This window comes from Schistocerca gregaria, chromosome 7 (genome assembly GCF_023897955.1).
Source record: "Schistocerca gregaria isolate iqSchGreg1 chromosome 7, iqSchGreg1.2, whole genome shotgun sequence".
NCBI classification, from domain to species: Eukaryota; Metazoa; Arthropoda; class Insecta; order Orthoptera; family Acrididae; genus Schistocerca; species Schistocerca gregaria.
This window is the reverse complement of record NC_064926.1, coordinates 53364311-53436399: the sequence shown is the minus strand read 5'-3', so window position 1 is coordinate 53436399 and position 72089 is coordinate 53364311. Positions and strand designations below refer to the sequence as shown.

The window sequence follows — 72089 nt, the reverse complement described above, 5'->3', positions numbered from 1 at the left end:
CAAATGTTATTTCTTAATGTAGTTCCAGTCAACATGAATACAACAGTTTTATTTCTTTCTCTATTTGAATGAATAATTCTTATCACACTGCCAGCTGAAAAGTAAGTAGTATTATTCCCATATCTACAATGTGTAAAGGGGTTGATTTTATAATATATTAACATAAATATAAAAAAATACCTTAGTAACCATCATAAACAGGTTAGTCATTTATAGTAATTCAGGTGGTAGTGCAATCATTGTCCCTATAGTTTCAACTATATGTCTATAAAATAGGATATACGACATTGGTATAACGTGAAGCTGTTATATTTATTTTAACTGGGGAAACATTCATTTTGTGCATTCGGTCTGGGAACTTGTTAAAGTGTCATGAAATACTCTCAGAAATTATGTATCTAGACACCAAACTTGCATTTTGAGGGAGAAGCAAAGTTGTGTAGCACACACCAGAACATGATCAGAGGTTTGTACATGAAAGATTGGATGAGGACTTGATAGTAGGTATATATTTCAGCAGTAGCAGCATCATGGTTTGGTAGCATCTCTGGTGTCATACAGTAAGCATTGTGGCATTGCTTATCATTTATACCATATGAAAGTGAATATACAAAGAAAAATATTTTGTGATATGTGTACATAAAATAGGCGCATTTGATTAGACAGTGTATGGCATTAGACATTGCGCCCTGAACCTTACAGGTGAATCAATTACCTGACCACCCTTAGCATTCTGTGGTAGGTGTTATACAAATATCGAAATTTTACTAGTGGTAGAGGTGTCAATTACATCTGTGGTAAGCAGGTTTGGTGATTTCAACATTTCTCCTACACTGAGATGCTGCACTCACATTGGTGTGGGCACAGTGCAGATGATGCGTCATGTGGCGTCTCATGGAACTTGAGCTGTGGTACACAACTGCCGTCTGTTGTACAACTGCTTATTAAAGCAGTGGATGCAGATGACTCCAATGAATGACTACAGGATGTCATTTTCTGATAATCCTGAGCAATCTGACATGAAGGAGAAGAAGAAACATCATTTTTAGATTGTTGGGTGTACAACATAATGGAGCTCTGCAGTATACAGACAGGCTCACGTGGATCCCTGGTTGTAAGCAACCATCGACTCCATACACTTCTGACATTGTATAAACAATGTATCTAAAAGTACTCGAGTTCTTCATGGGCAGCACAGGCAAAATACACCATGTGATGAAAAGTATCCGGAACCTGCCTCAAAATTACGTACAAGTTCGTGGCGTTCTCCATCGATAATGCTGGAATTAAATATGGTGTTGGTCGACCCTTCACCATGATGTCTGCTTCTACTCTTTCAGGCATATGTTCAATTTGGTGCTGGAAGGTTTCTTGGGGAGTGGCAGCCCATTCACCACGGAGTGCTGCACGGAGGAGAGGTATCGATGTCTGTAGGTCAGCCCTGGCACGAATATGGCATTCTCAAACATCCAAAAGGTGTGGTATAGCATTCAGGTCAGGACTCTGTGCAGGCCAATCCTTTACAGGGATGTTATTGTCATGTAACCACTCCGCCACAGGTAGTGCACTATGGATATTGCTCGATCATGTCGAAAGATGCAATCGCAATCCCCGAAATGCTCTTCAACATTGGTACGCTATAAGGTGCTTAAAACATTTAATGTGAGCCTGTGCCGTGATAGTGCCACACAAAACAACAAGGCGAGCAAGACCCCTCCACAAAAAGCACGACCACACCATAACACCATATCCCTTGAATTTTACTGTAGGCACTTCACACGCTGGCAGATGACCTTCACTGGGCATTCGATATACCCACACCCTGCTATTGGATCACTCCACACAACGTTTTTCCACTTTTCAGTCATCCAATGCTTACCCTCCTTACACCAACGAGGCGTCATTTGGCATTTAACGGCGTGATGTGAGGATTGTCAGCAACCCCTCGACCATGAAATCCGTTTTCTCACCTCCTGCCTATCTGTCATAGTACACTCCAGGAAATTGAAATAAAAACACCGTGAATTCATTGTCCCAGGAAGGGCAAACTTTATTGACACATTCCTGGGGTCAGATACATCACATGATCACACTGACAGAACCACAGGCACATAGACACAGGCAACAGAGCATGCACAATGTCGGCACTAGTACAGTGTATATCCACCTTTCGCAGCAATGCAGGCTGCTATTCTCCCATGGAGACGATCGTAGAGATGCTGGATGTAGTCCTGTGGAACGGCTTGCCATGCCATTTCCACCTGGCGCCTCAGTTGGACCAGCGTTCGTGCTGGACGTGCAGACCGCGTGAGACGACGCTTCATCCAGTCCCAAACATGCTCAATGGGGGACAGATCCGGAGATCTTGCTGGCCAGGGTAGTTGACTTACACCTTCTAGAGCACGTTGTGTGGCACGGGATACATGCGGACGTGCATTGTCCTGTTGGAACAGCAAGTTCCCTTGCCGGTCTAGGAATGGTAGAAAGATGGGTTCGATGACGGTTTGGATGTACTGTGCACTATTCAGTGTCCCCTCGACGATCACCAGAGGTGTACGGCCAGTGTAGGAGATCGCTCCCCACACCATGATGCCGGGTGTTGGCCCTGTGTGCCTCGGTCGTATGCAGTCCTGATTGTGGCGCTCACCTGCACGGCGCCAAACACTCATACGACCATCATTGGCACCAAGGCAGAAGCGACTCTCATCGCTGAAGACGACACGTCTCCATTCGTCCCTCCATTCACGCCTGTCGCGACACCACTGGAGGCGGGCTGCACGATGTTTGGGCGTGAGCGGAAGACGGCCTAACTGTGTGCGGGACCGTAGCCCAGCTTCATGGAGACGGTTACGAATGGTCCTCGCCGATACCCCAGGAGCAACAGTGTCCCTAATTTGCTGGGAAGTGCCGGTGCGGTCCCCTACGGCACTTTGTAAGATCCTACGGTCTTGGCGTGCATCTGTGCGTCGCTGCGATCCGGTCCCAGGTCGACGGGCACGTGCACCTTCCGCCGACCACTGGCGACAACATCGATGTACTGTGGAGACCTCACGCCCCACGTGTTGAGCAATTCGGCGGTACGTCCACCCGGCCTCCCACATGCCCACTATACGCCCTCGCTCAAAGTCCGTCAACTGCACATACGGTTCACGTCCACGCTGTCGCGGCATGCTACCAGTATTAAAGACTGCGATGGAGCTCCGTATGCCACGGCAAACTGGCTGACACTGACGGCGGCGGTGCACAAATGCTGCGCAGCTAGCGCCATTCGACGGCCAACACCGCGGTTCCTGGTGTGTCCGCTGTGCCATGCGTGTGATCATTGCTTGTACAGCCCTCTCGCAGTGTCTGGAGCAAGTATGGAAGGTCTGACACACCGGTGTCAATGAGTTCTTTTTTCCGTTTCCAGGAGTGTACTTGCAGCGGATACTGATACACTTTGGAAGTCCCGAGTGATGGTCTGCATAGATGTGTGCCTCTTACACATTAAGACCCTCTCCAGCTGTCGGCGGTCTCCGTCAGTCAACAGACGACGTTGGCCTGTACGCTATTGTGCCAAATGTGTCCCTTCACGTTTCCACTTCACTGTCACAACGGAAGCAATCGACCTAGGGATGTTTAGGAGTGAGGAAATCTAGTGTACAAACATATGACACAAGAGTCTAGATGGAAGGAATGGGAAAAGATAAGCAGGTGTGTTGGCAGATGGTGGCACACCGAAAGGGTCAGAGAAAGAATGGGGACGAGCTGATATGACAGAATGAGCGGTAACTTTTGTGTACAAAGTGTAGGACTGCAATAATTTTGCAAGCAGAGAATGTTTCGTAAAGATCACCCCCATTTGTGCAGTTCAGAATAACTGGCGGTAGATGTAAGGATCCAGACGACTCGACTAACGACACAGCCATTGAAATCAAGCTTGTTACGTTTATCTGTGTGCTGTACAACAGGGTGGTCCAATTTGTTCTTGGCTACAGTTCCATGCTGGTCTCTCATCCTGGTGGACAACTGTTTGGTAGTCATACCGATATAAAAAGACGTGCAATGATTGCAGTGAAGTTGGTATATGACATTTCTGATTTCACAGGGTAGGATAAATATGTAGCAGGATGAGAAAAGGATGTACTTGGTGTATGGGGTGGGCAGGTCTTGCACCTGGGTCGTCCACTGATGTATAGTCATTGTGGCAAGTGGTTTACATTGGGAGTGGAATGAGGATGGTGTAGGAATTTCCTAACTGACCTTCACAATTTGCCACATCCCCAAATTGCCTACCAAAACTAAACCAAATCCAGGCCCAAAACATTCGTGTAACGCTGTTAACTTCCCACCAAAGCCCTCAGCCACTAAGATGTTTCAGTCCCTTCAAAAGACCTCATCTGTAGCCCTACAACTAAATTTGACCAATGCTGGACTTGTCAAAGAAATTGTATAATTCTCTGGATCCCTCCAAAGGCAACACCTCTTTGCCATCAATTCCTCCTACCAATGTCAACTTCATCCCAATGCTGACCCCTGTCAGTCCCAGTTCATACCACCATACAACCATGATTTTCCCCACACCCACCTAACCACTTACTTAACCCATTCCAAGAATTCCTTACCTTCAACATGGTCTCATCACCCTTCTCCAGATTCCTTCTGCAAAACACCAATTTGTCATGAGAAGAACGGACAGCCACACAAAACTTCAAAACAAATCCTCATCCTCTCGTCCCCACGCCTTCACCTCCTGGACCCCTACTTGTCACTGTTGAAGCCACCTTCCTGTACATCATCATCCCTTATGCCCATGATATTTCTACTACTGGAAACTACCTTCCCTAATGTGCTTCAGACTCAAACCCACTACCTCATTCCTCATATATCCTACCTCAACACTACTTCTCCTTTGAAGGAAAGCCATAGCAAGGCAAAAAAAAAAAAAAACTACACCACAGTTGTGGGCACCCACATGGTACCCTTCTAGCCCAAATCTTTTATGGGCCAAGTCAGAGAATATCATCCTGGCCTTCCAAACCCATAATCTCATTAACTTTCTCTGATGATATCTTAATGATCATGACTCAGGGATAAGATACCTATTCTTCATTCCTTCACAACCTCAGCAACTTCTCTCCCATCCGCTTCGCCTGATCTTCCATAATCCAGCGTGCCACCTTCTTGTACGTTGACTTTCTCATCTCTGATGGCTCCACTCACACTTTTGTTCATAATAAACCCACAAACTACAAATAGTACCTGCTTTTCGATAGCTGTCACACCTTCCACACGAAAAAGTTCTTCCCATACAGACTGACGACCTAGGGGTGGCGTATTTGTGGACATGCGTGCCACCTTCTTGTACGTTGACTTTCTCATCTCTGATGGCTCCACTCACACTTTTGTTCATAATAAACCCACAAACTACAAATAGTACCTGCTTTTCGATAGCTGTCACACCTTCCACACGAAAAAGTTCTTCCCATACAGACTGACGACCTAGGGGTGGCGTATTTGTGGACATGCTGACGGGTCTTAGCATGTCCGGGGACTGTTCCCCAGATTTTGTTCCCAAGCATATTTCCAGTGTCATTTCTCCAATCTTTTCACCAATCCCAAAAATAAGCCACAAAGAGGTACCTCTTTGCCAGAGGATACCATTCTGGACTGGAGCAACTGAACTACTCCTTCACCAGAGAAACCCTACACAAGATTCTTCCTGCCCCTGCTGAAGTGCAGTTCTGTCGTCCATAAAACCTCCACAACACACTAGTCCATCCAAATACCACTCCCAATCCCGACTGCTTGCCACCATGATCATATATTTGTTGAAGATCCAAGTGCAAAAATTACCTGGTCCACCCACCTAGCACTCGCATTCCAGACCTGTCACAGTCTTTCCATCCCAGACTGGGACACCTCTGAAAGCAGCTACACCATATACCAGCTCTGCTACAATCATTGCACAGCTTACATATTGGTGTGACTAACAACCAGTTGTCCACCACAATCAACAGCTACCATGTAACTGTGGCTATTAGGTAAGTGGACCACCCTGTGGTATTACCTGCAGATCAACATAGCAAGCTTGATTTCAATGGCTGCTTCACTATTGAAGCCATCTGAGTCCTACCCTCCATCACCTACTTTCCTGACCTGCACAGATAAGAATAGTCCTTACAACACATTCCCCAGTCTCGAAATCATCCCGGCCTCAACCAACTATAATATGCTGTCCACTTATATCCTATCACCTGCTCCCTTTTATAGTCTCCCAGCCTCCTTGTGTACTGGCCTCGCCTCTGCCAATGCACCCACCCATCTTTCACCACTGTTTTCATTTTTCACTCTCTCCCCCATACTTCTCACCTCACTGCCTGGCAGCCCGTGACATGCACCTGTTGGCAGTCTAGACCGTGAATCTCTGACAGACAACGTTGTCTCCCCAAGCTGTATACAGCTATTCCATCCTGTTGCCCCCCACCACCAGACTTCGGTGTCCAAGTGAGAGATACATTTTGGTCTGAGCTGTTGGAGATGGTTGTCAGATATGTAAGAGGTGTGCTTGCTTATGTTAGTGAATATGTGTGTGTTTCTTTTCCTTTCTCTGTTGCCGAAAGCTAATTGTAAGTGCTTTTGTTGTACTTGTCTGAAATTTAATGTGTATCTTTAGATGAAGTAGCATTGTTGATATTTCAACAGGAAATTGAAATGTGTCTCAAAAAATCTAATAATTAGATCTTTTTATATGATAAATCGCAATAATCTACGCCATGCTACGCGATTTATAAATGTAGTGTTTACATAAAATTTTGTCAGGACTGCCGCCCGGAGTGGCCGTGCGGTTCTAGGCTCTTCAGTCTGGAGCCGAGCAGCCGCTACGGTCGTAGGTTCGAATCCTGCCTAGGGCATGGATGTGTGTGACGTTCTTAGGTTAGTTAGGTTTAATTAGTTCTAATTTCTAGGCAACTGATGACCTCAGAAGTTAAGTCGCATAGTGGCCAGAGCCGTTTGAACCATTTTTTTGACAGGACCATTAAATTTCTCTGTTGTAGCTAATACATAAGTAAAATGGCAGCGACTGTAATTGCTTTTCTTTTCTTTACATGGTTTAAAGAGACACATGCACTTGTGTGTTTCTGTGTGTGTGTTGTTCAAAACACTCTGAGCTCTATCTGACTTAACATCTGAGGTCATCAGTCCCCTGGAACTTACAAATACTTAACCCTAACTAACCTATCACACACATCCTTAGCGTTCGCGTTGTTCCAGACTGAAGAGTCTAGAACCGCTCGGCCATAGCGGCCGGCTCGCGCATTGTCAACCATAAATGTGAAGCGAGTGCCAAATGAAGCATGTATAGAATGACCACTGTCTTAGAATAACGTCGCTGGCCGGGTACTGATGACCTCTGAAGTTAAGTCCCATAGTGCTCAGAGCCATTTGAACCATTTTGAACAGAATAACGATGTCTGGTGAGCGTACAATATTCTAAGGTTTGGAGTTCATTACGCCAATGCAACATTTTCGGCACCACATACCATAACATCTCGACCATCGAAACCATCGTATTGGACAACAGTGGACTTACACTTATTCGGCGGTAGCTGGGATCACATAATGGACCTTGTAACATTGTTGAACATGCTCGCTTTTGTGGTGCAGGCATTATATTTGGATATCTTAAAGATACATGATGAATGTAGGAAATGCGTCGACATTTATTATTTGAATTATGAGAGATTTTCTACCACCTCCGTTGCATGTCAAAGAAGAGTCTACTTAGTAACATATAGTTAATTCCTTTGACTCCTACCAAACATGCTCAAGAAGTACGAACTTCAGAATAGAAAAATAGTGAGGCTACTAAAGGTAAAAAATTGAAATTTTCATACGTAAAACAAAGCATGAAGGTAACATTCTTGATTAAATAACCGTATTCAAAAACTAAACATTCTTGAGCAGTCTTAAGCCAGTTCGAACTCAATAGATTCAAGAAATTTCAATGCAAATAATTGACTAGAACGAAAAAAATCGATACGAAACCTCGATATTCGATACATACTCACATGCTACATCGAAGAAATTTGTGCAGTGGCAATCAGTGACAAAATATAACGGGCAATAGTGTAATGTCAATCAACAACTCCGCCATTACACCAGTGATGCAAGTGAAGCAGCCAGATGATGAAGTTGTAAGTGATCAACTGTCATATAAAAGTCTTTCACACTATTTTCGTAGCACATAACTGACGAAAATCTATCCGCATCCGATACAGGCTGTGATATTCACAGTCAACAACAAAGAAGAAAACCAGCAGAACACATCAATGATTTCGATTTCTAGATATACACTGCCCCTCTGCTTCTCCCAAATGCCACACCAGCAGCTACAGGAAAAAACAATGGATAAAGTGTTCTAGACTAATCTATTGTAAGTCTCTTTATTTTTAAGTAACATTTCTCTATGTATGTACGTATACATAAACGTTTGAAGATGAACAGAACATGTTCGAAACGCGTTGCATTATGTTAGATTAAGAATAAAATAAAAAGTGACTGGTACCAGAAACTTGAAATAAATATTTGTAAATAATATTTTGCTACCAACATCGTAGTATTTGTGAGGTGAATATGGTTGACCTGGTTAACAGCCACCAAACAGCTAGTCTGGCATTACCACTGGATCACTTACAACTTCACTAGTAGAAATCAGTCGTTTATTCAGCTGTACTAACGTTTATTCCGTGTAACTACAATGAGCCACACTTTCCTAAGCTTTGCTCTTGTCGCACTTGGGTATACTGGCATATTGAAATAAAAACGAACCTCTGTTGTCACCGGATGCGATGAGAAGTACGCGGCAGGCGTTGAAGGCCATTCATCTGGGAAGAAGGCCCTCGTCGATCGAAACATTCTTCGAGTTAGGGAAGGTGCTGTAGTGGGCGACCGATAGCGATGCAGTAGCGCCCCAAGCTGCTCATACTAACGAATTATATCCGTCAAAGGAACTAATAGAGTTCTTGACGGCAAATCACTCATCTCATCCGGTGACACAAAGGTTCGTTCTTATTTCAATATGCCAGTATAGCCAAGTGCAACGAGAGTAAATCACATGTGTAGGAATATGACATGACGTTGAGAAGAAACGTAAGAGAATCTCCACTTATCCAATAATAAAACTTGAAACTTCGAAGTGTGCGTAGACAGCTAGAAGTTCGTCACAACCGAGAGTAACAAATTTGATCTGATAACCGTCTTGTGGAGCACACTGTGCGCTGTTTGTCCGATGTAACACTCTCTGCGCTCTCAGGAATTGTTGTAAATCCAAGGTGTTCTGAGACCTGTTGCATAGTCAACATGTTTCTCTTATTCCTCGGTTTTTCACAGAGACCTGATTATCGATTTGATTTTGTGTCTCTTCACCAGGGAGCTTGCCTTGTCAAACACGGAGCTGAAGAACAGTAGGAATGGATATTTCATTTTCTGTTCCTTGTTGCTGTTCTTATTCATTACGTTCACATGCAACCCATCTTGCGAAAGATGAACAGCGAATTTCTCGTTGTCGTGTTTTACATGTTAAACTCTGATGGTTCAAATGGCTCTGAGCACTATGCGACTTAACTTCTGAGGTCATCAGTCGCCTTGAACTTAGAACTAATTAAATCTAACTAACCTAAGGACATCACACACATCCATGCCCGAGGCAGGATTCGAACCTGCGACCGTAGCGGTCGCTCGGCTCCAGACTGTAGCGCCTAGAACCACACGGCCGTTCCGGCCGGCCGTTAAACTCTGAATCAGATTTGCTAGCCTCGTGGTGTCTGGAAAAAGTTTTTCCAGTTCTCGTCTTAGGCAGCACAATCCCTATTTCATATACAGGCATACGATTACGTCATCCTGCTTTTTCTACAGTGGCCAGTATTCCGATCAGACGGACAGCGTTTCACAGGGAAGCACGTCAGCTCCAATGTAAGAAGTACACAGTTTCATGCTCAGTGTAATATTTCGAGTACAAAATATTGTATCATAGTGCGCTTCTTTGATTGGTTATGATGGTTGATGGCACGTAAGTATAGATCGCTGTGCGTTTACGTCATGCAGACGCTGTGGCGAAGGCATCCAGTGCGTTTTCTGCCGATGAGGACGTCGAGAAAGGACGTCTTCTTGTTCTACTTCCATTGCGAAGTGGATGATAGTTTTATCGCTTTTTAGATGTTCCAGAAAACCGTGAATTTTTCTACATCTGTGGGACAATATGACGAAAGTGTCTTCATAGTATCTAAGCAAGGAACTAACTTTTAATTGGACTGTACCTAAGGCAATATCGTCGAATTCGTCCATAAATAGATTTGCGACTTCTCTAGTTAATGTGGTTCCCTCCGCAACTCCGGTCGTCTGATGGGAATACTGGCCGTTCTAAAAAAAGCAAGATAACGTTAGAGTATAGTTAAATATATAGACCAAGTAACTTTCAAAGAACTTGGGTACCTTATTCAAAAGGTGTTTGATAATCACCATCGTAAACAGCTCAAAAACGTTTAAACTGACTGGACCGCCATTCTGAGTAATTCTAAGATGATAAATTCTGCTGATAAAATCTCGTGAGTTCTAATAAGATGTGCACAGTGACACACATGAAGAGCAAGGACACAGGGAAAGGACTTCACCACTTTGTACGTTGGTGAAACAAGCGTGGATACGGTGGTGTAGGAGGCTTTCCCTTCCTTTTAAATTCTACCCATAGTCTAAACAATGGGTGATCTCGGTGTCAAAGGCAGGTGATTCATTACTACACTTTCTTTCGATAACGAGCACTTAAAAAACTCTGATATGTTTCATTATTCCCGGTGTTTGGTCGCGTATGAGCTTCCATTGTCTTTATGCGGTACCATGCGCACCTTCATATCACATACCACATGTTCCAGGATTACGGCTGCATTTCCGTTATCATAAGAAAGAGGAACAATGCTCATTAGGTGTTGTGCCCAGTTGAAATCACAGTGATCCGGCCATAAATATGGATTCTTTGATAGTTACAGCAGATGGCTCATATCAACTGCAACATATGAAATATTTGTTCACTTTCTTACATGAATGAGAAAATTAATTTCCCACAGGAGTGCGTAGAACATCGGCAACTATCATTGTCACCAGTAATTACGAAATTCTACTCCATAAGTACAATAACATTTTCAAAAGTACATTTTCATCAGAAAGGTGGCTAAATCTTTTGTCGTACCGGTACTCGATTACGTTGGCTGTTTTAGCTGAGGTCATGAACTGGGGCAGAGCACTTCTATCCTTGGCTGTGTATGAACATCCATGTGGGTGCTGCAGTTCTGAGCGAGTGTGCTTGCAAAAATATGGCTCTCAGCAGTATGCGGCTTAAATTCTGAGGTTATCAGTCGCCTAGAACTTGGAATTAAACCTAACTAACCTAAGGACATCACAGACATCCATGTCTGAGGCAGGATTCGAACCTGCGACCGTAGCGGTCGTTCGGTTCTTTACTGTAGCGCCTAGAACCGCAAGGGTGTGCTTGCATTCTTCAGGTTCTCCCACTCGTCGTTGCGGATTGCAGCGAGACGTCGCTAATGTCTGTGTTATCGATGCCCGTTATTGTTTGTTATATGGCACTGCTATCTTCCAATGATACCACATCAGTACTCCATAACTGACTGCAAATTCTTAATGTGAAAGAGTAATGAAGGAAAGTGATCTACATGAGGCAGCACAATAAAAGGATCACTTTTCGAAATCCTACAAGTGTCTCTCATTACGATGCATATGTTTGTAATTTGGCTAAGAGATTCCTGCAGCCTCTGCACTTGTGAGGAAACTTGGTGGTCTAGGACGCCATCCTTGGGATTCAAACAGCAGGGCGTCGACACATAAGGAGGAGGCCACAGCTTAGTAGCTCATATAATGAGGAGGGTGGATTAACGATGTCACTTGGCACCGAATTTTACAACAATTGCGTAAATAGCCATCGCAGATGTATCACACGATGGGAGGGTAGACACATTAATCCAGCTCACATTTCACCAGTTCTTTTGACGCCTCGGTGATGGAGCTGGGAACCAAAGTACCCAATGTTTTAATAACACAATATACCTCGATTCATAGTCGTGACGGAAAAGCCTCAAGAGGTGACATAAAGGGACTCAATAAAAGCCTCACAGTCGTTCGGACGTTCATTCGCACACATTTCATGGTAGAAAAAGACAGTTCACAGTGCAGTGAGCAACTGGACGACGTTCTTGCCAACTTTCAACAGCTCTCACACTCCCTGGACGACCCAACTATTCTATAAGGACATTGTGGGCCAGCAACCACATTAAACGTTACGTAACTGCTTTGGAGTTTAGTGCGACCGTAGTTCCCACTCTGGTGTACAGGGTGGAGTCTCTAGGGAGGTGTCAAAACTACTTGAACTTGATCCGAAGCAGCAAAGGGTCGTTACGTTTTTTTGACGCCTCCTGTACTGAACCTTGGGATGGAGTTCAACATTGACAAGTGTCCGAATAAAATAGCAAAAGGTCCGTCTAAGGCAACCGAGTTCGAAAACATTCTCGGTGCCATCTGTGGACGTTTGTTGCGACTTTAAAAGCGTACCTGTACAGAGAATCAACCCCCCCCCCCCCCCCCCCCACACACACACACACACTTAAGTGGCACTCTGATACGTTTCCAACTCATGAGGGCAGCCACTAGACCAGCAGTAGAGGGCCACTCAGATAAATCGCTGTCAAATTCTCTGTACAGGTACATTTTTCAAGTGTAAAACAAATGGGCAATGTTGGTTCCAAGGGTGTTGCCACGTGTAAGGAGGAAAATGTGTACCGTCCGACTTTGATAAAGGTCGGATTGTAGCCATTCGCGATTGCGGTTTATCGTATCGCAACATTGCTGCTCGCGTTGGTTGATATCTAATGGCTGTTGGCAGAATATGCAATCGGTTGGTTAAGGAGAGTAACACGGAACGCCGTGCTGGATCCCAACGGTCTCGTATCACTAGCAGTCGAGATGACAGGCATCTTATTCGCATGACTGTAACGGATCGTGCAGCCACGTCTCGATCCCTGAGCAAAGAGATGGGGACGTTTGCAAGACAACAACCATCTGCACGAACAGTTCGACGACATTTGCAGCAGCATGGACTATCAGCTCAGAGACCATGGCTACGGATACCCTTGACGCTGCATCACAGACAGCAGCGCCTGCGATGGTGTACTCAACGACGAGTCTGGATGCACGAATGGCAAAACGTCGTTTTCTCTGATGAATCCAGGTTCTGTTTACAGCATCATGATAATCGCATCAGTGTTTGGCGACATCGCTGTGAACGCACATTGGAAAAGTGTATTCGTCTCCACCATACTGGCGTATCATCCGGCGTGATGGTATGGGGTGCCATTCGTTACTCGTCTCGGTTACCTCTCGTTCGCATTGACTGCTCTTTGAACAGTGAACGTTTCATTTAAGATGTGTTACGACCCTTCATTCGATCCCTGCGAAACCCTACATTTCAGCAGGATAACGCACGACCACATGTTGCAGGTCCTGTACGGGCCTTTCTGGGTGCAGAAAATGTTTGACTACTGCCCTGGGCTGTACATTCTCCAGATCTGTCTCCAATTGAAAACGTCTGGTCAATGGTGGCCGATCAACTGCCTCGTCACAATACGCCAGTCACTACTCTTGATGAACTGTGGTATCGTGTTGAAGATCCATGGGCAGCTCTACCTGTACACGCCATCCAAGTTCTGTTTAACTCAATGCCCAGGCGTATCAAGGCCGTTATTACGGCCAGAGGAGGTTGTTCTGTGGACTGATTTCTCAGGATTTATGCACCCAAATTGCAAATTTCATAGAAACCTAATCACATGTCAGTTCTAGTCTAATATATTTGTCCAATGAATACCCGTTTATCATCTGCATTTCTTCTTGGTGTAGCAGTAGTGTTGAATGGCTGGATCGTCTGGGGGATGGGATTTTGGGGTGTGTGGGGGGGGGGGGGGGGGGGGAATGTTTTAGGTGGTGTGGTGTGAGCAGTATTAAGCGTTGTCACAAACTTCTTCCTACTGCTCATCACACTGTGAACTGTCGTTTCCGAATGTGAAATCTGCAGGAATCAACGACGCAAGGAATATGGTGGTTAGCCGGGTGTTGTGGCCTGGCGGTTCTAGGCACTACAGTCTGGAACCGCACGACCGCTACGGTCGCAGGTTCGAATCCTGCTTCGGGCATGTATGTGTGCTGTCCTTAGGTTAGTTAGGTTTAAGTAGTTCTAAGTTCTAGGGGACTGCTGACCTCAGACGTTAAGTCCTATAGTGCTCAGAACCATTTGAATCAATGTGGTGGTTTCATAAACGCACTTTATGCCACCTCATCACACCTTTCCTGGATCACCCATGAGAAAACAACGTGATTTGAACGCTGGGCGACGTGTTTCTTCGAAGAGGCGTGAGAGAGAGGGGATAGGACGACCTAGCAGTCGTGTGACACGTTCACGACGGCTCTCTTCAGGGATGTGGCGAAATTTCCTGCCATTGTGACAGTAGTAACCCGACCTAGAACTACTGAGCTGTGGCCTTTTTCTCGTGTGTGTCGACACTTCGTTGTTTGAAGAATCGCCGAGCCTGAGGAAGGCGTCTTAGGAAGCCACGCTTTTTCTTTATTACAGAGGAAGATTGTAGCCTGGTTTGAGCCAAATTTCAAACTTATGCATCCTAATGCGATTCAATTACGGGGTTTCCAAAAAGTGATCCCTTAACTGTATTGTGCAGTGTAGTATACTTCGTGATGTTCAGCCTGTCTGTGATGTAGAACTCTAGCGAAATTAGTTGCTCTATATTGTCTTTATTTGTCTGATGTGCAAATAAAGCTTGCGTTTATTACATTGAGATATGACCGGCTTGACTGCCTCTATAGTTAGTAACTGTGCACTTTGATCTGAAATGGAGTTACTAATTTTTCTCGCACTGTCCCCATCAACAAGAGAACAATATCTGAACATTTTGTCTACCACAGCGCTCTTGATTTTCTGTGCTCTTGTTGGATTGTTCAAGATTGTGAGACTCATATAAATCCATTAATATTCGTTTCTCTGAAGGTTCCGCGAGACTTTTTGTATTCATTTCCCCCACACAAAATAAACTCCACGAGTTTCTTAAGAACAGAATGTATCACGGCTTTAATTTTAGAATGGAAAGCCATGTCGTGGTTAGGAGGCATCGTTAGAGGCCCATAACATTATTAACTCCTTGACACTCAACGTTTTCTGAATAGCCTTTAAGAATTTGTTATTTGCAGGTTTTGATATGCTGATTCACTTGTTGTTAAAATTGTATTTGCAATTTAAGACTACTCACTCTTTTCACAACGAACTCGCATTATAAAAATAAAAAGAAAAATATATAGCACTAAGTAGCCATAATGTTTCTTCTTTGTGTAAATGCTGATTTGACATATTTGGAGTCAGAGTCAGTATCTGTTACCATTCAAGTATTTCGCTTCTAATAACTAAATTCGCTGCTTCTAATGTACTTGTCTATTTACCGGAGTGAGTTCCAGTGCGATAGGTCCGTTCTTCATTTACAGGTAACGAACTTTATCGTAAAACCTGAGCCGTATACTTGATGGCATCAATATTAGCTTGAATTTTGACATGGAATCTAATTGTGCGACATTGAGAACATGGAATTAAGTAAAGCTTGAATTCTTTCTTTCTCTTGGCCTATAAAACTCTACTGCACTCACCAGGTAAGACACACCCCCTTAGAGTGCGAGACATGAACGTAAGTTACAGGGCAACAAACCCACAGGTCAGGTAAACACGTATAAATTGGCGCGTCGACCAGAATCGGGTCGTTTTCAAGTGCTCTCTCACGCTCGTTTGGACAAATTCCTGTCTGGGTTCCTACGCGTTGCATACTGTAATCTGTTACAACTACAAATAACTAAGTTTACACGATTCGAAGACAAGTGGAGAACATTACTTTTTCTACCGTTTTGTACCGATAAGAAAGGCTTCCTGCTCCAAAGATAAAATAAATAATTCACAAATAGTGAAACGAGTAAGCCGACGGATATGGCCATGGGACAACGTTACAAATAACACGAAGAAGATCCATATGGACCGGACAGCATGCGAAGCCCGTAGTCTCGCCACATCTATGGAGAACTGCCTGCCCTGAAGTGCTTATTTATATCTTCCGGTCCACCTAACAAAATTTCCGTCAGATCTATATTTTGTGTGTGGAGGTAGTTTACAGAGGACATACCCCTTTGTCGGTTGCCGAATTGGTGGTCAATCTGGAGATGCTTTACGGTTCATATAATAGCAACTTCTCTAATTCAGGCACATGCTTTTCGCAATAGACGTGAAAGCAATACCACTTGGTTAAAGGATAGATTATTTAGTTTGTGTGTGAGTGGTCTTTATATGTGCTACGGACCGTTTAATTGTAACTATGGAAAATTGACGCCAATGATCACTAACTTCGTTTCTTACACTTTAAAATACAGAAGTGCATTATTTTTTGAAGCATTTGGGCTTAAATGCAGTAACGCTACTCTTCCCATTTCAAATACAGAAGTCTAAGAGAAGAAAACTTACCATCTTGAAGCGTTCCATCCTAGTTTTTTCAGGACAGTTAAATATTCGAAGGTGATTCTCCATTTCCTCTCCCATACTTACCATTAAAGCCGTCCATTTACGTATTTAATACTATAATTAGAGACAATTTGCAAGGATTGTTTTCTGTATTTCATTGCGGAGAGGAGCGACAAACGATGCTGCCACAGCTCATTATCAGACAGTTAGTGACAACTTCGTCGTAACAATTCCAGGTGATTACGGCGCTATGAATTGTCTCTAGATAGAGGCACTGTGAACGGAAGCTACTGCCTGATGCAGCGCAATAGCCGCGGCTAAGTGCACATGAGTGGATCTCATCAGTGTGTCCCCAAAACCCATCATTCTGCTTCGTCAAACAGATGCCAGGACAAACAGTTAATAGTGAAAACTAACACAGATATATATCTAGGGCAGAAACGAGGGATTTTTCTCCAGCATAATTATGTGATTCTATTTCACTAAGTTCTTCATAAGAGTCTGACTATACAATGTCAGTCATATACGAAATATAAGAGCAAAATGTCCCCACTTAAGGTATGCTATAATTTTAAAGTTGCTACGATCCAGTCACAGAAATCTCCACATTATTCATACTGGAGGCTTACAAATTTGTAATCAGAACCATTATATTATAGATATATATCTGGGATGGAAGACGACACTATTGAATGATTACGACAATTTCAAGTCATTCTTAAAAGAGCTAACAAATTCCACTGTTTGTCGTATGCGTTTACTTTCATTACCATTTACCGGGAGGTAGGCTATAACTGAACATTGCGCTTTTGCTCTCAGATGTCTACTTGGTGCGTATCGTAATTTCTCATGATACTCTTGATTATGCAAAACTTCACTACGAATGCAGAAGGTTTTATCATCTATTTACGAAAGGTACATAGAGGTGCTTCGGTATAACATACTTCTGTTGTCACTGACCATTTTTAAACTTTAGCACTGTGCAGTTTTGAGGAATGACATTTTATGTCGGATCTTGACAGATCATATACTATCACGAGATAAATCTAGGTTTTATGGAAAACACCGTTACTTTTCAAATCTGTTTCTTTACTTCAAAAGCTTTATGAGAAATGCACAAGTACTTAGTTTCTTTTCTTTAATGTTCCTTAACTTCATGTATCAGCACATTTAATTTTTAGTGTCACTGTCTGTCCTTAGCATTAGGATTTTCTATTTTCCTGGCACATATCCCAGGCTCTGTGAAGTATCCACTGAAACACCTTGTACAAACTTGATAACACTCTTTTTATGGCTGCGAGTCTTATATTTAGTCACAAATTAAATAGTTATATCGCAAACCATCATGAAAATTTCGACGTCCTCCACAAAATTCAAGTGGTGTGGTAGCACAACTAATTCAGTAACGATAAAGATACTCTTTGACATTCATGGTACATACTCATGCGTTGTTTTTGATGGTGTTAATTATATCCGGTTTCTTAGAGACGTGCTTAAAAGTAACAGAGCAATTTGACGACAAAATAATTATAAAGGGAAAACGTCATAATACGTCCATCTACATCTACATCTACATTCATACTCCACAAGCCACCCAACGGTGTGTGGCGGAGGGCACTTTACGTGCCACTGTCATTACCTCCCTTTTCTGTTCCAGTCGCGTATGGTTCGCGGGAAGAACGACTGTCTGAAAGCCTCCATGCGCGCTCGAATCTCTCTAATTTTACATTCGTGATCTCCACGGTTGGTATAAGTAGCGGGAAGCAGTATATTCGATACCTCGTCCAGAAACGCACCCTATCGAAACCTGGCGAGCAAGCTACACCGTGATGCAAATTTTCTCGCAGCTGTTCTGCCACTAATGCTGCTGAGTCGGGAGGTCGGTAAAAGGAGCCAATTATTAACCTAGCTCGGTTGTTGAGGGTAACCTCCACCCATAATATTTCACAGGAACTATCCACTTCTACTTCACTACAGGATAATCTACTACTAACAGCGACAAACACGCCACCACCGGTTGCATGCAATCTATCCTTTCTTTCTGTGCTTCAGCCAGCTTTCTGTACCTATAACGATTTCAGCTACGGTGCTTTCTATCAGCGCTTGATGTCCCGGTACTTTACCAATGCAGCTTCGAGAGTTTACAATTACAATACCGATTGCTGCTTGGTCCCCGCATGTCCTGACTTTGCCCCATACCCTTTGAGACTGTTGCCCTTTCTGTACTTGCCCAAGGCCATCTAACCTAAAAAACCGCCCAGTCCACGCCACACAGCCCCTGCTACCCGTGTAGCCGCTTCCTGCGTGTAGTGGACTTCTGACCTATCCAGCGGAACCCGAAACCCCACCACCCTATGGCGCAAGTCGAGGAATGTGCAGCCCACCCGGTCGCAGAACCGTCTCAGCCCCTGATTCTGTTTTGTCATATCATACAGAGAACTGTGAGATGGTGTAGTAGTCGTACGTCTTCTTGTTCTCCTATTATCACCAAGACGTACTCGGAACTATCTGGTAAATTCTCTCATTACTCTTGAAAGTATCATATTTGTCAGACCGCTTTTTACTCCTTTGAACTTTGAAAACAACAAGCAAAACGTGAGGTAACATCAGTTATCTCCTTATATCATTTATTTACAATTGCCTAGCAGCGTGCGTTCCACAGAAGGAGCCATATAACTTCTCTGCTTTAACTGACGCGAAATCTTTTCTTAAATCTGAAACCTGATCGAGTTAGCATCGTTCGTGAACAGCCAGCACGCTTTGAGCCACTTGATGTGTGTTTTGCCCTTCAGTAACTCGCAGTGAGCAATTCAGACCATTTGGTAAGAGTTACTGCGTTCATCAATTCAGGCTCTTTCTCCAGCAACAACCTATGAAGCTTGGAGGGATGTATGGGCAGAACAGAAGTCTCAACATGAGCTTTCGATATGGCCCGTCTGCCTCGACCTGCGGCGTAGTAGTGTTGTGGCGAATCGAGTCATATGAGAAGAGCGGTGGTTTGTCGTGCTTGGCGGGGAAGGGAGGTGCGAGGGGGGCTACAAGTTTAAGCATTGTAACAGAAGGTAGCAAGCTTATCATTCTAATCAGGCTAAACATTACCTGTGTTTGTACAAGAAAAGAGTGTAAACAGTGGTTGTAATTTACGTGAGATTGGAATTTCTTGTAAATACTGATACTTCGACGATGGCGAAATGCCATGCAGATGTTTAGCGGAAAATGTAGACATAAACGTTTAAGTAAAGCGTAAGAAAAGCTGTACCAGTAATTCAATGTTACCTGTCGAGGTGCATCACAGTTAATTTCTCCATGTGTGGGCCCACAGTCTCGAAAAAACTTGTAAAGGATCAAAGAATATTTTAAAATGGTGCCATAGCCATGGGCTATCAGTTCTGTTTGTAAAATGACTTTATTTTACCATGCTTGTGTATTACATTACAATCAATTTAGGCACGTTACCATTTCAAAATGTCTGCAATTACAATACCATGCACAGTAGATGGGCAACACAGTTAGTAAACATCGCGTTGCGTTGCATACCACAATTGTTTTTATATCACTTTTACTGCGTCAGTGATACACGTGACATATTTGAAAAATGTTTCGCTCCACGTGGGAAGAGACAGTTCGGAAGACTGTGTATATGGTAGCTCTGTTTCCAAGTCTACATAATGCAATAGGTAATGTAAGTAAGATATTCTTAACAACTAGTTTCCTAGTCCATATTAGAAACATTTAACGGTACAAGGTGTCCTCTGCTTCCCTACACATAAATATAATCATAACGAAACTACATGAACATATATCACCTAAAGGACGTGCTTAGACGTTATATTCTGTAGAGAGACGACGTGTAAAAGCAGAGGCAGCTACACGCACGTGACCACAAAATTGTGTGTTTGTCTTTATTGTTAATAAGAGTAGTACACACTGGTATTTAAAATTACTTACATTAACATTACTAGTATAACCTATTTTTTGTTACTGCAACATAAATGTGTTGTGCAGTCGGATGCGTGTGTTGTGAGTGATAAGTGGTCTACCAAGAAAATGGTGCAACAAATCAAAAATGTATTTTTGATACGACAGGCATGCTTTCTCACATACGATTCTCAAAATTTGCCAACGTATTGTTATTTACGGGATGTGATACTACGTGTTATCATACACATGTTGTACGGAAACGAACACAGAAAATTAACAGGCCGGAAATCATAGGTTATAAAAACTAAAATATTCAGTTAAACATGGCTCCTGTTACAGTCAGAAGCTTACTTCCGAATGAGATAGTGATCTACTTAGTAGAAAGATATTTGAAATGTGAAATTTCTAGATTAAGTCTGCATCTAATTGAAACCAATGGCCTACCTAAACAAGAAAATAGTGCTACTTCAGCAAGTTACATGTTACTGTTATGTGTACACTGATGGGTCAAAACAATATGATCACTACCCACCGCAACGCTGGATGCCGTCTGTTGACTTTGCGGACACGTTACCCGGTCACAAAAGTACGTAATCGGAGCAGACACCGACAGGGGACTACTCTAGCGAAGATATGGGCTGCAAAGGGAGTAATCCACTGAGCTAAGCGAGTCTGACAAAGAACGGATTCTTGTTATGTAGAGCCTGTGAACGAGAGTCTCGAATACGGCGAAGCTGGTCGAATGTTCACGTGCTACTGCCGTGAGCATCTACAGAGAGAGATGGAAGGACATTGAAACTGTCACTAGGCGCTAAATGGTTGGGTCTCCACGACTCTTCACACAACGTGGGGTTCAGAGGTCTGTCTCCTCTATAAAGAAGGCTTGATTGTTACCTGTGGCATCTCTGTCAAAAGAGCACAATGCTAGTGGAAACGGAACTCCACAGCAGACCGCCCATACGTCAGTACTGAGCGAAGTCCCGACGGGATTGGACTGTCGATCAATAGAAACGTGTCGTCTCTTGGTGTGAATCACATCTTACAACAGTATTTCGATGCTCATCTCCACAAACGTCGCCATCGAGATGAAGGCATTTCGAAACGTGCAGCACGCCGAGGACGCAGGCTGGTGGGAGCAGTCTTGTGCTATGGAAGACATTCTTCTGGTCTGGCATTGGACCTGTGGTAGTAATCGAAGACACCATGACAGCTGCGGACCACCAGCATACCTTGGTGCTTGATGTCTTCGCCGACGGCGATGTCATCTTTCAGCAGGATACTTGCCCGTGTCTACTAGCCAGAATCGTGCTACAGTGGCAAGCATTTCAGTGAACGCCCTTTGCTCTCTCGGCGACCAAATGTGCCTGATGTAAGTAGATCCTATGAAAGCAATCTGGATCACCATCGGATGCCATCTCCGCATTCGGAAATCGCCCGATCGTTATTTACACGAATTACATGACCTGTGCGTCTAATGCCACAATCCTCCACAAACCTGCCAACAAAGTGTCGGATCCCTGATACTTTGAGTCAGTGATGTATTTCGTTCCAAAGACGGACAAACAAGCTATTAAGCTCGTGGTCATAATGTTTTGGCTCGTTATTATACTTATACCTGTGATAGGAAGTACTCGATGCATCGCCTGGCAGTTACATGAAGTACTGCGCCCACTCGTCTCCAGAGTGATTTATGTATTCTTTCAAAGACCCGCCGATTGTATCGCAAAGCGTGTCAACACTGTTCAGTTCCCTGCTCCAGTTCTCCACCACTATCAAAGGGGGTGTTGTAAACTCCATTCTGGAGATGGTCGTAGACAGTAAATCTAGCGGACTGAGGTCTTGTGATCTTGGAGATCAAGTTTCCATTGTAAATTTTAATAATAAGGCTTTGCAATACCTCCGTAATAAAACTGGAAATTTGTGGTAAGTTCGTATGGTACCGAACTGCTGAGGTGATCGGTCACTAGGCCTACATACTACTTAATCTAACTTAAACTAACGAGAACACACATGACTATGCCTAAGGAAGGACCCGAACCTCCACAGGGGGGAGCCAAGCGAACCGTGGCAATGCGCAAAAGACCACGCGGGTACCCGGCGTGGCTCGACGGTAAGAAAGTTCCTCAATTGCCTCCACTCTGTATTCATTACAGACCAAACAAGGTGGAATCCAGGTTTCTAGATGTGGTGGTTTTCATTCATTTTTGGCTTTTAATGCAATTTGTATTAAATTTTCCAGCTGCAAAGCGAGTACATCACCCTAGACAGAGCGTTCATCCAACATCGTACAAAGAGAAAGGCTCGAAAACTTTGCATTATTCAATAAATCTCATTCAAGTGAAATGCAGTGTTACTCATACGTGAAGGCAGTTACAAAAGGGCCAGCCTTAGTCACTCACTACAGTCGCCACGAGCGGCAGCCAACGCAAGCTAGATCGCGTCTTTTTACTATAGTTATCGATTTACGTAGAATTAGGCCATCTTGAAATCTAAAACAGAAGCTGGGGCGTTGTCTTGTGCTACCGGCGTCAGTGCTACAATGAACGACTAAACACAATCAGGCACAAAATCAGTTGAGATCTTGAGGCGTTCGCTTATCAGATAAGCAGAGCAAATGCCAAGTCGTAATGGAAGTGGAAAAGTCGTCACCATTTACGAAACGGAGTAGCTTGATCTCGACACATTTGCCAAAGGGAAAAGCAGAAATTGGCTTGCGCCAAGTAAATGAAGAGTCCCCGAAGGCAGCATATGTAGTTGTATAGACCCCGTGAGCTTTACCAGTGATTGATTCTGTCACACTAGTTAGATAGTGAGGAATTTTTTCATATCGTAGTGGGATGCTAAAGTGGCGGACGAGTGAGACACATGTGGATGGAATGTAATGCTACGAGTGCAATAGGTGAGGTGGGTTCTGCGATACCGAATGTGAGTGTGAAGGTAGAAATTCCATGCACGGATTGGAAAGGACATGATAAACGGAAGGAAGATACGGTGTTGCATTTACTAGACTTAGCATTTCTATTTATGAAGTGGTATAGTTGTGCTCATGTCAGTTTAGCTTCGAGGGGGGTGCACCATCTGATGTTCTATTATATGCATCTGTTAGCGTATCACACGCCCCAAACAAAGATTGCTTGTATCGCACGACAGGATGAATTTCGTTTGATTGAGTCTAGTGGGCAGTATCCTACATAGGAAGACCCTTCACACGTTTAATGCCACATTGCACCCTGAAGTCGAGTGAAGTTTCATCTGCTACTCTTCCAGCTATGTCAGTGGCTTTGAGATCTTCGTGATGTTAGCCACGAACATTTGGTAATAGATTGATAGGTCTGGAAAACTCTTTCCTTGCTGAGGCCTTGCGCCGCTGCTAGTAGCCGAGCCTCCAGTCGAAATCCCTCTTGTTGATGACATCCTAGACTTCACGGAGTATCACTTTCCTAAGCTCATTACAAATCGTGCTGGTTTTAGTCCTTCCAGTACATTTCGGAAACGAATGAAATATTTCTTTATGTACTTGCCAAACACTGTTACCACGTTCAGATATACCACTTACCAAGTTTCAGACTATAATATGACATGAAATAGCTCACACAACGTAACCGGTGCATCACGGACGTTAAAAGTACGTTGCAAAAGTGGTAATTTCTTTAGGGGCCACGACTTTGGCTTTGTGCCGATCTGCTGCCAGTTGAATTGTGTTAAAAAAAAACAGTAACTGATTTCAGAAATACAATTTAGAGTTGTACCAGCGTTCTACTTCCTCATATGAAAAATTTATTGCCCCAAAATAATGTATTAGGTCTACAACTTCCGGTTCTCCGTTGTTTCTCGAAGTTCGAGGTTTTATTGTGAAAATGTTACCAAAATTTACGATTGTCCCTCGCTGGCCACTAATGTTTTGCACATTTTGGGCAGCATGCGAGTTCCGTGACGGAAGAACTGGCCATGTTTTGAGGAGACTCTGTCCAATTTTGCATTTATTTATGCGACCGGAAGTGCTGGTAAGCCAAGCCCTGTGCCACTGACCGCAACCAGTGTTAGTCAGAGGGAGTAATGAATACGGCGGGTGGTGTCGGACTTCCCATTTCAATGTTTACAAGTACGCCTGGAGCGTTTTGCAATATGGTGCCGAGCATTATGATGACGGAAAATCACGTTTTAAGGTCTATGGCTATATTGTGGCCATTTGTCTCTCAGTGCTAGGTTCAAAGCCAATAACTGCTTTCCATAACGATCTCTTATGATTTTTCACTCGGTTTCAATAACTACGAAAACGTTCAGACTTCGATTTCAAACTGAAGGTTCTTCAAGTGTCGAAACACTTCTCTGCACATTCTTTCGCTAATAGGTGCCTTATCATACGTGCTGTACTGCATTTTATGAGCCTCAACCACAGATTTCTACATTTCAAAGCAGAAAACGTAAACTTCGCGGAAATGAGGAGAATGGTGCTCGCAAGTTGGTTGATATCGTCATTAGATAATAACTTAATGATACAATCAGAAATCGAGCGATATTTTGATATAGTTACGTATGCAAAGGCCTAGACTTTTCTGTATAACGTGTACGTCCTACACCACCTGCTGCTGCTACTGCGATCTACTGCAAAGTGGCGGTATCCTCAAAATTACAGACCAATATCCTTAACATCGGTTTGTTGCAAGATCCTCGAACATATTCTCAGTTCGAATATAATGAATTTCCTTGAGACAGAGAAGTTGCTGTCCATGCATCAGCAAGGCTTTAGAAAGCATCGCTCCTGCGAAACGCAACTCGCCCGTTTTTCACATGATACCTAGCGAACCATGGATGAAGGGTATCACACGGTTGCCATATTCCTTGACTTCCGGAAAGCGTTTGACTCGGTTCCCCACTGCAGACTCCTAACCAAGGTACGAGCATATGGAATTGGTTCCCAAGTATGTGAGTGGCTCAAAGACTTCTTAAGTAACGGAACTCAGTACGTTGTCCTCGATGGTGAGTGTTAATCGGAGGTGAGGGTATCATCTGGAGTGCCCCAGGGAAGTGAGGTAGGTCCGCTGTTGTATTCTATCTACATAAATTACCTTTTTAATAGGGTGGATAGCAATGCGCGGTTGTTTGCTGATGATGCTGTGGTGTACGGGAAGGTGTCGTCGTTGAGTGACTGTAGGAGGATACAAGATGACTTGGACAGGATTTGTGATTGATGTAAAGAATGGCAGCTAATTCTATATATAGATAAATCAAAATTAATGCAGATGAATAGGAAAAAGAATCATGTAATGTTTGAATACTCCATTAGTGGAGTACCGCTTGACACAGTCACGTCGATTAAGTATTTCGGCCTAACATTGCAGAGTTATATGAAGTGGGACAATCATGTAATGGCAGTTCTGGGGAAGGCGGATAGTCGTCTTCGGTTCATTGGTAGAATTTTGGGAATATGTGGTTCATCTGTAAAGGAGACCGCTTATAAAACACTAATACGACCTATTCTTGAGTACTGCTCGAGCGTTTGGGATCCCTATCAAGTCGGAATGAGGGAGGACATAAAAGCAATTCAGAGGCGGGCTGCTAGATTTGTTACTGATAGGTTTGATCATCACGCGAGTGTTATGGAATTCGGGTGGGAGTCTCTAGAGGAAAGGAGATGTTCTTTTTGTGAATCGCTAGTGAGGAAATTTAGAGAACCAGCATTTGAGGCCGACTGCAGTACAATTTTAGTGCCGCCAACTTACATTTCGCGGAAAGAGCATAAAGATAAGATAATAGAGATTAGGGCTCGTGCAGAGGCATATAGGCAGTCATTTTTCCCTCGTTCTGTTTGGGAGTGGAACAGGGAGAGAAGACTCTAGTTGTGGTAGGAGGTATCCTCCGCCACGCATAGTATGGTGGATTGCGGAGTATGTATGTAGATGTAGATGTAGAATCAAAGTTGTAGGACCAATAACAGCTTTTTAAACTACAAGTTTGACGTCAACAAGTACCCTTATACCTAGATCCATCAAAACAATGTAAATACAGTTCTTCACTCGCAATTGTTACATCTGTTGCAGGCAGCGTCTCAAGAAACCGAGATGCAACCCGTTCAAAATGATGGTTGGTAGTTCGAGTGGAGATGTTAAACCACGATTGGCGAACTTCAAGAAGCATGAAAGATTATCTTGTTGCCACTTCAGTTTCGTTCAACAGTCGTAACAACACGGGCAATTATGATACCACTCATGCATGTGTCGGGGGGTTGTTTGGGGGAGGAGACCAGACAGCAAGGTCATCGGTCTCATCAGATTAGGGAAGGACTGGGAAGGAAGTCAGCCGTGCCCTTTCAAAGGAACCATCCCGGTATTTGCCTGGAGTGGTTTAGGGAAATCACGGGAAACCTAAATCAGGATGGCCGGACGAGGGATTGAACCGTCGTCCTCCCGACTACGAGTCCAGTGTGCAAACCGCTGCGCCATCTCGCTCGGTCCACTCATGGTATTCTGGTACATACGTTCCGAATTCAGTCATATTCATGAACCTGTCGGGTTTGTGTCACTTATTCCAGATGTGAAAAATGCACTCAAGTGTACTAATATTATCGGTCAGTACAGTCAGACCTCGTACTTTGAAGCACATTTTCATTCAACAACAAAGAAGCGATGTTTGAAGTCACAATCTCTGTCTCTGGAGTGAATACGGGGTAAATATAATTCATGCCAATCATGTAAAAGCACCAAAGTACGAATATGGCATCATAATATCCATTTAATACCTTGCTGCTTCTGCTTCACCCCAGAAAAATTGTATTTGGCGTGTTGGTCTGGACCTTACTGGTTGTTGTTTCTGGTGGTAACGAAACTCGAGGGAAGGGCATTTACGTTATTTTCCCTCCCAATCGATGGCAGTACATGGTCCATTAACACACAGCACAACAGATTACAACAGCATGTTTCTGTTACTTATCATCTAAATACATGCCACCCCCCTAAAACTCTAACAATAACAATGATGCAAAATAGTCCAGTTTACATTCCTAAATTATTTACACTCAGTAAAATAAGAGAAATATATCACCATCGCCCATTGTTACCACGAAACTGTTCTCATATACTTGCGTAAGTTGATACTTATTGGTGTGGCCAGAGTGCGAAAAGCACTTCACATACATACCGCTGGCTAGTTTCTGTCTCCCCTCATCTCCGTTAAGTCTTCATTTTCCTTACAGGTAGAGACACTGAATTTGTGGTAAACTATCTGAGTTAGAAAGCTTAAATCCATTAAGAGAGTAGTTTATGCTCCGATTTTACGATACTTATGTAAGAGCCATGTAGTGGCTGGAACGCACTGTATATCCTTTATCTTTGCTACACCACCATAGAGTTGCACTGTATATCTCGTCTACGGTAGATCCACAGTGTTTGTATAACACATCAGAGAAACGTAAACAGATATGCCGATGTACATATTACTGTGTATTGTGATTTTTAGAAGTTAACACTACATGTGAGCGCTATGTGTACCTTCATAGTCATGTGAACGATTTGCTTTTTCAGTATAAATGATTGTTTTTTTGTCAAACGTTAGTATAAAGCTGTGCTTGTACACTATAATGAAAACATAGCATGAGGTTCTTGCTCACAATGATCATGTTTTGTAACGAAAATTGTTTTACAGTATCTATATGTTTAGTTTCCAGTTCTGGTTTTTGTAATGTCAAACCAAGTTTTTCTAAAGTATTGCGTCGCATGTCATGGCAGAATATATACGTATGACATGTGTATGTATTATGTTACAGAACAGAAGATGACAGTTACATCTGTCGAAACCGGTCAAAAATAAAGACGAAATTATGCAAGTTTGGCTTTTCAAAGTCTTTTGCCAAGTGAAACATAAACCGCCCCTTCTAATTTCTCAACATGACAAAATTCAGCAACAACTATGTAATTGTCAGACGCTTATGTTTCTATGGTGTTGTTGATGATGATGTATAAGTGTTATTAGAAGATTATACATGGAAAAATTCACGATTACTCGCATACTATATACTATTACAGTATGGTGCGCTCATTCAGCTCTCGCCAAATTTTCAGGCTGCTTGATCTGTGTCCAAAGGTGGACAGCTTGTTTTATTGAAAGAACTATAGATTCCGATAAGACGATATAAACGAGTTCAATACTAAATGGAAAGACAGTTGTCTGTTTTCTTTCTGCAGTTGTGTAAATTATTTTAAAGCACCTGGATACAAACGGTTTTTAAATGGGCAAGTACCAACGGGTAAAGTGTTGTAAATCAATTGTGATTCAGTAGCAAAATCATTTAATACAGTGATCAGCCAAAACGTCACCAGAATACTGAGACTGAATGCCACCCTGTGGTATGCTGGGACGTGACTGTGTTACGAATGTGTTTATAAGCAGCGAAGAGACGAATGGGGAATCATTCTGGTAACGATTCGGCCGCAAATAAAAACAATCCCTCTCATAAGTGACTTTCAAGAAGAGAAGATTGTTATGGCCTGGTTACTGAGATAGGGCATCCAAGAAACAGCTAAGTGGGCTTCTGGTCACGTCCTGCTTTCGTCGACATCTGTGGGAACTGGTTGTGGGAGAGTGGAACCAAACGTACGCGACACTGTGTCTACAGCAAGGTACGCGGCGATCTGTGGCGGATTTGGCAACAGAGCACAATGCTGGTGCAGGCACAGCTATTTGGCAGCACATCGTCCAGCACACGCTGGTGATGTATCTTCACAGACTGTCCCTACGAACCATTTAGTTAGTTGTATTTGCGTTGAGAGTGGATCGTAGATGAATGAAACCTGTCGGTTGGCTGGATGACCCACCTTTTTTTCTTTATACGAGGTCACTGGTCGTGCGCAAATTTGTCACCACCCACGACTGTGGCTGTAGTAACATGATGTCGAGGACATTCATATGGGCTTCATTTATGGCAGCGGTTGAGGACATCAACACTACTATGGATTGAGTGACGGAGGACATCGAGAGGGTGCAAAGAAGGGGAGCTCGTTTTGTATTGTCGCGTTATAGGGGAGAGAGTGTGGCAGATATGATACACGAGTTGGGATGGAAGTCATTACAGCATAGACGTTTTTCGTCGCGGCGAGACCTTTTTACGAAATTTAAATCACCAACTTTCTCTTCCGAATGCGAAAATATTTTGTTGAGCCCAACCTATATAGGTAGGAATGATCATCAAAATAAAATAAGAGAAATCAGAGCTCGAACAGAAAGGTTTAGGTGTTCGTTTCTCACGCTCGCTGTTCGGGAGTGGAATAGTAGAGAGATAGTATGATTATGGTTCGATAAACCCTCTGCCAAGCACTTAAATGTGAATTGCAGAGTAGTCATGTAGATTTAGATGTATCGCGGCAACCTGCTTCTCGTCTTACTTGATGTTCCCCCCTACTGTGCTGGTCTCGGCCAGCGGGCTAACTTTGTTTGTCACACTGCCAGAATCATGTTGCAGTGGTTCGAGGAGAATCGTAATGAACTTAAGTTGACGTATTTGCCACGAAATTTGCCTGATCTGAGCCCGATGGACCACATCTGGGACGCAATTCCACAGCAGATCCGTGCCCAGAATTGGGAAATTGCGAGACATGTGGTTGTTAGACATCTGGTGTCGCACATCTTCAGCAACCTACCAAGGACTTTTCGTATATATACAACGCATAATGCCTGCTATTCTGCATTGCAAAGATGCACCATGACGCTTTTAATCTAGGAAACATAGCGTTTTGTATCGTTGACGCAAAGCACCCACCATCTACGTAGTTATTAACTGCTGTAATATCGTACGTACGCCCGATTCCGTTAAAAATCCAGTTACGAATTTAGTAATTGATTCACCTGCAACTTGTGTTTTCTTCATATTTAAATAATCCGACTTCACAAAAAGTTTGAGACTGTTAACTTGTTCTCCGCATTAACTATAGTGTAGGGTTAAGCAAGACATAGGACAGACAAAGTCTACTCAGAAACTAATGGAAACGTAGCTCACAGACACACGTATTACAAAAGCTGACCTCCAGCTGAGAATACATCGTTGCTATTCTATATGAGTCATAACCCAGTGTAGTACTACACGCATCATAAAGCAATTTTTCAATAGAATGGGGGAGACTACTTTTCAACGGGATGTTGAATTTATTATAGTGCATCAGTATATCGCAATTCTGCGAACGCTAACGTATTGTCGCCATACGTCCCATCTATATCGTAATGCCAATAATATCGCAAGGTATCTATATTAGGAAAAATAATGTGTATATTATGAGGAATTACAATTTGTCTGATATGTTTGCCACTTGGTGTATGTAAATATCAACAGCAATCACAGTTGTTCCGAATGTTTGCCACTTTGAGCATCTTTGCATGCCTAAACATAGGAGTGACATGTTCTTTGGCTACCAGAGATCGTATTAGTGGGTAGATCTGTGGCGAACAAGTATTTCAGTTTGAAAGCAAAGCGTAAATGTTACGTTAATCCTAACATAGTGGGTAAAAGTAAACTTTATGATAAATTACAGTCCTATAAAGAGATTGTCGTCCATGTTAACTCAAATTTCTTCTGTGTCATCAAAAGGAACTGCGAAGTATTTTCTTACTCATTTAAAAATATTTCGTGAAGCTTATCCCCATTAATGGAAGAAAATGTAGATTCGGCAAATCATGAATTGTCACGACTGCACTGTTGCTTAAAGAGTGAACTGTACTTACAGAAAAGAAACAAAAGTTCACTTTGCAAAAAAAAGTTTGAAAAATAAGATAGAAAGTCAGACTGCCCTGAAGTTATTTGTAGTGATTTATTTCAGCTAGGTATTCTTGCATGTAGACAGAACAGTGTCAGGTTATCGGTTGCAAGATAAGAATCTACTGCAGTCCCTAAATGAAACTTTCATGAGAATATTAGAAATCGTTTTCATCATCAAAATTACATGCAAATTCCACGGAAGCGTTTTTATAATAGCCCATAGTTTTCGTTCGTGTGTGATTGTTTCACGAGAAAGTCACTTTGAGTATTACTGATAACCATTCCCCATGCTCAGCTTCACTTCACCTGTCACATGCGTTTCACATCAATTACAATCACATAGCTAAGAAGTAATTTGGATAAATATGTTTGTGTACGAAGCTAGGGTGGCAACGGCGATTCTAGATCAGGCAATGTAATCTGAATTTAAAAGTACCGGTACTTCGTTTCAGATTACTAGCGAGAACTTGTGACATGCACAGTGTTTTCAATGACTGAAAGTAAAATCGTGTAAGTCTGAATATTTGAAAAATACTCGTTTATTCAAGGGCGTTATGTTAAACCAGTATCGTAATATATAAAACTACTTCCGAATCAGTAAGACTGTTGGACTGACCAGTTCGTGTCACAGAGCTATAACCGTTAGCTTCGGAGGGAAACGCTCTTTCATGCTGTAGTGTTGGCATTATTTACCACAGATGCCCTTTGCTTAGATGTGAAAGCCAACTTCAGTGGGTGTTAGTATCTCTGTATTTTGCATGTCTTGAAGATTTGTATGTTTTGTCTCATGTTGTCGCAGGTTGAAAGACGCACTTCCACGTCCCATACGAAAATGTTTATCATATTCGCCTTTTTATTCGCTTTCTTCCTGTTTTGGCCTTTTTGTGTGTGAAATGTTTGATGTGGGAACTTCATTGGTCATGTGTCAATCTATTGTTTGAGAGGCGAAAAACGGTAGTTATGATAGCAAATCAGTTCGTTTCGTTGTAAGTGTAGTAAAAAGATAACTCTTCCACGAATTGTATAGAAAGTGATTCGGAAAAAACAAGAGAACAATTACTTCTGAAGGAATGTGCGAAACATTGAGATCCATACGTTAAATCAAGCGTAATTTTTCTATTCTGTAGTTTCTCGTTACAACCGTCAGTTTCTTTGGAATTTTTGTCGGTACTGTGGTGAGGGAAGGATTATGGCTGTAATCGAAAGAATATCAGGGCTCTACACTTCGGCAAGGGACCAAGTTTCAATTACTGAGCTATCTGATCAAATGTATCTGTACCCACAGTAGTGGAAGTAAACGCAAGGGCGTGTCGTTTCTTCGCCCCTGTGATGGCTTGAACTCAGTTTGGAATTAGTAAGGAGTCATAAGGTCCGTGGAGGAATGGCAGTCAAAACTACTTCAGATGCCAAAGCCAGAGAAGGTGGTGAAATTAGACGCACGGATCTGGGACGAAGTCGAAGCTGTGACTCATCCAAAAGGTATTCCACTGGCTTCATGTATCGACATGCAGATGCAAAGAATCATCCTCTCGTACCCTTTACCGTACGCAGTACACAGTTCTGTAAAATCTGTTGTTGTTATTGCGGTGGTCTCCAGTCCAGAGAATTGTTTGATTCAGCTCTCCATGCTACGCTATCCTGTGCAAGCTTCTTCATCTCCCAGTACCTACTGCAACCTACATCCTTCTGAACCTGTTTAGTGTATTCATCTGTTAGTCTCCCTCTACGAGTTTTATCCTCCTCGCTGCCCTCCAGTACTACATTGGTGATACCTTGATGCCTCAGACTATGTCCTAACAAGTGATACCTTCTTCTAGTCAAGTTGTGCCACAAACTCCTCTTCTCTCCAGTTCTATTCAGTACCTCCTCATTAGTTACGTGATCTACCCATCTAATCTTCAGCATTCTTCTGTAGCACCACGTTTCGAAAGCTTCTACTGTCTTATTGTCTAAACAATTTATCGCCCACGTTTCACTCCATGGCTACACTCCATACAAATACTTTCAGAAACGACTTCCTGACACTTAAATCTATACTCGATGTTAACAAATTTCTCTTCTTCAGAAACGCTTTCCTTCCCATTGCCAGTCTCCATTTTATATCCTCTCTACTTCGACCATCATCACTTATTTTGCTCCCCAAATAGCAATACTTATTTTCTACTTTAAGCGTCTCATTTCCTAATCTAATTACCTCAGCATCACCCGATTTAATTCGACTACATTCCTTTATTCTCGTTTTGATTTTGTTGATGTTCATCTTATATCCTCCTTTCAAGACAATGTCCATTCCGTTCAGCTGCTCTTCCAGGTCCTTTGCTGTCACTGACAGAATCACAGTGTCATCGGCGATGCTCAAAGTTTTTATTCCTTGTCCATGGAATCTAATTCCTACTCCGAATTTTTCTTTTGTTTCCTTTACTGCTTGCTCAATATCCAGATTGAATAACATTTGGGATAGGCTACATCCGAGTCTCACTCCATTCCCAACCACTGCTTTCCTTTCATGCCCCTCGACTTTTATAACTGCCATCTGGTTTCTGTACAAATTGGAAATAGCCTTGCGCTCCCTGTATTTTACTCCTGCCACCTTCAGAATTTAAAAGAGGATATTCCAGTTAACATTCTCAAAAGCTTTCTCTAAGTCTAAAAATGCTAGAAACGTTGGTTTCCCTTTGCTTAATCTATTTTCTAAGATAAGCCGTAGGTTCAGTATTGTCTCACGTGTTACAATATTTCTAGGGAATCCAAACTGATCTTCCCCGAGGTCGGCTTCCACCAGTTTTTCCATTCGTCTGTAAAGAACTCGTGTTAGTATTCTCCTGTCGTGGCCTATTAAACTGATCCTTCCAAGTTTAGCGTAGTCTGAAACACAATAATGAGGCCACATCCTAAATACTTAAAATACCTACATACGTAATACCTTCTCGATCGTTCTGACCTGATGGCACTACACATGAGGGTAGGTAACGTTTAGAATGCATTCATCAAACCCAAACCCTTCCATCGGACTGTCAAAAACTAATGAAGCTTGATACATCACTCCAAACTACTCGTTTCCAGCCGTCAACTGTCCTGTGGCCTCACTCTTTACCCCACCTCAAGTGTCACATAGCGTTAAATACTGAAATGTGTGGCTTATGACGAGCTACTCGACCACTGTATCCCATAATTTGTAACTCCCTACGAAAAGTCATAGCGCAAGCTTCACTCGCGGTAATACGTAGGAATTCATGACTGATTCCTTCCGGTGGCTTCGAGGCATTCTTTACAACGACCCTCAGCAATGACTGGTGGCCCCAGTAGATGGGCTGCAATGTCCCTGATGGATTTCTTGCTCAGGTGACATCCACGTTCTACGTCACTGATCTCTCTTTGAAAGACCCATTGTACTGTTGTCGCTCCTCCAGTGGCAATGTAATACTCCCCCCCCCCCCCCCCCCCCATGCTTTCATATTGCAGATCCGCCTGCCTCTGCCTCTCGGGATACCTAGTAATCAGTTGCGAATTGAATAATGGGTTTCCACTTACTTTAAATCAAGTCAGTGTGCTTTGGCCGCTGGGTACTGTTCATCACTATTTAGTCGTGAATTACGCGGGAAGAAGTTGACGGATAACAACCAGAACTACACTTACCAAGCGCAATGGTAGTACAACAAAATACACAGGTAGAGCTCAAAACACTGTTATGTGACACTCTGTGTTATTATAATGTTTAAACCATCAGTTAAGAAAGGTGATGTTTGCGTATCTAAATATATGTAAAACATAATGTGCCTCAGCTTAGTGTAATTGTATCCATATGCAGCTTCTGGTTCTGTCTCGCCTTTAGCGTGTACCTGGGGAGGACTCACTTGATGTCAGCTACTGCATCTGTGGCGTTGCAATGAGCAGTTGTTACATTGTTGCTGAAGTATGTTGACAGGTATGTAACAAACTACGCCCAGAGATCTATCATATGTAGCGCATAGGAGCACTGTAGTTTGTGCAGAAATTGCTTCAGACTGATCAGTACCTTTTTTTTTACTACGAGAAGAGAGGGTACGCTGTAAGTGTTTAACCTTTCATTCCATTCATTCATTCGCTTGCGGTAAGTGTTTACCTCTCAAATAATGCTCACTGCAGTATTGTCAGTGTTGTCCTGATCGCCAGGCACTCACTATATTTTTAAATATTAGTTTTAAAATGACATCCTTAAATGGAACTACAGTACATATGAGATATAAAACTGTTAGGAATTTATCGAAGTAAATACTTGTTATTCAGGACAGTAATTATTTTTCCAGTACTGCTTGGCTCTGACAATACCATTTTATTTATGTTATGTGCCAATATTCACAAGCTGCCCGCTGAAGAATGTGTAATGTAGTAGTATGCACAAGTGTGTGAGTCTATAACTGAATCAGTAGCATTATTTTGCTTTAAAACGTACCATTAGTATTATGTTAGAAGGCACGCCCAAATGAAGTAAAAAATTATGTCTGTAACTTTTGAATTTCCGTGAATGTATGGATATCTTCAGTCGATGGACAATAAATCGCTGTCGACGTGCTATTCTAAGTGTTGAGACGATCAGTACGTTTTCGTGGACACTTGGAATTTTCATAAAGTGGGTGTTTTTTTACATTCAGTTGCCGTTCACCTGGTTGAGAAGAGCGTAGTATGAGTAGGAAGCACTCATCAACTGAAAAATAAAACAATGAATAAATTACCACTTGTAATTAAAGAAGCTGAAAACTAAAAATAAATATTACAAACCTGATTTATACAAATGCAATTATTCATGATTTTATAAAGAACAGTCTCAGTCTTAAAGCTATTTTTATGACTAATGTATGCACACGATACATAACTGGCAGCCCTGAAACTACTTCCAAATTTTCTGAAATATTCGCTCGATCCTAGTGGCATCTAATGTAACAGAGGTTAACATTTTAACTACTCTTTGCACTGAAGAAAAACTTCTCACATTTTCTGGTGTAGTTAAAGTAACCAGAAAAGGTACTCAGAGAATGGAAGAAAAGGACAGAAGACGAAGGAATTAGAAGAATTACAGTTGGGGCGAAAGAGGATAATCTGAGTTTTGATTTCCTGGCTTCTACAGATGTTCCTGCCATCTTTGCTGAATCTGTAGTGTATGCAACAATGAATCTCCTACCAGAACGAGCTTTAAAAGTTGCCCTACATATATCTTTTAAAAAAAATAGAGCACGTTACAGATGTCAAGGAAGTTCCAAACTATATGGAAACAGATTGTGGTAGAACTAAAAAGGCTACAAAATATAAATATCTAGGTGAGATAATACAACTCACAAAAGACCTTTATAACAAGAAATCTTTTTCCATAAATTGAAAACTTTAGCACTACAGACTGCCATTAAAGCATAAAGCCTTTTTCTGCATAAAAATGGCTATCGTTAAATACAAATAGTGCAGTGAAATAGGAAAGAAAAAGGAAAACAGGCAAGAAAATCCTTTGACCAAAATATGGGAATGAGAAAGGAATAATAAATAAGTTTATGAAACAATAGAGTGAATATCACACATGATGAGGATGAGAAGAACTTCATTCTATGGACGCCTAAAAAGGATACATGGAAACATGACAACCGCGCGGGACAGCCTCGCAGTTTGAGCCATAATGCCACGGACTGCGCCGCCCCTCCCGTCGTATTTCAAGTCCTCCCTCGGTCATCGTCGGTGTGTGTGTTGTTGTTACCATAAGTCAGTTTAAGTAGGGTGTAAGTCTTGGGACCGATAACCTTAGCATTTTGGTCGCTCAGGAATTCACACACATTTCAACACTTGAAAACATGACAGCAAAAAGGATTTTTGACTTTTGTAACAGAAACCCGAAATATCAGTGACATGGATAAAAAAAGTTAAGGTAGACTGAAAATAATGGGAAAGAAATAGGAGAAAGAGAAAGGCTCAGAGCAAATGTAAAATGTTTCATGCGCTTCAAGGAGAAAACAACAAAAAAGACAGGTGCAATATGGACAGAAAAAAAGAAGCGACAAAAATAGGGAAAGGATGAAAAATAAATGGAAAGAAAAAAAGGAGGAAAGTTATTATATTTGGTCCTTAGGAGACCAAGCCAAATTTTAAAAAAGTAACTTTGCTGTTGGGAATGTATCTTTAAACAAAGAAGAAATACGTATCACTAGAAAACTATAGCATCAACAATTTCTTAAGAAATTAAAATAACTGCATCAAGATCAAGGCATTCAGCAAAGTGTGTAACAGCATGCGTAAATGGAAGTCCTGATATCTTTGTAAGCTTTGCTAGTTCCTGGTGGCGTATAATGTAGCAGTGCTTAAGCTGTTGACTACTCTTTGTACAGAAGAGACGTTACTAGCATTTTTTGGTGTAACAGTGGCGACTGAAATGAACATACAATAAAGTTTTTAAAAAACACAATGTCAAAATTATACATTTTACTGAAATTAACTTTATGCCATAAATTATGCGTTTAGTAAATGATTAGTTTTTGAGAAATATACGCGATCTATAACATCGGGAGTAGTGTTTGCGGTTAAACCGATACTGCGGAAAACAGTGTCTTAAAACGCACACTTACAGTTTTCAACATGGTACTGCGGTCGTAATAATACGAATAATGTAAGCTACTTGAATTAGACCAGATACTCTTTGGTTCTTCATTAGCCAGTAATCACTTTATGTGATGTTATTGCTGAGTGAGTATGGAGTGAAGGTAATTTGTGTTGAAACATTTGTACTGAATTTGGAAGAGGTGTCGTGTTTCAGTGTGAAAATTTATTCCGTGGAAACTCTAGAATCTCCGCAGGTGTTTTGACGTTAATCAGTTCTGAAGAGTTTCACCTACTGTTAGGTAAAGACATTTCTGTCATTGCCACAGTAAATCTCAATAACTGCGCCTTATCATAGGATTATTTAGGCCCTTTTACCTGGAGCTGTACTTGGATCAGATTCAACATTCATTGCGCGTCCATGTTTGGAAAAAGTGCACTGACCAATGCCGGCTATAATATTAATCTCTCGACGGGAAGGTCACCAAAATGTCTGAAGTCTCATATATGTTACCAAAATCGAAAGAGATAAGTGAAAATTGCAAAACATGTGTCACATTAACGCGCAGATAGTAATGGTTTATTAAAATTTTTGTGAAGTATCTTAGCCTGCGCTGGGAGCTTCACTCTTCTAGTTACATATCTACCAACACAGTACAACTACGATGTCGGCTACGTACAGACTTATTTATCAAGTGCAGCTTCGTGTTAGGGCATACACCTTACTCACTTAATAATTTTTTGAAGGATATTGCGTGGTTAGATTTATTTTATTTGCTGAATTACATATTATTTTTGTGAAATTTTCTATTTTCACTAACATCAAAGCTCTAAAATTGTTATCGATGGTTGAAAAACAATTCTTCAATGTAGGGCGCTCTCACAATCAGATACACGTAATCCCTAGATGTATTATTTGGTTACTGCGCCACTGGGTGCACGAGTGGTGATCTGCTTGCCTGAATTGGTGTGGCCTTTCAGCACAGTCCATGAGACACGCATAGCAGCTACAACCCAGTGTGAACAGAACAGAGGTGTCTTGCTTCCACTTGAATTAACATCTAGCGCACCTGACATTGGATAGAAGTTTGCAATGCAAAAATTCTAATCGTAATTGAATCCCGAAATATCGGAATGCCGTCTTCAACTGAACACCATGTTTCAAGCAATACTTTCAGAGAGTGAAGACGTAATAACAACCAACACAAATTACGTGAAACTACTTCGGGATCCTCAGCAAGCAATCTGCTTTCTTCGGTCTTCCATTTGGTAAGCTCAAATGCTGGGTACTCTGCACCTGTCTGTGTGAACAGCTTTTATACACAAATTTTGCAAGCTAGACTCAAAACTATCGTAAGCATAATATCTGGTACTCTCATATATACCCATAGTCATTGCCTCATGCTGTTAAAACGTATTATTCCAGCGGATTTCCGCAGATATGCTACGCGTTTGAGGGAACACAACAAGATCTCCAGTAATCGTACGCTGTCACTTTAAATCTTAAAAGAGTACAGTAAGGACATCACACTCAGTGCAGTGCTTGTGAAACGGCTGCCATAAATTCTAATCCTCTTGCAGAATGACAATGTCGGTGAAAAGCGATAAGACGTGAAAGCCTGCTAAACATCATCTCAGGTACCCTAAATCGAATCCGAACGGGCCATTAAAGCTGCAACGATGCACTCAAGAAGTGTAACAAGCTGCTCAATCCCGACTGTGATTGCGGAGTTCCAAGCCAGGCTATACATCACGTTCTCGGTGAAAGCCACATTCGAAAGTATCACAGCAATGATATTTCCTGCTAACAATACCATAGCATCCGTGCTGGAATGCAGTATAGGACTTTCAGCTATGAAGCACTTGTAACCTTGTCATCTTCTTCGTGTCTGATTTTTATAAATGTATACGTCTGCTTGTAGCTATTGACAATTGTGTGTATCGCCCATAAGTTACGTCATAAAATAACAATAATAAACATTATATCACTTACTTCGTATTTTCCCTCCGATCTGTGAACCTCACTTCACCGAATCTACCATCTGCTAACGTACGAATTGTTGTGACTGTGTGACATGTACAAAACAGTCAGTCATGTTTTCTAACAAGTCTGAGAGGAGATACTGTTCCAGTAGCGCTATGAGGATGACTGGTGCCCAAGCTACGTGTCAGCTGCATCTACCAGCTCTTGAGAGAGTTTGGAAGAAATTGGACCTAGAGTACGTAAGAATATTGAGAGAAAACACGCACTGATGTGTTGTTGTTGTTGTTGTTGTTGTGGTCTTCAGTCCTGAGACTGGTTTGATGCAGCTCTCCATGCTACTCTATCCTGTGCAAGCTTCTTCATCTCCCAGTACCTACTGCAACCTACATCCTTCTGAATCTGCTTAGTGTACTCATCTCTCGGTCTCCCTCTACGATTTTTACCCTCCACGCTGCCCTCCAACGCTAAATTTGTGATCCCTTGATGCCTCAAAACATGTCCTACCAACCGATCCCTTCTTCTAGTCAAGTTGTGCCACAAACTTCTCTTCTCCCCAATCCTATTCAATACCTCCTCATTAGTTACATGATCTATCCATCTTATCTTCAGTATTCTTCTGTAGCACCACATTTCGAAAGCTTCTATTCTCTTCTTGTTCAAACTAGTTATCGTCCATGTTTCACTTCCATACATGGCTACACTCCAAACAAATATTTTCAGAAATGACTTCCTGACACTTAAATCTATATTCGATGTTAACAAATTTCTCTTCTTCAGAAACGCTTTCCTTGCCATTGCCAGTCTACATTTTATATCCTCTCTACTTCGACCATCATCAGTTATTTTACTTCCTAAATAGCAAAACTCCTTTACTACTTTAAGTGTCTCATTTCCTAATCTAATTCCCTCAGCATCACTCGATTTAATTTGACTACATTCCATTATCCTCGTTTTGCTTTTGTTGATGTTCATCTTATATCCTCCTTTCAAGACACTGTCCATTCCGTTCAACTGCTCTTCCAAGTCCTTTGCCGTCTCTGACAGAATTACAATGTCATCGGCGAACCTCAAAGTTTTTACTTCGTCTCCATGAATTTTAATACCTACTCCAAATTTTTCTTTTGTTTCCTTTACTGCTTGCTCAATATACAGATTGAATAACATCGGGGAGAGGCTACAACCCTGTCTCACTCCTTTCCCAACCACTGCTTCCCTTTCATGCCCCTCGACTCTTATGACTGCCATCTGGTTTCTGTACAAATTGTAAATAGCCTTTCGCTCCCTGTATTTTACCCCTGCCACCTTTAGAATTTGAAAAAGAGTATTCCAGTCAACATTGTCAAAAGCTTTCTCTAAGTCTACAAATGCTAGAAACGTAGGTTTGCCTTTTCTTAATCTTTCTTCTAAGATAAGTCGTAAGGTCAGTATTGCCTCACGTGTTCCAACATTTCGACGGAATCCAAACTGATCCTCCCCGAGGTCCGCATCTACCAGTTTTTCCATTCGTCTGTAAAGAATTCGCGTTAGTATTTTGCAGCTGTGACTTATTAAACTGATAGTTCGGTAATTTTCACATCTGTCAGCACCTGCTTTCTTTGGGATTGGAATTATTATATTCTTCTTGAAGTCTGAGGGTATTTCACCTGTCTCATACATCTTGCTCACCAGGTGGTAGAGTTTTGTCATGACTGGCTCTCCCAAGGCCGTCAGTAGTTCTAATGGAATGTTGTCTACTCCGGGGGCCTTGTTTCGACTCAGGTCTTTCAGTGCTCTGTCAAACTCTTCATGCAGTATCGTATCACCCATTTCGTCTTCATCTACATCCTCTTCCATTTCCATAATATTGTCCTCAAGTACATCACCCTTGTATAAACCTTCTATATACTCCTTCCACCTTTCTGCCTTCCCTTCTTTGCTTAGAACTGGGTTGCCATCTGAGCTCTTGATATTCATACACGTGGTTCTCTTCTCTCCAAGGGTCTCTTTAATTTTCCTGTAGGCAGTATCTATCTTACCCCTAGTGAGATAAGCCTCTACATCCTTACATTTGTCCTCTAGCCATCCCTGTTTAGCCATTTTGCACTTCCTGTCGATCTCATTTTTGAGACGTTTGTATTCCTTTTTGCCTGCTTCATTTACTGCATTTTTATATTTTCTCCTTTCATCAATTAAATTCAATATTTCTTCTGTTACCCAAGGATTTCTAGCAGCCCTCGTCTTTTTACCTACTTTATCCTCTGCTGCCTTCACTACTTCATCCCTCAGAGCTACCCATTCTTCTTCTACTGTATTTCTTTCCCCTATTCCTGTCAATTGTTCCCTTATGCTCTCCCTGAAACTCTGTACAACCTCTGGTTCTTTCAGTTTATCCAGGTCCCATCTCCTTAATTTCCCACATTTTTGCAGTTTCTTCAGTTTTAATCTACAGGTCATAACCAATAGATTGTGGTCAGAGTCCACATCTGCCCCTGGAAATGTCTTACAACTTAAAACCTGGTTCCTAAATCTCTGTCTTACCATTATATAATCTATCTGATACCTTTTAGTATCTCCAGGGTTCTTCCACGTATACAACCTTCTTTCATGATTCTTAAACCAAGTGTTACCTATGACTAAGTTGTGCTCTGTACAAAATTCTACTAGGCGGCTTCCTCTTTCATTTCTTAGCCCCAATCCATATTCACCTACTATGTTTCCTTCTCTCCCTTTTCCTGCACTCGAATTCCAGTCACCCATTACTATTAAATTTTCGTCTCCCTTCACTATCTGAATAATTTCTTTTATTTCATCGTACATTTCTTCAATTTCTTCGTCATCTGCAGAGCTAGTTGGCATATAAACTTGTACTACTGTAGTAGGTGTGGGCTTCGTATCTATCTTGGCCACAATAATGCGTTCACTATGCTGTTTGTAGTAGCTTACCCGCATTCCTATTTTCCTATTCATTATTAAACCTACTCCTGCATAACCCCTATTTGATTTTGTGTTTATAACCCTGTAATCACCTGACCAGAAGTCTTGTTCCTCCTGCCACCGAACTTCACTAATTCCCACTATATCTAACTTTAACCTATCCATTTCCCTTTTTAAATTTTCTAACCTACCTGCCCGATTAAGGGATCTGACATTCCACGCTCCGATCCGTAGAACGCCAGTTTTCTTTCTCCTGATAACGACATCCTCCTGAGTAGTCCCCGCCCGGAGATCCGAATGGGGGACTATTTTACCTCCGGAATATTTTACCCAAGAGGATGCCATCATCATTTAATCATACAGTAAAGCTGCATGTCCTCGGGAAAAATTACGGCTGTAGTTTCCCCTTGCTTTCAGCCGCACGCACTGATAATATCACAATAACACATGACTATGAGTCATGAAAGTCATTTTGTTCTTTAGGATTAGTTTTTCTGTGCTTGGAGAGAACCCATCCCCAATGAACTGACTGTTGTTAGGAGAAGCCACTATGTCTTATGTATATTATTTAATGTGCCACCTGCTCTGGTGTGATTCTGACCGTCGTAGTGACCAAGTAGAGGAAAATATTTGCTTTGCGAGCCGACCAGGGATTGAAAAAGGAAGCAGGCAGCAGCTAATTATCAAATATATTCTTTAACGTCAGTAACGTGTTCATAGTCTTTACACGAGCTGAAGGATTTCATTATTCTACATTAGAGTTGTCTAAATAACGAGTAACGTCTTTCACAGAGTGCCTGAAGTGAAACGCGTGCTTCTGTAGATGGGGAAAAAGGCACAAACTAATCAGTTTTGTAGATGATTGTTTAAAGTGGTTCTACACTAACGAAGAATACTATGACAAAAGTTTAGATATTTTGGCGATATTGTTTATGAGCGAACTACAGCAGACATTTGATCATAATATAGTAACTAGCCTCATAACGAAGAGAATTATGAAGCATTGGTTATGTACAGTAACGAAAGGTTGAAATCTATATTGAAAACTGTCAGTTAAGTCTGGTTTTTTTGTTGATGACTTTCGTATTACATCTCATACTGATTTCAGGAGTTGTAAATATAAATGCAGTATCTGGTGGTGAAAAGGCTGCTACTACATCAAAATTTCTTCAAGAGTCAGTCATTATTGCCTTTTTTTAAAAAGAAATGGTAGATGACTTTCTGGCAAAGGCCCTTGCACTTGAACTGTTGTTTTAGTGTGCGAAAAAGTATCATTTTGTCGGCAACAAACTGGCTGCTAAGTTATTTGTGTACTGCGTGACGACGATGCAGTGCACAGGAAGTGTATTACATCTGTTAGCTTAAGATAATCCTTAATACAGTTTCCCATAGCCATATAACTCGTCTCACATACTTTCCTCCGTAATGCGTTTTGTGCACATACATAACCGCCAAGGTAATAAATGGGTAAATCAAAGAAATGTTTAAAAGTTATGAGTGACGCTCAGAATTTACTTACGTATTTTGAAACATAAGACTGAGTGTCAACTTTCTATGAAGTTCCTGTATTCAGATATTCTTGTGAAGTAAATTGTGAAACAAGTGCTGCAAATATTCAGTGAATATGTTGTGTAGGAACAGAAGAACATGTTACATTGTGAAATTTCAGCGAGACAGAATAGATACTTACTATTTTCACAGATAGGTGAAATTTTGGTTACTGCCGAAGGACAATGTGGAACTCGAAAAATCTGTTTTAGCTTTCAGACCTGTTAGTTCTTTGTTCAGGGGTAACAGGACACATCAGGTATGTTTCAAGGGCAGGAAGGGTTACTCGGAGCTCAAGTTTAGAGAAACACATCTGTTGTCAAGATGGGGCAGACAAAGATGAAAGGGGACATGTCACAGGGAGCAGGTGGTGGAAAATAGAACATTCGTAAGTACTGTGACACATTCATGCCAGAGAGAATAGGAAGACAGCGTGGAAAGTAGAGATGGAGTAAGAAGAAGAGGAGTGAGAAGTGAGGAAAGAGTGAAAAGAGGTGTATAATAACAGATAGGCGTGACAAACAAATTTTCGAATAAATATTTAAAGAAATTTTACAAGAAAAAGGAAAGTAAACGTAAGCTACTTTTCTGATTTACCACTACATCGTTATTCACAACAGATATGACTCAGTTCTTGCAATAGCCACATGCTCCAATGGATACATCAGCAAAATTTTGTGTAAGTCTGGTATTTCGATGTCGTCTGTGGTACGTCTTGTGCACTGAGCTGTTTCGACTAACTTCTTACCAAAGTCGTAGCATTGTATGCGTTTGTTACTTATTTCATAACCTAAAACATGTATTTCATTGCGAATGATGTTGTCAGTCACTGGGTGGATAAATTGTAATTCTTCTTAAGTAAGGCAACGGTTTTACCGCAGTGGATACACCAGTTCCCGTCTGATCACCGAGGTTAAGTACTGTCGGGCGTGGCTGGCACTTGGATGGGCGACCATCCGGGTCGTCATTTGATTTTACCATTTTTCTGGGTGCACTCAGCCTTGTGATGCCAATTGAGGAGCTATTCGACCGAATAGTAGCGGCTCCGGTCAAAGAAAACCATCATAACGACCAGGAGAGCGGTGTGCTGACCACACGCCCCTCCTATCCGCATCCTCAACAGAGGATGACACGGCGGTCGGGTGGTCCCGATGGGCCACTTGTGGCCTGCAGATGGAGTGCTATGTGCTTATTAGGTATAGTCCAGGGCTACGTCGGCTTTTTTTCTTTTTTGATATTTGTTTGTAAGAGAATGTAATCTCGATATTTCACCATTCAGATATGCCGAATGTCTCATCGGGGAATTTGTCGAAAAGATCATTTCTGAAAACAAAGTTCCTAAAACGTTATACGCAGCTTCTACCTCAATACTCGCCTTAGATTCTATGTTTATCCTTGTAGTAATTTATATTGAAAAGCGATTTCGTTCTTAAGAGGAATTGCTACAGTTTTCCTTACTTGTAAGAATTCATTAACATCTATTTTAGTGCATAGATTCGCAGTATATGCCAGCGCAACGCATTGAACTTAGTTTCTTTAGCGTTATCGCGAAAGCACTCGTGAAGCGAAGTTTTAAATACTCGCAACGTAGCACCGAGAGAACAAAATATCGTATATGTCAGCTGTTCCGAAATAATTAACCAGATTCATGGTGAGCGTTTAAAGTTCCTTTAAGAACTAAATTAAATTATGACTTGATACCATTTCACACAATTGCAGACGTCGCTCATGACTGATGCCCTGACATAGCCTAGACCACAACATTTGCTCATATCTAGGCTCTTTCGTTTTATATACTGTAATATTTTCAGTTCCTGCTGCTTAATGATCTTTGCGCTGGGTGAAGGATGTCGTCGAGACTCCTGGGGCTTTGCCCCACATGTTTCACTCTCATTAAGTCCTGCTCTTATAGAAGGATAGCTACTTTAACGTTATGTGGTGAACAGTTCCCGCACGTCCGCTAGGATTAAACAACGAGCATCGACCTGCAGTTTACGAGAATACAAGCGGTGGCAGCAGCGGTGCACTACGTGTTCTAGGCCTCAGTTTGAAAGAGGCGATCGGAGAGCTTCATGAATCAGTCCGCAATCAGAAAAATCTTACGAAAAGCGTGTCATACAATACAGTAACAACACGGAGCAACGGAAACAGTTACAAGGTAAGGCATAAACGAATACCAGAGTTCTCACAATACGTGGAACCCGAAACACAGCCGTCAAATTGATTGCACCTTTCTGCTGACACACGGCGTAAATTCTTAGACGCATTAAGAATCTAAAATTAATATGGACATAAAAAGAGCAGGTACATTTAAAATAATCTGTTTTTGCAAAGCAGTTGTCACTACTTATCTGTTGCAGTTTGCCTTGGAGACGCCTTGAAGTTATGAATTTTGTGATTAGAAGAAAATCGGAACACTATAAATTACGCATTTTGTGACGAAGTTTCCATGCTAAGGGCACTTCCGCATTTGCTTATGCAATCACGCTCTGCCATTCGAGTGTCTCAGCATGGTGTCTTGAAATATGCGTTTGCTATGCGTGTATCATAACAACATGTTTTTATAAAGATTTGAAACGCATTTTACACAAATTTCATTAATTAAGACTTTTCGTCTCGCTAGTCGTATATACGGGGAGGTCGCTGGAATTGAAATCTCATAATAATTGTTATAAGATCCAGTCCTAGCAAATTATAAATTGATATCTATCACTGCCAACATTGGTGATAGAACGATACTGCACGCAATATAGCTGAGCATACAGGCGTCAATTCTTAACGCGGTGTTTCATTTCGTTGATATATAAATTATAGTAATCGATATCCCTTCTATATAACATGTCAGGATCTGACGTTCCAGGTTGTAAAATGAAGTATTGTGTAGATGTCGAGATCATGTAAGGTCCACGGTAGATGTATCGCTGTCAACGTCGGCAGCAATATTTCTTACAATCGTTCGCCTTCTTGTGACATCGCCACTCACTAGCTGTTTATCAAGCACTTTCAACCAGTATCTTGTACATCACTGTTTATCGAAGTCCTACTGCGGTAAATTATTCTGTTATGTTTAGCAGCAGTGATGTGCAACGGTTTCCCGCGAAACTTTAATCTGTCCATGAATATTTTTTGCAAGTACTTGCTATGGTCACAATCTTCTCCTCCTTTTCTCCTTTCAGAACCATTCAAGGAGTGAATGCTGACCCGTTCCCAAACCAAAGAATGTAAAAGGAACTGTCGTATCCATTACTGTACGTCCCATACCCTATTTTCCAGTTTGGATAGTATGTAATGCCTGCCATGGCAAAGTCTGTCGAATAACGTCCTATGTTGTAGTTATCCTATTTTCTTTTTCGAGTAGTGTCTTATCCCGTCAGTCATTGTGGTTTTTACGCCCTGTTCTTGTCTTACATCTGCACACCGCATCCTGCTGTCAGAAACCACGGCTCAGCTAATCCAATTCCTCGTTCAACTCTTTTTTTTGGGGGGGGAATCCAGTTTTCACTACCATAAATAAGGGCAGGGTCAGGTACCCAGCTGTGTAGTCCTAGTGTTATCTCTTTCCACAAAGTTCTGTCAGGATACCTCCTTATACATCCATTTGTGGCATTAATTTCTGAATATTTTGAACCACATCTTAATTAGTTCTGTACATCGTTATCTGGTTCAAATGGCTCTGAGCACTATGGGTCATCAGTCACCTAGAACTTAGAACTACTTAAACCTAACTAACCTAAGGACATCACACAACAACCAGTCATCACGAGGCAGACAAAATCCCTGACCCCGCCGGGAATCGAACCCGGGAACCCTATGTCTCTTTCCCGATGTATTTCAACAAATGACTCTGTTTGTTGTTGTTACTTGATCCTTTTTCCATTGCCATTACTTAATTTCATTGATAGATAGAACCATATGACATGCTTCTAAGGTGTTCAGTGTCATTTTCATACAAGGCCAGTTCACTGTCTGCTACAAGAACTTGTTCGCCTGCAAATAAATAACTGTTAATAAATTTGTTCCTTCCCCTATCCATTTTCTTAGGGTTTTGAGGATTCTACTCTTCTCGAGCTTCTTTTGTTTATGTATAAAACCGATTGATGAGACCGAAACCTGTCTTTTAGTCCCTTGTTTACAGTCCAAAACTCTTAGTATTTGTCAGCTGACATGAGCTTCTCTGTGACTATGTCTTTTGACGTTCTGTGGTCAGCAGTGGACACTGCACGTTTTCCAGGTTTTGATCGAATCATCTTGTTGGTACTCATCGATAGCAGCAAAACTTGAGATGTACAGCATTTGCGAATCAGCGTTTGATATATCGCTTTCGTTGTTAATCTAGAAAGATCTTGACCAATGTGGCATGTATTCAGTAAAATGAGCAGATATGTTGCAACTGTTTCCTCAACGAGATGATGTCGTTCGATGCTGTGGTATCCGATATCAGATGACAGTGGAAAAGTCGTTTCACAATAGTAACTGTTGCTAGAATCTTGGTGATAAATTTGAGATGTAGAGAGAAACTGAGAGCTCGGTGTCTACACTGTCTGTCTCCTTACGACACAAGTCGTCGTTATAGTGTCAGATGGCATCCTGAAAAGATTGAAGCTCACATGGGTCAGGACGCCTCCGATAAATCCTGGCATTTTAGCTAGTGGTGCATAATCTGCTGAGTGATTATGCAATATATGCATGGAAGTTACTGAATTGTCCGATAAAGGCTCAGGTTCCTCATAAACGCCGATGAGTTCCACTGAGTAAATACGTCTAACAGCAGTAACTGGACTACACCATCCAGTCACATGAATATGACCTGCTGCCACAACCCTAAAAAACCACCGGCTTCAGCGCCGACCATTATGAGACGCGCAAGAAGGCAGTCAATGAGGTTCCGTAAGGTACCCACAGGGATGAGGAGCCTTGCCAACTCGACTGCTGTGGCCATCAGCGTTAGGTTTCTCGCTTGACGACCCATGTGCGAAAAACCGGATCGAGGTGGTCCCACAGTATCTCGACTGGTTATAGGTTCAAATCCGAAGAGTTAAGTGGCCATGGGAGAACGGTAAACGAATCCTGGTGCTCTTCGAACCACGCACGTACATCGCGACCTGTGTCACATGTTGCAGTGGCCTGCTGGTAGATGCCATCGTGCCGTGGAAAGATAAGCTGCAGTTAGGGGCGCCCATTGATCTCAAAAATAGATACGTAGTTGTATTAATCCATTGTGCATAACACAATGACGAAATCACCCAGTGAATGCCACATAAACATTCACCAGCTCATAAAGCTCCCTCCTATTTCGCAGGCACTTCGACAATTGTGGCAGAGTGTCTGCTTCCAGATATTTCGCGCCATAAACGCGAACGACCATCCGTCACATGGGCATAAAATGTGTCGCCACTCAGTGAACGTCCACTGACGGTAATTTCGTGCAAATTTCTGCGTTCGTTTCCGACGAAAGCAATCAGCATGGCAGCATGATTCAAGCGTGTGCCGCGGAGGCCTATACTCAGCAAAGCCATCTGGACGGTCGCTGAGGAGACGATACTGGTAGCCTCTTGGCTCATTTGGGCTGCCAGTTGCAAAACAGTTGCACGTCTATTGGCCCAATATATCTCCGCAATCGTCAGTCACTTGTGTCATCTACGGCCCATGGTGCACCACTGTGAAGTCGGCGCCGGTTTTGGGTAGCCCCATTTTGGCATCCACGGTTTTCTTTAACTACGGCTCCAATAGAACAGTTTACAAACATTGTCGTTTCCGAAATGCCCCACCCTTGCCCCCAATAGCCAAAGATTATGCCCTGGAGGACTTCAGAATAACCACTGGTTTTCCACATAACGACAGCGTCTGTACTGTCCATGTCATCCAGATATGCTTCATATACTCCGTCCACTTCTGGTGCTGTCACCTGCCATCTGTGCGTTGACGTCGTGCACAATCGGTGGTGACATTAAGATGACCAGACCATGTAATTGCATGAGATGTTAATGCCGTGAGTGCGTCATACTTGTATAGCATTAACAGGAAGCGCTCTGCAGCAGTACCGCTGTTTGTCGTCAGTCAACTGATCACAGGACAGTGACTGAACTTCAATTTCGTACAGGTGATTTCATCTCTCATGTTAACCTGATGTCACATACAGCTTAATTACCATGTTAGACTTACCCGGACAAACGTTTCTCGTGAGACGTAGTAGAACTTGCCGGCGGTCAGTCCCAGAGGCCTGTGAGTCCTGCAGATGATGAACACCAGGGCGCGCTGCAGGTCTGGAGGCGCCCCAGGCCAGCCGCAGTAGTAGGCGGACTTCGCAAGGCGACAGTTCTGCAAACGCGTGTGCTACATGACTGAGTACACTGAGATGGTCGCATGTCTTTCAAAATGATATTACATGGCAAACAGAAGATTGTGTACATACTATCACAGATTATCAGTACTGGTGTACTAGCGTGGCTCGTAGCCGTAAATAATTTGACCGAAACGAAAAACTTTGCTCCTTCCAGTCTCTAATTCTGTTGCTCTCAACACACAGCTGGTGGCAGTGACTAACCCTGCTCAAAAGTTCTATTGTTCACTTTTCGAGCGGTTCCTTTCTCAATTCCAAAGGAAGTTGATTCTGAAATGTAGTTTTAGTCAGATGTGCATACTGTTTAGTTCTATTTCGCTTTGATCAGTTCACTGAAAACCCACGTCTGAAGTTTGAAGACTGAACAGGTGTGCAATGCCTAGAAGAAAAATTTGTGGTTGAGATAGCGTAGTGAAATGTAGAAATAAATCACGACATTGAAAGATGCGTGTTGTTCTACCCTGTAGATACCTTGTTTCTTCGATTGGCCAACGTTCTTCTTTCAGGTCATTCAAACGACGCTAGTGGTAATACACGCAATTTTACATGCGAATGTCTCATACTACAATTTATGTGATCATATACGTTTTGAGACCATTTGTCTGCGATTTTCAGAGTTAGAGATCACTAACTCCCTTCGTTAATTACTTATTCAAATTGACGACTGTTCAATTTTAAATTGATAGCTCTATTTTTTTATACTGTGTGTTACAGATATAAGTGCAGATATTGTGATCATTGGTACCTTAATATCTACCCACTTCAGTGTGTTACTTGTTTTTTCTCTGCATCTAAGTGTCTTCTGTCAAAAACGCCATTTAATTCACTATATGATGTTTACAGCACAGTTGTAACTGCACCTCTACCTAAGAGAACACGATAGGTGCCATAACACGATTTTCCAGGAAATACGCTCGGTGAAAGAGGAGCCACAATAAGCGAAAACGTCTCTCGGCTTATCCGCATATACTCGTTCGTGTTTGACAAAACAGCGATCAAAAAACGTTTGATGTGATTAGATGCTACTGGTAGCATAATGGCTTCCGACGCTGAATTTCAGTTGTGCGTCTCGAGTTACAAGCTTGATTATTGCCCTTCAATTTTATTTTATTTTATTTTTGTTCTTGTTTACCTACCAATATGCATAGAAATTTAGTGCACAAAAGTTTTTTTTTATCAAGTTAAGGGATAAGAGGCCATTATATTGTGAAATTACAGCTGTATTTCACAATAACTGTCATACATTTATCGTATAACATATGTGTGTATGATATTTTCAGTGGTTAAACTTTTTTAAATTGTCATTTTCCGAAATTTCTGTTTATACTTTACTCTTCAGGAAGATTTGTTGCATTTCTTTGGATTTTACCGTTCTTAGAAGCATACGAAATAGAGAAGTTGCGCACACCACAATCAATTCACAAAGACAGTGTCAAAGCAACATATCTCCGTATGAATCTCATTTGACGGAGAAACGTCATTGCCACCGCTGAAGATTTCACACTCTGGCAAAAATTTCGCATGATACTCACTTTGTTTCCGATAAATGGTGCTTGCATTACGTAGCTAAGCAACATATACTACAGGAATAAACCAAATTCACCAGACATACTGTGGTGTCACCGCCAGACACCACACTTGCTAGGTGGTAAGCTTTAAATCGACCGCGGTCCGGTAGTATAAGTCGGACCCGCTTGTCGCCACTATCAGTGCAGACCGAGCGACGGCACACGGCAGGTCTAGAGAGACTTCCTAGCACTCGCCCCAGTTATACAGCTGACTTCGCTAGCGATGGTTCCCTGACTAAATACGCTCTCATTTGCCGAGACGATGGTTAGCATAGTCTTCAGCTACGTCATTTGCGACGACCTAGCAAGGCGCCATTAACAGTTACTATTGATAATGTGAATCATGTAATATCAAGGGCGACGTTCGTCATTAATGGCTTAAAGTTAAGTATTCCACCAGCTACGTCCGTTGTTTCTAAATTCTAATTTCCTTGTCCTGTTCCAGACCTCACGCCAGCCTGCGTGAGCTAAATCGCGTGCCTTTCGGCCTCCTCTAGTAATACGGTGTTGGCTCTCCTGCCAACCACAACACATACAATTAGAATACGAGTGAGGACGACGTTATTTCCATATGCACTGGAAAACCTTCGAACACGAAGCACAAAATTGTGAAGCCACAAAAAAAGAACTGTCGTACCACTTCGTTTAGACTGTTTATCCACTAAAAGACACATCCCGTATCTCGGAAACATTGACCGCCAAGATATATCTATTTTGATATTCCTTACACGGATCGATTTTTCTAGGAAATTGGGTTATGTTACTTGCTGTGTTCTCCTGATAAGTAAATTTGGCGTGTCAGTATAGACTATCTGTTTCGCGTATTTTTCTTGTATTGTAAGTAGGCTGTTTAGGTTTTTTATTGGTAACGCCGCCGCCACGTAGCGCTCTGTATGAAAACCACTGGCTGTGCCGTGTGCAGTCTGTGGCTGGTTTGCATTGTTGTCTGCCATTGTAGTGTTGGGCAGCGGCAGCTGGATGCTAACAGCGCGTAGCGTTGCGCAGTTGGAGGTGAGCCGTCAGTGGTGGACGTGGGGAGAGAGATGGTGGGGTTTTGAATTTTCTAAGAATTGGTGTCATGAAGTGATGTATATATTATTACTATTAAGGTAAATACATTGTTTGATCTGTATTAAAATCTTTCATTTGCCAACTATGCCTATCAGTAGTTAGTGCCTTCAGTAGTTTGAATCTTTTATTTAGCTGGAAGTAGTGGCGCTCGCTGTATTGCAGTAGCTTGAGTAACGAAGATTTTTGCGAGATAAGTGATTTGTGAAACGTATAAGTTACTGTTAGTCAGGGACATTCTCTCGTAGGGATTTTTGGAAGTCAGATTGCGGTGCGCCAAAAACATTGTGTTTCAGTTTAAGCACAGTCTTGTATAATTTTTCAAAGAGGATGTTTCATATGGCGACCCTGCCAGGATACCTCACTGGAATCTTCTGATTTTTTTCTTGTAGTTTGTGTAATTAGTGTAGATTTTGTTTATTGCTAATGCATAATTGTAGAGAGAATTTCCTCTGTAGTTGTAGTTTTTCATTGTTATACAGTAAAACAGTTGTGGCATGCATGTAGATTTGCACCAAGTATTTCGCAGCTACACTTGCAATTAACTTTATATTATTTTCAGTGCTATGTTAATGTGTTCTGTTATTTTGCTCTTCAAATTGTGGTTTTCTGTGTTGTCTTGTGAAATATTGTGACAATAATGGCGTGTGAAAAACGTAACACTAGGCTCCAAAGTAAACTGAGAAATAATAGTGATGACGAGCGTAGCTTACCAGCACCATTGTGTAATGAATTAACAGACATTCTAAGTAGTAATTTGGTAACTATGAATAGGGAAATGGAGCGGGCGTCAAATAATAGTGTAGACAGTGAAACAGGTAGTGAACAGAGAAGCATTATCGATCGATCGGTCGGCAACAGCTCACCTCAAGAATCGGGAATGACAGGACACAGTCTTGCAAATACTGCAGATTCAGGATTTGGGTCCTCACCGTTTTCTAAAATAAGTCAAGACACATTTTCTTCTTGTCAAAATGTGAATGTTGCCGGTGCAACTTCACTGCCGAAAAGCACTGAGGAACATGTTTCAGACACCAGTGCATTGTTATTACAATTAATGCAACAAATGGGACAAAAGCTTCTAAAGTTAGACACAATGGAACAAAATCTTCAACAGTTAGACACAATGGAACAAAATCTTCAAAAGTTAGACACAGTGGAACAAAAGCTTCAAAAGTTAGACACCACGCTTGAACAAACACGTGAAGATTTAAGTAATGAGTTACATAACATTGAATCGAAATGTCAAAAAGTCTGTAATGACGTAAAAACACAATCTTGTGAGCATTTTCAACCTATTTTTTCGCGGCATGAAAATGCATTACAGAATCACGAAGCAGCCATAAAAGAACTGCAAACTATTGTTCATGAAAATCATGAGACTTTGCAAGCCAAAATTGACCCAGTTGCATCTACCGATTCGGTTAAGCAACTAGCAAAAACTCAGGAAAACTTAAAGGACACAGTAGATACGATTTCAACACATTGGACACTCTGAAATTTGGTTCAGAAAAACACACTGGGCAAATAAATACACTATCGGAGAAAGTAGCCGAACTTTCGGATCAGTTCATTAACTTATCTGCAAAGGTAGATGATGATCTGAATGACACAGAAGTGTGCGAACAAATTAGGAAATTCAAACAAAATCAGAATCAGATTAATACGCAACACCAAAGAGATATCCGGGAAGTACAAGATCAGCTGACACAGGTAATACAAGTGTTACGTATTTCAGAGGACACTCGCGCTCCAATACGGGTAGAGGGACATAGAAATACGGAACAGCCACAAAATAATAACACAAGGCACTTCGAAAATTATGAAAGAAATTGGCAAGATACATCGAATTTTGAGATGGAACCGCCGAAACGATGTAACAATGACCGACATACGACTCGCCGACATGATGATTTTGACTATAAGCTGTTCATTACTACACGTAAATTAAAAACATTTAAGAATTCTGGCAACGACATTCATCCACAAGCGTGGCTCCATCAATTCTCTCATTGTTTTCCTCCCAACTGGTCACTAGAGCACAGATTAGAATTTATGTGTGGCTACTTGGAGAATGAACCAGCTGTAAGAATGCGATCGGTCATTCACGATTGTCACAGTGAACGAGAATTTTATCATGCCTTCCTCTCAACATATTGGTCTCAAGCTACACAAGACCGAGTAAAACATAGCATCATAATGATGAAACATTTCGAAAAATCTGAATTTTCCTGTCTTCTGAAATATTTTGAAGACATGTTGCACAAGAATCAGTACCTGTCAAACCCATACAGCCCCTCAGAACTCATCCGCATTTGCTTAATCAAATTACCTGAACATTTACGACAGATTATTTTGGCAGGCCGTTTCAAAGACGACATTGAAGCTTTTCAGAGACTCTTACAAGAATTAGAAATTGACACTGACAATCGCGGAACGCGAAAACAGGAACACAACAATTACAGGTCACATCCGTCGCAATTCCGCGATGAAAGAAATAATAACTGGACACGACAAGGCTATTCTCACAACACAAATCGTGACGAAAACAGACACCACCCATATGTCAACCATTGGCAGAGTAGCAAGAATTACAGAGAAACATCGCATTTCCGCGGTAATGACTATCACAGAGACAATCAGAGAAACAGACAATACGGGAACCAAAATAATTATTATCAAGGGAGACAGAATAACTTTAGACGCAACGGTTCACCACGCAGCTACGATTACGAAAGAAATTCTCCACCACATGACCCACAAACAAGAAACTATGTAAACTACCGACAAAACGACAGACCTGAATTCCATCAGAACTGGCGAGCTTCAAACATGGCAGGGCCTTCTCGTCAAGGTGAATTTGTGGAAGCTAGGTCTCCTAATCCCAATAATGGCGCGCACCAACTAAGAGACAGACAATGACTCTCACCGCAGGCAGCCACGTGCGCCGGCTGGCTCTGAGAAAAATAACATAGACGCTAACCTTGAGAAAAATTCCAGTATTCTTTACCGACGTATACCGCATGATAATTGCGGTCAAGTTAACTCTGAGCACCAGGAAGAGTATCAGATTGCACCACATTTCACATGTAAAACCGTTTATTAAAATATAATCTGCTTTTTAACTTTGTCTTTGCCATAAAACATTTCACTTCAGATTTCTAGTATGCTTTGTCACACTGAGAAACTGTTAACATGCAACAATGTTTTGAAGTTAACTATCCAGTCTAGAACCTAGGGAACATTTTTAAACAGAAATTACAAATGTATTGTTATACTGAACAGACGACACATTCTTGTTTTTTGTACATTCTTGCTTGTTAGTTGCACGATTACGTAACGACTATAAGGCTTACATACTTAGAACATATACTGTTAATGAGATTTTAATGCAAAATTTTGGTTTAGTTGAAAAGACATTCTGGATTTAAAGTATTTTCTCTGAGATACCAGATGACACAGTGGTTAGTATATGTGACAGCTACACGATTATATCACGACGCTACTAATGAGTGACAATTTACAATGTTGCTTTCGCGCTGTATCTGTTTTACATCTGCACAGTTTTTCTGAATTCTTCTGGAAAGTATAACATGTTTTAGTTGTAGCTTTTGTGGTATAGCTACAATGAGACAGCCTTTTCCGAAGCACAACAATAAGTTGCAGCACAGTACTTTCTTCATCACGGCAATAAGTGTAGTAACTACGATATCTATACGCAAAGCATTTCACTTTTGTTTATCATGAGGTAAGTACATTGACTTCTGCAGAACTTAGCTTTCGGAGGACGATAACAACGACTCTTCCACAGAGATTATCTTACAACAAGACACATAGTTTAGCGCTACAGTACAAGTATTTGAGTGATTAATTTTGTACTTAAAACATTTATTTTTAAAGATATTTGACGTACAATGATACAAAGGTTTTCCGTGATACATTTAATTCCATTGCTGTAATCTGTAACACCTGAGGATATAATTACATTAATCCTCAGGGGGTACATGCCTACTTTGTGTACCATGTGTCTGGCAAACACAAGCAGCCCTAGATAATATGGTATTTGCTTATACAACTTTACACATTGGTACCATATTTCTGTAACACAGAATTACACAGCTATCTGATCATTTAATTGAGAGACAAACATCTTTTTATTATGTCAGTGACACACGATTACGCAATTACACAGTTGGATAATATCACACTTATGAAATTCTATTTTGTCTGTACTTTGTGAAATGTTCATATTTTTTTGAAACCATTGTGATACTATAAGAGGTTTGAATGATGTATTTGGTATTGGATCATGATTTTTAAAGTACGTTTGAGGTAGATGACACTTATGACATCAGCAGAGAATTTCTTTTAGGTTTTGAAATTATTGGAAGAAGCTACAACGATTTTGAGATTTGGCTGATGATATATTATGTTATGATGACGATGTGTATTACGCTGTTGCGGTATGTTTATGATCAATAAGCTGATGCTATATGATTTATTTCAATATGCTACATATCTGTTGTGAGGAAATATTGAAGAAGTGTCGACGAATAAGGTAAGGAATAATGAGTAGTGGTTAGGGACTCTGGTTTGTGAAAAAGGTGGTTGGAAACCAAGAATCGTACTTTAATTTATTTATTTATTATGCATTTATTTTACCTGGCAAGATTAGGGCCTTCAGGCACTGTTATGAAATGTATGTAAATGCGTGAATGTATTACAATAGGATTTTTTTCTATAGATGTCTAACGCAAATTCTTGACCTGTGAAATTTTTTATATGAGACTGCCACTGTAGCAGAAATTGCTGTCATAAATATTTCAGTAAGAAAGGTAAGTGACCTTGACATAATGAGTTTTGGGCGCCCGGCTGAGAGGTAGTCGTTTGACAACAGAAAGCCATTAGGTGAAAAAAAGGTCATTATCCTCGCTATTGACATTCCTTTGTAGAAAGCATCGCAAATACGACACGCCCATTACTTGGAAAGATACTTACATCTGACACCTGATTATAACAAATGTCTTTCTACGAGAGTTGAGAGAATTCTACTAACTTACGAAATGTCTCATGACTATTGAATGATATTTTTATGCTTGGTACATAGTTGCTTATTTCATTTGATATCTGTTTTCCAACTGTGTTGCAGCATTGGTTTTGTAAAATAAAATTAAATGCATTTGCTAATGTGAACACTTTCTGCCAACAGATCTATTAAATAATTATTTTATGATCCACATTCTTCGAAAAAGGAGCTCTTGGAATGGAAAGAGCAATAAGAAGCGACTAATAACAGTAACTGTATATATAATTTTCTTTTCAAGTACTTGGTAATTTGTTGTAGCATTAGTTTTTGTGGTGCACCACTTTAATTACATAGACATTAAGATGTGATTATAACTTCCCCTTATCTGCATTGTCTTTAGTATACTATTTTTTTCTGCTTGTGGGTTTGTCATGTTTAGATATAAGTATTACATTTATTGCTGCTTGCCTTGCAAATTTGCATTTTTTGGGTCATTGCTGTTTGTGTTAATTTGTTTTGTGCTGCTGAATTGCGTCGTCCCTTAGTTTAGCATCTGAGCTCAGTAGGTTTAAGTTAGCTTAAGAGGGGGTAGACTATATTAGAAACTAACTATGATGAACTGGAAGAAAAGCATTGAGAAGCTATAAGAAAATGGTTTGGCCAAAAAAAAGTAGTGTACAGTGGAGAAAAACTATTTTCGAAAAAGGATGTGAACAGAATACAGAAACCATTCTTGGATAGGATTTTTTTGGCGGAAACAAATGTTGAAATAAGACGAAAGATCTATGGAATGAAGTTTTGGGTTGGACTGCAGTACCAAATGTTACAGTGAAAACAAACTCTGTCCTTTCCTTTTGTGTTATCCCACTATGTGTTTCTGTACCCTTGTGTATTTGTTTTCTTCCTGTCTCTGTGTACTGTTTCATAGAATTTTTTTTCTTCTAATACTAAGCTACATTCACTATGATGAGGAATACTGTTATCCTCTGATATAATTTGCATTAATAACATGTTATTTACTTCGTAAAGATGTTTACAAATTATTTATTCTGTTTTGTTCTAATGCTCACGTGTGAAGTTGATGTTTCAAAAGTTATTCTGATCTTTTATGTATGTACTTATGTCATAATTTTTGTAACACTGATGTATTTGTTATTTCGATTCTTTTGTAAAGCCTGTATTACTGCAAATGTTATCTGTACTATTATGTTTTTTCATGATGTACTTTGTACCTTTATTATTGTATTCTCATGCTATAAAATTGTAATTGACACCAGTTCATCAAATTAAGTAACTTGAAAATTACATTTCACTGCACACGTTTCTGTTGGTCATAGTATATGGACAATATGCGAGAAGTGGGGACTGATATTGTTTGCACGTGTGTTAATAATTCAGCAAGGGACTGGATAACAGCATTGCTGGTTCTAAGGACATTTCAAACAAATTCTTTGTGATTGGACAAGTGGTGGTTTATGAACTTGCTATATTCTCCGCAAGACTCTTAGAGGGTGATTGTGCACCTGCACAGTCGCAACAGATGGCTGTTGGCCATCTCTACAAGGACTGAAGTGGGTCTGCACCTTCGATGGCCCACCAATACCATTATTTCTACATGGACTGCAGTGGGTCTGTACCTCTGGTGGCCCACCAATACCCTAATCTCTACCAGGACTACAGTGGGTCTGCTCTGTGATGACCTACCTACCAATAGTCTTCAACTTCGACTGACTCTGCTATGGATTTACTCTGTTGTGGCCCATTACCTGTCTGCATGTCAAGAGTCAGCACTGTCTTTCCGTTGGAAGGACAACACTACTTCTTCAAAACTGCTTAGAAATCCATTACTTATAAGTGCAATTTCTTTTATTGCCCAGACTTTAAGAAAAACACTGCAATTTTACTGTGATGAACGATCTGGACTGTCTTTATGGACTGTGAGAAAATTTTAGCTTTTGACCAACATTTATCAATCAGTGTGTGCATTTGATATCTTTGTTATTGTAATGTTGAAAAATTTTATCAAATCATTATTGGCCAGTCCCCAAAATAATTTGTAAAATTTTTTGTGGGGAGCATGGGGGCTGTTTAGGTTTTTTTATTGGTAACGCCGCCGCCACGTAGCGCTCTGTATGAAAACCACTGGCTGTGCCATGTGCAGTCTGTGGCTGGTTTGCATTGTTGTCTGCCATTGTAGTGTTGGGCAGCGGCAGCTGGATGCTAACAGCGCGTAGCGTTGCGCAGTTGGAGGTGAGGCGCCAGCAGTGGTGGACGTGGGGAGAGAGATGGCGGAGTTTTGAATTTTGTAAGAATTGGTGTCATGAACTGATGTATATATTATGACTTTTAAGGTAAATACATTGTTTGTTCTGTATTAAAATCTTTCATTTGCTAACTATGCCTATCAGTAGTTAGTGCCTTCAGTAGTTTGAATCTTTTATTTAGCTGGCAGTAGTGGCGCTCGCTGTATTGCAGGAGCTTGAGTAACGAAGATTTTTGTGAGGTAAGTGATTTGTGAAACGTATAGGTTAATGTTAGTCAGGGCCAGTCTTTTGTAGGGATTTTTGGAAGTCAAAAATACTGTGTTTCAGTTTAAGCACATTGGTTCAAATGGCTCTGATCACTATGGGACTCAACTGCTGTGGTCATTAGTCCCCTAGAACTTAGAACTACTTAAACCTAACTAACCTAAGGACATCACACACATCCATGCCCGAGGCAGGACTCGAACCTGCGACCGTAGCATTAAGGACATACTTGTATAATTTTTCAAAGGGGATGCTTCAGTATACATGTGAGAAAATCATGGAAAGTAAAAAGTTCACTGATAGCAAGAAAACGAAACGTGAAGGTGGACTTCATTAAAGAATATATATGTAACAATTTACCTGATATAATATGTCATCGGCGTACCAGCAATACATGAATATCTCGTATATAACGACTCCTAAGTATGCTTGTAACAGTAGAAGTGCTGCTATGTTTTCTGTGTTCTGTAACACGAAAGATTTAACAAATTGCGATAGAAAAGGCTTTATAAAACATGGAAATGTATCTCTAATACGAGCGTAGGCAACAGTCACTCAGAAACAACATACCACTGAGCAGTGCCTACCGACAAAATAAAGCTTTAACAAAAGGCAGCACGTACCTTGGAACTTTGGTATAGAGTGACACAAATAATAACAGTAGCTCCTGTGAACTGAAGCAGGACGATTTTGCTCAGCAACCTTTCAATTTCATTAATGAAACTGTAAATGAAAAGACGGGATTGAAGAAGACGTTGCACATTACACGCATTTTTTATTGTCAAATGTTTCCACGATGAAAACGGATTCAGTACTAAGCTCTCTCGAATCAGCGTATTTTACCACACATAGTCTTGCAGTGCATACTTACGCAATGACGTCCTGATGGTGCCTGATCCAGTTACAGAGATCTTCCCACATCGTTTCTCCACTATAACCTTTTTCCAACTGTTCCTCCTGTACCTCTCGTTGTTTGTGAGTGTCATCAACGTGGTTCCCAATAATTTTGCCAACACGTCTCAATTTAGCATTGAGAACCTCCAGCTGACCAGCTGCGTGAATTATAATGCAAACAAAAAGCAGGTCGAGGCACATCGCCATGAAGAAGCTGTACTGCATGCTGAAGTACTGCAGTGTGCTGAGTATCTCGTAGACGGGAGTCTCAGTGTCTCTGCTGGTGTACCAGGCAGTCGCCGGCAGTTCTCTCTCTGGTGGAAAGATGCCGAACTTCCGCATGATGGTGGGAATGATGGCCCACACTCCAGGTGAAGACCCTCCCAGAAACGTCATGTACAGCGTAATAGTTCTCGCCGATCTGTACGATGTATCGAGGATAGAAATTATTTCTGAATCACCGGTCTTGCTTTGTTCTGCCCTGGTATCGTCTATTTTCTGTACCATTCGAAAGAAATCCTCCTGTTTTAAAACGAAGGTAAAGAATTTTACTAGTCCAAGAATTGTGGTAATAAGAAGACATGTATCGTGGGTGATTTTGTCCATGTTTCCTCGGAAGTACCACAGGGCTTGAACTTGAGCGAAGAGGAAGCTGAATTGCGTGAAGAGCACCCACGTTCTGTACAGCAGGTACCACTTTGGCTGGAACCACGGCGGTCTCCACATACCACCAAGCGCCAGAACCCGGGCGTTTATCCACAGCGCAGTATCGGACCAGGGTATGTTTCCCGACATCACTATCTCTGTGGTCTGTGGAAAAAAGTAAATCACATAGTAAATGTGGCATACTTCATTTTACACTAGTGAATGTACACTCCTGGAAATTGAAATAAGAACATCGTGAATTCATTGTTCCAGGAAGGGGAAACTTTATTGACACATTCTGGGGGTCAGATACATCACATGATCACACTGACAGAACCCCAGGCACATAGATACAGGAAACAGGGCATGCACAATGTCGGCACTAGTACAGTGTATATCCACCTTTCGCAGCAATGCAGGCTGGATGTAGTCCTGTGGAACGGCTTGCCATGCCATTTCCACCTGGCGCCTCAGTTGGACCAGCGTTCGTGCTGGACGTGCAGACCGCGTGAGACCACGCTTCATCCAGTCCCAAACACGCTCAATGGGGGACAGATCCGGAGATCTTGCTGGCCAGGGTAGTTGACTTACACCTTCTAGAGCACGTTGGGTGGCACGGGATACATGCGGACGTGCATTGTCCTGTTGGAACAGCAAGTTCCCTTGCCGGTCTAGGAATGGTAGAACGATGGGTTCGATGACGGTTTGGATGTACGGTGCACTATTCAATGTCCCCTCGACGATCACCAGAGGTGTACGGCCAGTGAAGGAGATCGCTCCCCACACCATGATGCCGGGTGTTGGTCCTGTGTGCCTCGGTCGTATGCAGTCCTGATTGTGGCGCTCACCTGCACGGCGCCAAATCGCATACGACCATCATTGGCACCAAGGCAGAAGCGACTCTCATCGCTGAAGACGACACGTCTCCATTCGTCCCTCCATTCACGCCTGTCGCGACACCACTGGAGGCGGGCTGCACGATGTTGGGGCGTGAGCGGAAGACGGCCTTAGGGTGTGCGGGACCGTAGCCCAGCTTCATGGAGACGGTTGCGAATGGTCCTCGCCGATACCCCAGGAGCAACAGTGTCCCTAATTTGCTGGGAAGTGGTGGTGCGGTCCCCTACGGCACTGCGTAGGATCCTACGGTCTTGGCGTGCATCCGTGCGTCGCTGCGGTCCGGTCCCAGGTCGACGGGCACGTGCACCTTCCGCCGACCACTGGCGACAACATCGATGTACTGTGGAGACCTCACGCCCCACGTGTTGAGCAATTCGGCGGTACGTCCATCCGGCCTCCCGCATGCCCACTATACGCCCTCGCTCAAAGTCCGTCAACTGCACATACGGTTTACGTCCACGATGTCGCGGCATGCTACCAGTGTTAAAAACTGCGATGGAGCTCCGTATGCCACGGCAAACTGGCTGACACTGACGGCGGCGGTGCACAAATGCTGCGCAGCTAGCGCCATTCGGCGGCCAACACCGCGGTTCCTGGTGTGTCCGCTGTGCCGTGCGTGTGATCATTGCTTGTACAGCCCTCTCGCAGTGTGCGGAGCAAGTATGGTGGGTCTGACACACCGGTGTCAATGTGTTCTTTTTCCCATTTCCAGGAGTGTATATACTATTTTCGTTTGAATAAAACACACAGAATCATACAGAGTATTTCTTAGTAATCAGAAGACTACTGTCGGTAATATATAGCATATATCAGAATGCAGGCTTTCTCGGCGAACGCAGATTAGACGCGCTCTCAAGATGAGAGAGAGGAAGAAGAAGGAGGATGGCCTTCAGGAAGAAGAGAACAACAAAGGTCTGGCGTTCCTTCCGTACGCAGGGCCGCCCATGGCCAAGAATGCCGGGATATTGGAGAAGAAGAAGATAAAAAACATCTCCCTTTCTCCAGCAAAAATCAGAAATATGGTGGAAGAACAAGTTGGTTCTAAAAATACTGGGTGTCTATAGCATTTCCTGTGAAGGTGGGAAACAATATATTGTACAGACGCAGCGTTGTATAACACAACGCATCTCTGAACATGTGCAAAGCGTTCGCCTAGGATAAAAAGAAAAATCCGCGGTGGCAGAACACAGCCTCAATGAAGAACACACGCTTCAGTTTGAAGAAGCCAAGAGATTGCGTAGAGCGAAAGTTTTCTGGGCCTCTATCATTAAAGAGGCAGTGGAGATACGGGTTAGTGATAACCTGGTCAACTGGGATAGTGTCTTCCAACTCAGCACCGCGAGAAACACAACATTATCAAGAATAAGACGAGGGCGCAGCGATGGAGGGAGGTCGGTGGCAGCGGATGGAATAACAAAGCCGATCTGAGACGAGACACCAGAACCCTGAGCCCGCGGCCTCCCCCCCCCCCCCCCCCCCCCTTTTACGCGCCGCCGGCCTGGGTGGCAGAGCGGTTCTAGGCGCTTCAGTCTGGAAACGCGCGACAGCTACGGTCGCAGGTTCGAATCCTGCCTGAGGCAAGGATGTGTGTGATGTCCTTAGATTAGTTACGTTTAAGTAGTTCTAAGTTCTAGCGGACTGATGACCTCAGAGGTTAAGTCCCATAGTGCTGAAAGCCATTTGAAACATTTTGAACCCTTACGCGCCACCGCGACGATTCCGCTCGCGCCTGTTTGGCCCGACCGGCGCCGAGGGTGCAGATAAGCTCGTAGTCCAGCGGCCATAAAGATCCGGAGAGACGTGAACCCGACACTTCGCCTGAAGATGGCAAGTAAGAAACTTGCTGAAACGTTGCTGGAGAACAACGCACTGACTCGTCTGCCTTCCCGAGAAGATTTTATCAGTTACAAGCAATATAGGAAACAGTCAATTACCAGTGGTTACAGCATCTCTCCAAGATCAAAACTTGTATTACAAGTGGTCAAAACGTGCCGCGTTTGTTCGCTGGATTACCTGTCTGTAGGCGCGAACTTCTTGGTTGTGACAATACATTTTATCAGTTACAAGCAATATAGGAAACAGTCAATTACCAGTGGTTACAGCATCTCTCCAAGATCAAAACTTGTATTACAAGTGGTCAAAACGTGTCGCGTTTGTTCGCTGGATTACCTGTCTGTAGGCGCGAACTTCTTGGTTGTGACAATACGGAGTGGATTTCTTGTCTTTATATTCTGACACTCCTGCTCTCCAACGCATCTGCACTGACGCATATAAATGAAGAAAGATGACCCGTAGATAGATGTGTGACATAACAGTGCACGTGACGCTATTTTCGAAGTGTCGTCATATGAAACCACTGAGGCAAATAATCCTGTATTTTATTGCTTCCCTTGATTTATCAACTGGAGTGTGGAAATGAATTAAAGGATCACTTTTTCGAAACCACTTAATTGTTTGTCATTCCAAGGCATATGCAGGGAGGCAACTGGTATCTGAAGTGTGTCAAGTGCTTGCCGATCTCCACGTGCCTAGGGCTACTTCACAGGTTTCTTTATAAGCACTACGGAGCGGACCGCAGACACTGAAAAAGGACACTCGCTGATTCTTTGGATCAGATTCAAATTTCTCCGAATAGTTTTGAGCGGTCTCTAGTGGTTCCACCCGTAGACTGGAGCAAAAATTGCGGTCGCACTGCACTCAACAGGGGTGAATCACGTTGAGCGAGATTCCAACTACTTGCTGACGAAAGCTTACGTGATTTCGCTAGCCAAGAGGGTAGCAGCTTCGAGTTCACACAAGATTTCTTCCTAACAACGGGCAGTAAAGTGCTATTTTGAATTCCGTAATAACCAGTTACTGCGCAAGTGTCTTGAGTTAGCTGACAGACGTCTGGAGCGGGTTTACATTTACACCCGCATCAACACACGTATTATGAAAGCTACGATATGGGGCATGACTGAGAAAATCTGTACCAGTACCAGTCACTTCTTTTCCTGTTCCACCTGGAAATAGAGTGAGGGAACTTCGTTACATAAATAGAACTGGACGCCAAGAATCAGGAGATCGAACGGAACGTATTTCAATTCGTGTAGTTGCAAGTGTGATGTGCCAAAGATTCGCATGTTGTGTCTCTTTAGTATAGCATAAGAAATATGTATCACGTTATAGATAAAGAAAAGTTTTGGCACAAATTTTAGTCCTAAAAATAAACAAATAATGCAGAAGGAAAGCGATTTACATTACCGAGAGAAGGACTACTGTCGATGCGTAAAAAAATACCTGCTTCAAGGTAATAGGACGTTAAATGAATTAAAAGTGGAACATTTCAAATTGAATCTGAACACCATATTGTGACTTGCTGTCCGAGACACGCAAATTTCATTTACACACGCAAACCTTCTGGTACTTTTCCAATCTGATCTTCAATGCCGGCCGGAGTGACCGTGCAGTTCTAGGCGCTACAGTCTGGAACCGCGGGACCGCTACGATCGCAGGTTCGAATCGTGCCTTGGGCATGGATGTATGTGATGTCCTTAGGTTTGTTAGGTTTAAGTAGTTCTTAGGGGACTGATGACCTCAGAAGTTGAACCCCATAGTGCTGAGAGCCATTTGAGCAATTCTTTTTTCTTTTCATCTTCAAGTTTTTCCTTGTTCTCTGATCTTGCTTCTTATGTAGCTGACCTTCCGTTCTTATGTACTTCCCAAAATGTCTAGAACATTTATTAGTTGTAATTATTTCTCACAGTCCGTCATCAAAGAACTTCTCCGTTTTTTCAAATATTTTCGGTTTTGTGGATATAAGGAACGAGGAAGACATGACGGTCGCTTACCGTTCCCGTAAAGAATTTTCTTCTTATCTGTAGATAAAAGCGTGCCAATAGTTATGTACATCTACGTCTACATCTACGTAGATAATCTGCAAGACACTGTACAGTGTATGGCGGAGGGGACGCTGTACCACTATTAGCCATTTCCTTTGCTCTTCCACTCGCAAATAGAGCGAGGGGAAAACGAATATTTATATGCCTCCGTATGAGCCCAAATTAAGCTTCAAATTCTGTTCTCCAAATTTTCTCAACAACTTTCCTCGAAAAGAATGTAACCTTCCTCTAAGGATTCCCATTTGAGTTTCTGAAGCATCTACGTAACACTTACCTGTTTTTCGAACCTATCGGTAACAAATCTAACAGCTCGCCTGTGAAATGTTTCCATTTCTTCCTTCAGTTTGACTTGGCACGGATTCCTAACATTCGAGCAGTTTGGAAGAACAGGCCGCACCAGCATCCTATATGCGGTCTCCTTTACATATGAACCACACTTTCCTAAAATTCTCTGAACAAACTGAAGTCAACCAGTCGCCTTCCCTATCACAGTCAGCATATGCTCCTTCCATTTCACATCGATTTACAACCTTTCGCCCAGATATTTAAACGACGTGACTATCTCAAAAAGTACACTAATGCTGTCTCCGAACATTAGCGGTTTGTTTTCCCTATTCATCCGCTTTAACTCACGTTTTTCCACATTTAGAGGTGTCTGCCATTCATCACACCAATTAGTCTAAGTCATTTGGTATCTTCCCACAACCACTTAACCTCCCCACCCTCCCGTAAACCACAGCATCATCAGCAAACAACCGCAAATTGCTGCCCACCCCACCCGCCAAATCATTTATGTATGTAGATAACAACAGCGGTCCTGTCACGCTTCCCTGGGGCACTCCTGACAATATCCTTGTCTCCGATGAAAACTCGCCGTCGAGGACAACAAGCTGAGTTCTATTACTGAAGAAGACATCGATTCATTTGCATATCTTTTAACTTACTCCACATGCTCGTACCTTTGTTAACAGATCACAACTGAGCACCGTATCAAAAGCTGTCCGGAAACCTAGTTGTTCGAAATATGTCATGTGAGCAAAGGGAAAGCTGAGCTTCTCAAGAGCAATGTTTTCTAAAATCATATGGATTCGTAGACACAAGCTTTTCGGTCCCAAGGAAAATTTATTATATTCGAACTGGGAATGCATTCAAGTATTGTGCAGACAACTTTTGGGATACTGGTCTGTTCTTTAGCCCTCATTATTCAAAAGAGTCACCTGCCTTTTTATCCAGTCGCTTGGGACTTTGCACTGGATAAGAGATTCACAATAAATGCAGGCTAAGTAAGGGCCCAAAGCCATAGAGTACTCTTTGAATAACCAAACTGGGTTCCATTCGGAACTCGTGATTTACTTTTTTCCAACTCGTTCAGTTTCTCTATTCCAGGGATGCTTATTTCTATGTTGGCTATACGGGAGGCAATCCGTTGGTCAAACCACGGTATGCTTGTACGACTTTCCCAATGATCGATATTTAAAATTTCGGTTTTCGTTTTGCTATCTTCAGCCGTTACATCAGACCGGTCCATAAGTTCTGAATGAAAGACTTAGAACCGATTAGTGATATTACTTACGACCAGTATTGTCTCGGGGTCTCTTCCAGATCTTTTGCTCAGGTATTACAGCAGTAGTTGTATGCTTCGGGCATAGATCTTTTGATAGATGTACGAATCTCTGCTAATCTTTACTTGTCAGCATTTGTGCGTTCTCTTTTGTACCGAGGGTGCAACACCCCCTACTTTCTCAGCGTCGTCCGAATTTAGTTATTAAGCCGTGGTGGGTCTTTTACATCATTTATCCATTTACTAGGCACATACGTCTCCAGACTACTATTTATAATCTGCTTCTGCTTTGCTCACGATCCCTCTATGTCCATTTCACTGGAACTATGTGACATCAATTCACTCTCTAACTGCTTAACTGCTCTACGTATCAGAAACACACTCCTAGTCTTTTTCACTGTTTTATTACCTTTCGAAACCATAGTTTCTATCGCCAATCCCCGTTTCTGTAGTCACAGTGTCGATAAGATCAGGCCTATTTCTAGCTACAAAGTCTACGATATTTCTATTGTGTGTGGGCTGCCGAGTTAGCTAATCAAGCCAGTTTTTAGAAAACGTGTTTAAAAGTTTTTCGCACAACTGTCTGTCTGTACCCTCTAAATGAATCCAAACACATCCCAGTCTATACTCGATAGGCTAACACGCCTCCAACTATTATTGCCTAATCTGGGCATTTACGCGCTATTTACGATAATCATTACACACAGAAAATGTTACTCTGTATTTCACAAAGGAAGAAAAAGTATATATCCGTGAATTGTTAAATGGAAGAATTACTATGTAATATTTAAATATAGATAACAGCTTTGATATGAACTCAGTGACTTTCCAATACCAGTACAGTAAATTCCCACGGTGATATCCTTTGTTACATTAAATAAGTTTGACGTTCAATAAACTCTATGTTTTATGACGCCAAAGCCCTTACCTAGATCAAAAATTCAGTATAAGGAGCATCTTGTTATCTTCATAGTGCTTGCTAGTGGATAATTATTGGGTATTAGCTACATGAAGCATTTAAAGGGATAGACTGTCAGACACTATCGTGTAATGTGTTCCACGATTTCTGTGACAATCTAAATCCGTATGTCGTTGAATCTTTTTAAAGATAGTTATGGCTGTGTCAATGGCTAACGGTTTTAAAATAATTTCCATTTTTCTGTCACTTACTGACTGTTCGATCCAAGTACGCTTATAAAAGGAGTATACAGATTGCTTATGAGAAAACTAACAACGCCGGTAGATGGCTGTAATAGTCACGAATTTACTAGTTGTGCCCGATGTTGTCAAGGACCCATCACCAATGGAAGTGTGTAATCTCTGTTGTTCAATCGCTTGTGTGTGTCTGCGAGTGGCGCCAGAAGAGATACACGTGGATCCTTGGGATAAAATTACGTTTAAATAACTGACGAAGTCACACTGCAACGCTTATAATTATTTCGATTATATGAAAACATGCTCTTGTTTGCACCATCATCTTTACCAAATACGTTAGCAATAATGCCCTAAATGGTGCTTCATGTCGCCTGATTCGGGCAGAAACGCAGAAAAAGCTTCGAGGAAACGCCGTCTTAGGCATGAAAACTTTATTGGGACGATAAGCAACGTGTTACGGTACTGGTAAGCAAAAGCGTCACAAGTAGAGGAATAATCTCTACAGTCAAATTAACGAAACAGAAAATACTGTAGGGAACCTCAGTCCCCTTTGAGACGTTTTGGCCATGTCAAACGAACAGACGAGCGAAGTGTAGGAAACAATGACTACGGAGACGTAATTGGAAGAAGACTGTCAGGAGCGCAAAGGAAGAGCTGTTAGGTTCAAGTGAAGGCGGACATATAAATAAGAGGAATAAGCTGTGATATGGGCCTGAAAGAAGAGTGATACATGGACAGATACATGTGGAGAGAGCTTGTAAACGACACGAGGTAACTGGAGTGGAAATCCAATGACGACGTTTATTTTGAAAATCGATTAAATATTTCATCGAAAGATGTCGAAACAATTTTATCTTAAAGGAGATACGTGAGTTACGTGCATCGCATTCCTGAGGTGTCGCTCTCAGATGTCATTCTCAAAGCTGGAAAATATCGGTATTCAGTACTACAATGAACATCGTAAATTCACACCCATTTCATATTTGGCAACTCAACAACATTTCGCAATTGTTAACGGTATGAAGTTTTGAAGAAATGACACCTAAGGTGGGTATTACATTCACATTCAATCTGACATACATATAAAAGCACACACCAGCAAATTTCACTACACACATAGATACCTGTGTTGACTTTACAGTTTCCGTGAGTTATGGTAAAAGCTCCAGACAGCAGAGAACTGCGAAGGCGAAATGAACTCAGTTTCATTTTGTAGTCGGCGTCCTGTTTATTGTTCCACAACCTTTACTTCGCTTTCCCTTTGTGAAGGCCAAAATATTCATCTACCTTCTCATTCCTGGAGGAAACTGCTAAATTATATGTAATGCATCACTAAGCTATTTTTTTCGTTCCGCTGATTAGAGAGTAACATGATTTCTACCGCCACAACATCGATTTATAAACAGGGTACAAGAATATGACAAGCCTGAGAACAGAGGATTACAAAGTCTTCTCTTTAAATACGAATATATGAGTTTTGCAAAGTATCATTTTAACTTAAAAGAGAATCTGAGTAAAGCTCTCTTACTTACGGCCCTCGTCATTCATCAGCAAGTGATTGAAAGAAATCAGAAAATACATAGCAGCTGCGCTGTAGAAATAAATTCACACATTTTGATTGCAATTCATGACTGCTCAGAAATGTTACGGGAGGTTTTGAATGTATACTGCATATAGCACGGATATCACTTGGTATAAAACTTCAGTAGTAATAACAGATATCAGAGACGTCTGCATCAGTTCAGGAAATCGATCAATATTAGCCAGACATGATGCTGGCGATAATTCAGATCAGCTTTATGATCTCGCATTAACGATTTATTTCTGACGCAGCTGCCACAGATCTGTCGCATTAATTTTCCTTGAGAAACCAATGATGTTATTTCTTATTTACTTTCTTCATTAATACTGGTATGTTAACTTTCGCGTTTTAGCTCAGGTACAGTAAACAGACACGGAAAGAACTTTCTGGCAGATTAAAACTGTGTGCCGGACCGAGACTCAAGGACGGGGCGTGAGTCGTGCTTGGGTGGCTCAGCCGGTAGAGCACTTGCCCGCGAAAGGCAAAGGTCCCGAGCTCGAGTCTCGGTCTGGCACACAGTTTCAATTTGCCAGGAAGTTTCATATCAGCACACTCTGCTGTAGAGTGAAAATTTCATTCTATGGAAAGAACTGTTAAGAGACTGTTCTGTAAGGACGTGGGATACATATTCGAGATATCACTGAGCGACTAGAAAATGTGTCCAGCGGTAGTTGTTGAACTG

At 41.9% G+C, this 72089-nt stretch overlaps 1 protein-coding gene across 1 annotated transcript; it reads right to left on the bottom strand.

The window, feature by feature from the left end:
• Nucleotides 1-35868: 35868 nt before the first annotated feature.
• Nucleotides 35869-62412, bottom strand: LOC126282137 (odorant receptor Or2-like). Its single transcript, XM_049981637.1, has 5 exons — nt 61664-62412; nt 61416-61515; nt 61153-61257; nt 50425-50580; nt 35869-35949 (listed from the first exon to the last, which is right to left on the bottom strand). Exons 1-5 carry the CDS (start codon nt 62410-62412, stop codon nt 35893-35895), a joined length of 1167 nt encoding a protein of 388 aa, XP_049837594.1. The 3' UTR covers nt 35869-35892.
• Between the last annotated feature and the right edge of the window lie 9677 nt (nt 62413-72089).

Bases quoted from the DNA above. Each gene is read 5' to 3' on its own strand.
- LOC126282137 (XM_049981637.1), bottom strand. From the start codon at position 62,412: ATGTGGAGACCGCCGTGGTTCCAGCCAAAGTGGTACCTGCTGTACAGA. The intron at 61,516-61,663 runs GTAAGTATGCAC...TTTCATTTACAG, and splicing joins CACCATCAGGACGTCATTGC to TTTCATTAATGAAATTGAAA. The intron at 50,581-61,152 runs GTAAATTGTTAC...ACGCGTTTGCAG, and splicing joins CCGATGACATATTATATCAG to AACTGTCGCCTTGCGAAGTC.